Genomic DNA, 72,089 nt, shown 5'->3' with positions numbered 1-72,089 from the left:
AAAGTCCAGCAAAGGTTGGGCCCTTTGCTATCTCTGAGAGTTAGTTAGCCCTGAGATGGGAAGATTCTCCTCAGCCTGAAAAGTTTTCTAAGATATCAAAATCTCATGATATGCAGAAAATTTAGAAATATTCACAACAGAACCCAGAGCATAGACTCTGCTGGGCAGTAAAATTTTCCTAATTCTTGCTGCATCATTACTGTCCTTATATGGTTTACACTGAGCTAAGACAGACACTCACTCTGTGTCTTGTAGAAGCACAGGGACAAGTGCTGATACAAGCTGAGGACTCAGAGAGCACCTGTTACAAGACGACGGGGAGACATTTGTAGTTTACAGAGTCCCTATTTTGGCTCCCATCTTGCAAGAGCATGGTGCACAGAAGGAAGTCATTTAGCTCTCAGATGAGCTTCTCCAAGCATCTACTTCTCATCATACTTTTGTTAGTTTCTACTTTTTATGGCATTTCTTATTGAGAGTGAGAATACGTAAATATTTTCAGCTATAGTTTGTGTACTTGATATGTAAATTGGTTACGTTATTTTTGTGGTGGAAAAATATTTGGATTTAATGGATAGTGTTCCCTGGTATTTCCTGTTAACCCCTTGACCCTTCCCTAGATTGACCTGTCCAAGCTGAGAGACATTGACTTCAGGAGGAGGAGACACAAACAAAAACTTTCAAATATTAAAAACATTGCATTTCAATTTTTAAAATGATTTTTTTTTTTTTGCATTTCAAATAGTAGGATTTGAGGGGGAGCCAAGCCTATAAAAATGGTAGAAGCAACGCTTCCCAGCTTCCCAGACTAGAAAGTTTGCTGAAATTAGAAGGATGGGAGGAGAAAGGGGGAAGTAAGGACAGTTAGGTACCAGTGTACATCTGGGAAAGTGGCTATTTAATCTCTCTTCCCTGCCAGCCTGAGCCCAGTGGGTGCCATTCTAGGAGTAGGGGGTGACATAAGTTCAGATAGGTTTGGGGGATTTGAGAGGAAAGCAGAACTATGCCCAGTTTCTGATTATGCCTTGGAAAAAGGTGAGGACCCCAGAGTGGGAAAGCTATGTGGGACTACCAGGAAGATGGACTAGGACAGAAAAGGAAAGGGATCTAGGAATGGCTCAGGAAGAGCAGGATGTACCCCTGCTGCTATAATTTGGATAAGTGAACCCCAAAGGCCCAGGTGTTATAAGCTTAGAGTCACCAGTCTATGGTGTTTTAGGGAGGGGGCAGAACTTTCAGGAGGTGTGGCCTAGGGACAGAAGTGAAGTTGGGGTGTGCCTTGCAGGGGATACTGGAACCCCCGACCCTCCTCTCCCTCCCTCCCTTTGTCTCCTGGCTGTCATAAGGTTAGTGGCTTCCTCCACTGTACACTCTCACCATGATGTGCTGCTCACCACAGGGCCTAAGGCAGTGGGGCCAAGTTACCATTGACTGCAACTTCTGAAACCAAAACCGAGGCCAAAATGAATGTTTTCTCATTATAAGTTGATTTCTCTCAGGTATTTGTTACAGTAGCAGAAAGCTGATTAGCATACCCACACACCTGGCAAGGCCCAGGAATCAGACACTCCAGCAGCCAACCAGTGGCTACCTGTGGTGCTAGGGACTGAGTACTAAAGCAGAGGAGAGTGGACAGATAAAGCCTTTCCCACTGTACCTGGGTCCTACAGTACCAACCCTACAAAGGTAGGTCACCCTTAGTTGATTGAGACTAGGTTTCTGCCTCATTATAGAAAGAGGTTCATAATAGGAATTGTTATGAAAACAACTAAATATCTTGCATACTTAAGTTTGTGCACTGGGATTCATACATGATGCCCTTTGGTGACATTTGCAAATTTAGATAATTTTGACAGTATTGTAACATCTTTTCTGTGAATATCAAACGGCTGATATTTCTCTTAAGTCGTATAGCATGCATTAAGCACAATAGGATACTTTATGTGTGTTGTGGAGCCTAGAACACCCTGAGAATAATTTTTCTAAATGTATTTAAAAATACAGAATTACAAAAGAAACCAACTACAAAAATATCCAAGTAATTTTTTTTAAATATAGTTGTGATGTAGTAACAAATATGCTTCTTTACTCATAGGTTAAGTAACAAGTTCCAGCAGCAAGTTTAATATGATATTGAAGTAATGATGAATATAGATAATACTACTTATAGCTACAAGTAATATATGAAAATATTTGATTTGTATTTGTGACAAAGTCATAGATCCTGTTAGTACTTTTGTAATTTATTGCCTATATGTGTAATTGAAAGAATGAGTCACTTTAGTTAGAGGCTACTGAAATTAGAAATTCACTTTCTCCCATTCAAGTTCAAAGATCTTCTGGATTCTACCCATGAACCTTTAAAATATGTAGACACTGTATCATACAGCTACTTGATTGACCAAAAGATTTAACCTGGACCTTTTCAAAGCCCCACCAGACTCTACTTGGGAGAATGAGAAAAGGAGTTGTGGAGATAGATAGCACCTCTGAACAAAAGGTCCAGGAGATCCAGGGGTAGTCAGTTCTGAACAGGACAGATTTCTCTGCAGTGATTCTCAGTCATGGTCTTGAATTTGGGAGATCATAAACCTGGGCCAGGCTACAGATGAAAAGTACCCAAGTTGACCAGGGTACTTCCTGACATTGGAAGCTGGATAAACTTCTGAAATACAAGGTTCTGTGTTGCGTGATGTCTTTGGGCAGTAGCTGCAGAATGGTAGATGGTTAGCAAAAGCTGTTTGAATGAACTCATGAATGGATGTATCACGCAAAATCACTGAAGTCTGGTCTGGGGTGCAGGGAGGAATTGCCAAGTGTAACTCCTTAGCAGTGACTTTGGCAGAGAACAAGCTTAATTAATGTCTGCCACTGTTACTTTCACTGTGAAAAGCATATTTTTTTGACTTCTAATATCTGGACCAGTGACCTTATAAAAACTAATGTAGCTTTCCAAGGGGCCTATATATCTCTAGGGTTTAGATATGGATTAGATAAAAATAAATGACAGAATGTATATAAAGTACATAGCACAGGAGTTGGTAATTAGAAGGTGATCAATAGTTAATTATATTAATGCTAATATAATTCAATATTTGCTAGCATTAACATGATTATTAATATAATCGAAGCAGTAAGTCAAATTTAGTCATGTGTTAGAATCACAAAGAATGGTCAAAAGTACTTATTCTCTAAGGGCCCACTGAATCAATGATTCCTTTGGGGAGGGGCATTTTCTCATTTCCTTACAACTCTAAGGAAACATAAATCTCTTTCCTCTAGAGATTTATGGAAGGACAGGCAGAGGAGAAAACCAGCTGGAGCTTTCCAGATGTTATGACTCTAATATCATGAAGTAGTTTTAATCACATGGAGGGAGAAAGACTCAAAATTTGCTTCACACGGATGCCTTTGTACATCAGAGTGAATGTTCAGGGTCTATTTTTCTCACTTCACTCAGTCAGTGTTTGAACTCAGGTGTGTGGGCAGGGTGACAAGGGCCCTGGTAGAAACGTGTAAGAGGAAGGGTATGTGTATACATTGGATGGGCACATTGCATTGCCTGCCCATCATTTCCACTCCATATCCCTACATATTGCTCAGCGTATTTCACCCTGATTTGTCCAAGTGAGTCACATGACCTAAGTTGACCAATTAGAGCTTTTCTGTGGGAATTTTGTACTTGCGCTCTACATAGTAAGTCATTCTATCCTGGAGGTTGGTGGAACTGCAAACCATAAAACTGAGCAATGTCAACAGTCATGTTTCTACCATATAGGCAGCAAGAAAAGCTAGCAAAACATGTGAGGAAAGGAGTATCTTGGAATTAGAAAGCATTTGACTGTGTATGTGATGCAGTTCCAATGGAGATCATGATTGTTCCACTTCTCTTTTTTTGGGTACTGGGTGCTTAACCTCTAAGACACATCTCCAGCCCTTTTAATATTTTATTTGGAGATAGGATCTCGATAAGTTACTTAAGGTGTCACTAAATTGCTGAGGCTGGCTTTGAACTCATGATCCTCCTGTCTCAACCTCCTGAGCTGCTGGGATTACAGGCGTGTACCACCACACCGGGTTCAACTTCTTAGGTTCTACAGTAACAAGTCACACAAGTGCCACAAATTGTTCCAGCCCAAGGCTAACTGGAAGATAAATTCCTTTAGTACAGAAAGCATGTCAAGGCTAATACCACAGTTGTCACTCAGTAATAGAATGTACTGGAAAAAAAGCTTGGACTTATATTAAATAACAAGAAGACAGCATTCTCAGTTCCTCCTATGGGTCAGGAGGGATCAAAATGAAGAGAATAAACCAATTTAATGAGCCAGAGCCCAGGTTGATAATATACCCATTATATTTCTCAATGAATCTATCTTGTTCCCTGAAGAAACAAATTGGAGGAATACATGAGTAAGATGATGAACACTGAGAGAAGGCTCATTTTCATATTGCCCTTCAATTGGGAAAAGATGACTGCAGGCTTGCAAGCCCACATTCATCTAGTTCCTGTTTAGAAGCACCTGAATCATAGCTGTTACTTGCTACACAAAACTGTATTACAGTCTGACTTCAGAATTTATCATCTGCATAAATATGGATGGGCTCATTTCTTTCATCACTGTAATCTTTTCTGTGAGTGCATTGTTTGTGTACTCTGTGGGGGCTTTGCTAGGAGACTAAGCACCCTAATTCAATACCCAGAATTCACAGAATTCAAATTTAAGAAAAAAATCTGGAAGCAAGATGGATAAAAAATGATCTTTGCGGTCTTCAGATGTAAAAGGAGGCATTGTCTCTCCTCCCTCTGGGAACATTTTACCCTCCACTTATTATTAACATTTATTGAATGCATATTGCTTGCCAGGTGCTGTTTTAAGCAATTTGCATGTATGCAACAATTTATTTCTTGCAATGTTCTATGAGATAAATAATTTTATTATATACTTGTATCAGATGAGCATGCTGAGACTCACCTATTAAGTGATAGATGTGGGAGTTGAACTCAGGCAGTGACACTTCAAATCCAGAACTTTTTAAAAAATGTTTTATTAGTGCATTATATTTACACATAATAATGGGGTTCCTTTTGACATAATACATGCACAGAATATAATTTGCTCCATTTTAGTCTCCAGTGCTTCCTCTTTCCCTCTCCTCCTCCCTCCCTCTCACTGTTCTCCTTCCTGTAATTTACTGTCTTCTTTCTACTTATTGATTTTTTTCATTAATGCATTATAGATATATAAAAATGTAACTTGCTGTGGCATATTCATATATGAACATAGCAACTTTAACTTCTATGCCATGTAAATTGACAGTCGGTTCTATGTATGCCTGATATTGAGGATAGTGCGGAAAGCAAAACTGCATATGGCCTGCTCTCATGGAGTTTATTTATTTTCTGGTGGTGAGATGGACATTCATCAACTTATCACAGAGATGTACAGTTATAACTGAAATTAATAATGGGAGCTCTGATGCTGTCCTGGGAATTGGGAAGAGCTTTCCTGGTGAAGTGACATTTGCATTGAGAGTTCATTGAGAATTAGGGGTCAGCTAAATGAAGAAAGAGGAGGGGGAGCAAAAGCGGGGAGGGCTTACACCAGGCTCTGAGGTGAGAGGGAGGGGGCTTCCTGGTTCACAGAGCAGGCAGTGTGGCTGCAGCATAGATGGCTGAGCCGGCAGAAGTGAGCCCAGGCTGGGCCTGAGGGAAAGACAGAGCTAGATCCCACAGGGCCTGTAGGCCAAAGGAAGAGTTTGCTCCCAATCCAAGGAATAAAATCATGTGCCAAAAGTTGCGACCTTTTTTGTCTGATTTGCACAATAACTTGAGCAAAGTGCTAAGAACTAGTAACCATGGTGAACTCATTATGGAGTTCGATTGGTCACAGATGCAGCATTTGCACACCCACAGTCGAAGGCCCAAAAGAGAGAGAAACCAGGACAAAGGCTACAGGTTCGACCTCATTCTGTACCTTGCAGCATCCACAAGGACATGGAGACATAGTCCTATTTGCAGGTCATGACCACACGTCCACTGTCTACATTTCTCACTTTCCAGCCCAGCCCCAGGGTCTAGACCCCTAGTGGCTGTGCATGATGATGTGGTCAGAGCCACAGACATCTTTTTTCCTGTCCTGTCCTAGTAGGACAGAACCTTCCTTAGAGTCAGCTTGTGTATTGAAGTTGTTCATAATGGAACAAATGAAAGATATGTCTACTCCATCCCACTGAATGAACAGGATGGCTTGTTTAACTAATGCTAGGTTAAACCAAACACAATAAGAAGCTCCTCATAGAACGGAAGAGTGAAAAGGTCAGAAGGGCTGAAAGGAACAGAAATCCTCCCCACTACACTAAGAAGAAGAGAGACGGAAGACCTCCCCTTATTTGAAGGGTAGTACAATGGTCTCCACTTCCCTCCAGGCTGGATTCTGGCAGTAGCAAACCCAAGGTCAGATCACAACCCTCCAGGGGTTCTCATTTTCCTCAAAGGAGGAATGCCTGTAGTGTACACCTTTTGAAGTACACAGTTAGCTTACATCTATTCCCTTACTTGTCCATCTATCCAAAGGGTTCAGACCTGTCCCCAGTCTGCCCAGTGCCCACAAACACAGTTGCTCTGCAAGAGGGGAGACACTCCTTTCGCAGGTCTGAAAGTTTCAGGTGGTGGAGGTCCTGCATCTGTGATACTCTGGCCTCCTCTACTCCTTCCTCCCAGGAAGGAGGTGCAGGGCAGCTGATGGATTAATGAATTCCAGGTGAGGACCTGGGCGTGCTTGGCTCAGCCCCTCCTCCTGCTGCTTCTCTGTGCTTTCTGCATTTACTATGCCCTTCTCCCTGCCCCCATAGGGAAGCCCACTTTGTGGCATATTTAAACCATGTCTATTAATAATAAAGTTAACAGATTACTCCCCACCCCCATCTCTCTCTTGTTTTTTCAAGTGTTTGAAATTTTGAGTTGGAAAGTGGGTGTTTGGGGATGCTGGGCCCTCTCAAATCCAACTCCGGCTATTAGACCTAAATTCTTGAGTCTGAGGAATCTATGACATAAAAGGGTTTATGGAGCCATCAGAGATGCTGGAGTGGGTGAGGGGTGTGGGGGAACTGGTCCTGGGATGAGTCTCCACAACTTTCAGCAGAAGAGCTAGAGAGCAGTTGGAAAATGTCTCCCAACCAGAGCTAAGAGCATTTTTGCATTAAACTATTAGGGAAAGGTGGGTGTAAGTTGTTTGTATTGAACTTGGCTATAGATAAGAGCTGGGGAAAGCTTTGGCATAAGAGGACAGTCCAAAAGGAAAAGTAATGATTGCTTCTGGATTGATTACATCCTCAAGGTGCCTGGGGAACCTTGAGGAATTTGAATTAAGGTTTTAACTTACATTCAAATATATGGAACAGGGGCCCAGGATATGACTCAGTAGTAGAGATCTTGCCTAGCGTGTGCCCAAGATTGATCCCCAAAACCACAAAGGAAGAAAGAAAGAAAGAAAGAAAGAAAGAAAGAAAGAATGAAAGAAAGAAAGAAAGAAAGAAAGAACAGATATTTTCTTCTGCAACAACAGCAACAGTAACCAGTAGTGTTAACTGATTAACCTTCCTCATCTCTCCTTCATTCCATCCTCTGACCCTTATAATTAAATTTAGGACATTTCAGAATTTTTTCCTTATCATGACCAGCATTTCTTCTCTGGGGATGTGGAATCAGGCCAGAAAGACAGATGAGTTTTATCTGGGACACTGAGTGAAAACGTGTCCAATTGGGAGTTAGGTACAGCTACATTCAGTGTTCCATGTGGACCAGAGGTTCAGAGAAGACTGATCTGATGAGAAAGAGCCAGCAGAGATGTGAGGATGCCAAGCAGAAAGCAGAAGCAGACACAGGGGAGGTGATCTGAGGCTCTGACTCCCAGCTGGGGCCCTTCCTGATGGCCAGGTAACTTAGCCCATTTTGTGGGATCCATAGGACCCTACGGTATCTTGAAAATGTATTCCTCATGTGGAAGCTTAGACAGGTAGAGTTGCCTTTCTACCAAAAGAATCCTAATACTACAGGCAAAAGATCTTTAGAAGACATTTCCACAAAAAGTATTTGAACTATCATTTCATTTTTAAAAACATCTGGAAGTTATTTATATTTTATAAAGTGAATGTGTGTCCATATAAGTCATCACATTTGGTGATTTATAGCTGCAAATTAGAGGCTGAGGGATTTTCTCTCACCCGGAGGATTGCTGGTGTGAGAGGTCTCATGGTTTTGAAACAGTGCTATCTGATTTATTCTGGCAACTTTTATATGAATTCAAAATAAAGGAGAAAATTGGAACTCAGATTATGAGTGGGCTCTCACCTTTCCGTTATACTACAGAGTCAAAAGTGAACATATGGGCCTGGTTTTCAACAACAATGGCATATCAATAATGATGAGGATCATCACCACCATCATCTTTTACAAAATGCTTTTATCTTCATTTTCTCATTTTGCTACTTTTTTACTTCACATTTCCAGAGAGAGGTAATGTGAGGTGGTCATGGTTATTAGCTCCATCCTACAGAGGTGAAATTCTTTATCCAGATCTATGTGACTGGGAAATGGTACTGACCTGGAATGCTGTGTCTTCTCCAAAGCCCTGTGTTGCTAAGTAAAAGGCTTTCACAGAGCTACACAGGATGGTGTTTCTTTTTACAGAAATGCATCAAACTAGGCAGTTCACTTTCTGCAGCAAGGAGAACCTCTTCCCAGGGCATAGAATTGCTCTGTGTCCAAGTACAGAGAACAACACTCATCCTTCCAGAACTTACTGGTTCCCCAAAAGTGTCCTGGGAGCAACAAAGTACTTAGGAAAATGCTTGGCATATTGTGAGCCTCAATAAATGCTGCATGGTTGGATGGGTAAATGAATGAATGAAATGGAGAGAGCAAAAGCATTAGATTTAGATTAGATTAGATCCAGGAATCTTAAAAGAGATATTGAAGAGTTTCAGGGGACCCATGAAGCCCTAGAAATTTGAAAAAAATTTTGTGTATTAAGTGAGCACTTTTGGAAATAGGGCCCTGGGTTTTGTGAGTCTCAAAGGAATGGCTGAGCCAAAAGGTTAAAAAGATGTTAATTACAGAGAGGAAGCAAATGTAGAGGAAGAAAAGGCTTCCTTTTGCAACCAAAGAAGCATATTGCTAGTATGCTTTTGAATTGAGGAACTGCTATTTTTTTAATGTCCCTTATCAAATTGAATGTACTCTTATCAAAATGTAATTGTCATTGTGACGGTCTTGACTTGGGGAGGGGGGCTTTAGGAAGTGATTAGGTCACCAGTGCATCCACCTCATCAATGAGTTTAAGGTCTTTGTGACTGAATCGGTTAGTTATAAAAAGGGGGAGTTGGGCCTCTCTGTCCTGCTCCCCCTCTCCCTCAGTCTCTCCTTCTCTGCTCTTTTCTCTCCATTCCCTGCTCTGTCCTCCCTTCCTTCTGCTCTCTTGCCATGATACCCTCCACCACATTATGACACAGCAAGAAGACCCTCACTAGAAGCCAACACCTTGATGTTGGACTTCCCAGCCTCAGTCTCCAGAATCATCAGCCAAGCAGACTCAGTACTTTACACATTACCTAGTCTGTGGCTTTCTGTTATAGCAGCAGAAAACAAATGTAGACAGGAATCAAGCTCAGCCATGTTTGACAAGGTCTAGGGGACTAGGGTTGTGAAAGTCACTAGGGTCATTTCTTTTTCCTGCATACCCAGGGATACATATCAGTGGGAGAGTTACTGAGGACTTTATTGCATGGCAAATGCCTACAAATAGCAAGAATACTGCCTTGGCTTCAGAATCCTAAACCAAATTTGGAATGAGGTAGTAGAAATTTGATTTTCCTAGCCTTGTATTTTATTTATTTTTTAAAATAAACTTACAATGTATTTGGAAGTTTTAGGGCAATCTATTCCTGAGGCATAAGACTGGAGCTAATGATCTATGGAACTGTCTTTCATCTGTATGTTTATAACATAATCTAAAGATTTCTGCTAGAGAATGCCCCTCAGGTTGGGTTTAAATATGATGAATTACATCTTGTTGTTATGGTAACTAATGCACTAAATATAGCATGAAGGCAAAAAGAATACCACTTACAAGGCAATATGAAATTGTTATGACAACACTAGTTTTAAAAATAAGTAGATTAATGCTTGTGTTTTTCTTCTGTCTTCCTATAATGAGTTCTATAAAGTCTTAAGTAGAAGTCAGACTCTCATTCTAGCTCACAAATACTAAACCAAACAAAAATAGTGAACACACTTTGAAAAGTTCGCTCCTTACTGGGAAGAATAGTTAGATAAATTATGTTGTGTATCTATCTCTATCTATACTAATCTATTATATATGTACACATATATCAGAATATATAGCAACAATAAAATGCACTTTTTGCATTCATGACTAGAAAAGTCTCTAAGGAGACACATAAAATATTACTATGATCATCTCTAGGTAATAGTATTACTCATGACATCACACTCACACAGCTTTTGCGGTATAGTTCACACATGATAAAGTTAACCTTAGTGAAGTGTGTAGCTGAGTTGTGCAGCCATCATCCCAGGCTAATTGTAGAAATTTCATCATCACAAAGTGGTGCACTGTGCTCCTCGGTGACTGGGCTCCTTTGCTGTTTCTCCACACCCATCCTAGCCCCTGGAAACCACTAATTTACTTTTTTTGTCTGTGTGAATTTACCTGTTCTGAACTTTCACTTAAATGAAATTACACAATATGGAGCCTTGTGTCTGGATTCTTTGACCTAACATGTTTTCAAGATTCATCTAGGTTGTAGCATGTGTCAATATTTCATTCTTCTTTATTCCTAAAAATTATCTCATTATGTGAATGTATATTTTATTTATCTATTCATCTGTTGATGAACATGTAAGTTTTTTTTTTCCACCTTTGGGCTATTATGAATAATGTTGGCATGAATAATTATGTTCAAATTTTTGTGTGGACATATGTTTTATCTTAGATATGTACTCAAAATGTGTATGCATATGTACGTGTGTGTGTATACACATATATCACACATATATATCATATATGTGTGTGTATATATATGTATATATCAATCTCTCTTGTGTGTGTGTGTATATATATAATACATTAGAATATTAAAGTGCTAATATAATATTGGGAAAGGGACACAAACTATAACATTGGAAAAAAGAGCATAGTGATTGTTTTTTGTGATGTCATTAAAGTATTAAAGATGGTGTTATTTTCTAATTTTCCAAATTCTTCTAACTAATATGATGGGCACTAGCAATTTTTCTTGTTCATCTTTTGGTTTCCTTGGGGTTTGTGAGTAAGAAAGGGAGACGTCCACCATGCTAGCCACAGAAGAGGACAAGTGACCCAGATGACTGTCACCATTTCCTGGCAACTATGACAGGTGGAAGGGTGAGCAGCTAGCCCAGAAGGACCATCAATGTCCTTTTCTAGTGTCAAGATGTACACAAAGGGAGAGAAGCATTCACTTCCCCCTGGTGGTGAAGCCTGAGCCATAGACTTGGTATTGTTGGAAACCTGTGGTCCCACTATGTGAAGGAAACTGCCAGCACAGGAGAGAAAAAAAGCCACCAATGAGTGACTTTACCATGGTTTAACCCTCAAGTTCTGCTCTTCCAGTGGGATCACCATCATTCCTCACTTTATTAAGTGAGTGTTCATTGGGTTGTGTATTGAAACTAAAAGTACATATTTTTTTTTCTTAATGAGAAGAAAATTCTCTCTTAGTTCTTTTCCCACAGTATTTCTCTTGGGTGCCTGTACAGAACATTTGTCTCATTATATGAAGAAACCATCATAACCGTCAAATTAATAATTCTCCATATTTTATCATCATTTCTTCTCCTGAGAAAGATTTTTTATATATCAAGTGCCAACTCCAAAATCAAGATCGCTGTAGAAAGTATCACTTGGTTTTTATTCTGCTTGTGCATCACTTTGATTGTATTTCTCACTGACTTTGTAGTAGGTAATAGTTATTGTCAACACACAAGTCATTCCATTCTTCTTCCCCCTAACCAAACCTCGTTTTTGCTAAAGTTTTAGTTGACCCTATAAATAAGCAGAGTTGGATATCCTCCCTATTCCTAGGTGGTAGAATCTTTTTTGGTTCCAATTGAACTTGATAATCTATTCTCTGTTATTAAAGACAAACTTAAGATTAAACAGGTGACCCAATTACAGCCAATAAAAAGTAAAGGGAGGGTATTTGGGAAAGCTGTTTCTTCCTAGATCAAAACAGTTGCTCTTCTTGTCTTTGGATGTAGTTGTGCAAAGAAGTGATTTTTAGAGCTGTAGCAGCTCATTTGTAACCATGAGAGGTTGACTCAGAAGATAGAGCCAATGTGCTAATGCTGCCAGCACACAAAGATTTACGAAAACACTTGACTTTCATTCCACAGAACTAGCCAATCCTAGAATTGCCTAAGCTTAGATTTCTCATTCTATGAAATATTATGTGTATGTCACATGAGTTCAAGCACAGTTGTGCAGATTTGGCCCCGTATAAGGCTGTCCTGCTGCACTGTGTTCACCACACCATGAGTTCTGATACAGTACTGTTTGCCTAGAGAATGAGACACCTTTTTCCAATTTGCACAAAAGCACAGAGTTGGCTATTGGAAGTCATGCTGTTAGTTGAATGTGCTCTTCCTTGCAATGAAAGCTTCCTAATGTGATACAGCATTCACCACATTTTCTTGTAGTTTTCTGTTTAGCTTATCTGTCACTTGATAGTGAACTCCAGAGGGGCAGGAACAATGGCTTATGAATCAATTCATCCTACATGGCTGGCACATAAGTAGATGATAATTTTGAGATGCTTAATGACCAAAGAGTATGGTGATCTTATATTATCCAATTAGTGCCATTGTATGCTATGCATACAAGATGTCAAACATCTGGATACTTTAGAGTATCTGGATGAATGAGTGAATATTTTTTCATCTTAATCTGGATGTTTTGGCATCGAGTAATGTAACCCCAAGGATAGACTGCAAAAAATTGGGGGCCCTTGTTCTTTTATTCTCAGATGTGGTGAGATGCTGAACTGTCGCAGATGAGTGATGGCTATTTAACACACTGTCATCCCGACTCTAGGGGAATTTCCTCCAGGGGAGCACAAGGCAGCCAAGATTCCTTTGAGAGATCTTCCCCCATGCCAGATGTTAAGTATATGAAAAGATATGTTCTAGTGTGCTGCTTAAAACATAAACTCTACAGAGAATTCAAAAAATGGGAAATTAGTAACAAAAATCAAAGTTCCTACATGGGATCAGAGGCATCTGGCAGATGTCTAAATATTAGAATAATTATTGAATTTTTTGCTCTTCCTTTACCCTTCAGGCATTATTTCTCTATATGTCTATTCTCAAATTGGGCCCATAACCTGAAAGTAACAGGAAGGTTGATCAAAAAATCTTTAGATGGTTTAGCGCTCTTTCTCTGTCTCAGTGTGTTTTGATTTAAAACTTTAGTTTAGGTGTATATTTTAAGATATTTTATCATATTATAAATGGTATGTATATTTTTAAATTTATTAGATTGCCATATTCCCCTCAAATTCTATTTTGAGAACTTTAGTTTAAACTTTCAACAACATTTTAGAGTGCAAAATGAATGTCATAAGGGGTATTGTGAATAGGAGGCCTTTTCTGTTGTAGGTGATGCCCCCAAACTCAAAGTGGCATAAGTAAAAGGATTCAAGGATATGAGTAACCCAAGGATAGGACTGGCTTCCATTAAAGCTTCCTCCAAGCCTCAAGCAGTGTTGAATGAATGAGTTATATCATCACAAATCAATACGATATGTATCACAGCCCAACCCAGGTCTCCTGCAAACTGGGGCAGGTAGCCAGTGCTTATGTGGTCCCCTTGATGTCCTCTCTTCTTTTCATTTGTTATAAAGTAAGAGCCAAACATTCAACCTCCACAAGAGATTAAGAGAAGAGACCCACAGCAGCTCCACTCCCTGATTCTTCCAAGTTTCCTTTTATTTTGAGCATAGAGGGGTCAATGGGCTAATTCTATATAGCACCTGACCTTGGAATGTGGAGATGCTGGAGCCTAGGATTATATCCTTGGCTTCTGGGCCCTAGCCAGGACCAAAGGAAGCATCTTGTTAACATCTTATTACATATTACTACGTACATACACACACATACACAGAGGAAAGAGCACAGATAAGTGACAGGACCTTATTTTACATATAACCTCGTATTCTTTCTTTTTCACTCAGTATTATACTGGGAGCATTTTTCTGAATATTGATTATTCACAGCAAAAATGAATCTTAATGATGGCACAGTATTTCAATAAATGGCTCTAACCATAAATTACTTAAACAATTCTTTAATATTCAGCAGCCAGATTGTTTTCAATATTTTGTTACTGGGTAACAAAACATTTTATATACAATCTTGATTGATTTCAAAAGTCTTAGAACAGGAATTATTGAATCTAAGTGAAGACATTTTTTTGAGGGACTCATGTTAGTTTTCTATTGCTGTAATAACAAATTATGACAGATGCAGTGACTTGAAAAACATCCATTTATTGTTTTGCAGTTCTGCGGGGTACAAGTCCAGTGGGCTTGACTGGTTTCTCTCCTTTGAGTCTCCCAAGACTATAATTAAGGTGTGGGAAGAGCTTCATTCCCATCTGGAGACTCAGGGAGAGTGTGTTTCCTGGCTCTTCATATCATTGACAGAATTCAGCTCCACACAACTGCAGGACTCAGGTCCTTGTCCTTCCTGGCTTTCAGGAAGGGCCTCCCTTAGTTCCTATAAACGGGTAACAGAAATGGGTCAAATCCTTCTTACATTACTGTATCTCCCTGCCTTCCTCTTTTGCTCTTAAGGACTCATGAGATTACGGTGGGCCCATTAGATGATCTTCCTCTTGGAAGGTCATCTGATTCACAGACTTAATTCCATTTGCAGAAATCCCTTTTGTCCTGTAAGAATCAAAAGCCATAGAGGTCAAAATCCTGCCTACCATAGACATGGTAGGTATTACCTTCCAGAATGTTATTAACTGTTTATATTGCCTTGTAGCATTTCCTCACAATCTCCTTAAACATAGGTTTTGTTATTAAAGCTATGAGAATGACAATGACATCTGATAGGAAGAAAGGCCTCTCCCTATTGAATGATGCTCCTTAGGTTGTTAATGAAGGGACATTTTAAAGAGCATTTTGTAAAATGATCAACCAATGTACAGTGTATAGGCAAACTAAATGGATGTATCAAACCAAGTCCCATCTTATGTATATTATTATGTTACATATACATGTTATGGATATTATCATGTTTACTATGTCTCTTTTATTTCATCCATACAGCAGTCTGGATGAGGGGAGTTCAATTGGTGGTTTCCCTGCTGCACAGCATGGTGTGGAGGAGGGGCGTCTCTGAATTTTGGTGCCTAGCCAAAGCAGATGTCCAGCAGCTGAATCAGTCAGGAAGTGATCAAATTTGATAGTGAGGAGAGGTCACCAGGACTGTTTCATCAATATGCTGGCATGTGTTTTGACACAACCCCCACAAAATCCTGTCTTTGTTTTCAGCATCCTGTGCCAAATATACCATAATATCCTTCGCAGATTATTTTTCACATACACACACACACACACACACACACGATGATGCCAGTTTCAGGTTGCTTTCAAAACAAAGGATGTGAGAACCAAAAGTTTTAAACTGCAGGATAACTGCTGAAGGAAGAAAAGAAAAACATATTGAGAAGCCAAAGCACAGCAGGACTTGTGGATGAACTGTTAAAAACTTGTTAAAACAAGTCCATGTATCCAAGCAAAGTCCTGTGTATTATACATATGGTTAATTTCATGAAAAAAAATGATATCTCAACACCCATTTTAAAAAGACAGGAAAATCTGGATTTTACCTGTGCTTGTAGTTAGAGAAGTATTTGACTCCAATGACCTGGATTAGGTAACATAAAATCTGTGAATCCAGAGCCCTTCTTTTGGTTTGTGTGGACAAAGTGAATGGAAAACTTGGCCAAGGTTGCTATATCAAACTCTGCTGATGAACTGTCCGAAATATCAGACAAAGCTTCCTATTATGGTGATATTTTATGCATACATTGATATTTTTAAGCAATCTGTGGTCTGCATTATTGTAACTAATTCATGCACGGGTATGGTTATGGATATGGTTAGCATCATTTGAGCCATTGATTTGGTTTGATTTAGCAAAAAGGTAACAGAAATGTATACGATTGTGGTTGCTCCTATGGGGGATAGGTAGTGATGGAGGGGGACTTCTGGAATAAGGTTCTAATTCTGGGACTCAGTTCTAGTCACACATATATGAAGAGTTTGTGAAGCTGTGCACTTACAATAGATGTACTTTCCTGAATACAGTCATTAAATAAAATATATGTTTAAAAGGAGGGGTCCATGGTAATGAACATTCTACGGTGCTGCAAGATTTCTGAAATTGCTGGTTGTCAATACTATTGGTTACCAAAGTGTGGTCTGTATGCCAGGTTTAAACCCACAGATGTATTTGGTTCACAGGTTTAAATAAAAATTAAATTTGTCGCAAGCCTTTGAAAATTGGGGAAATTTACATCCACATCCAGATTGCAGGCTTCTTCTAAAAAGCTGGAAGATCCTGCATAACTGGGCCCACATAGCAGCAATCTGGAAGGGCAAACCAGAGGCTGCCTCCTGCACCCAGGCATGGGTTTTCCACATCACCACAGTCTTCAGCATTCTCTTTTGTCTCTCTGATGGAATCTGCACCTTCTATTTCCTATAACCCCATCAGTGTAGTTACTTACATTCTGAGGGAAAATCATGAGGGGTCACATAGACTTGCATACTAGGTTGATTTGTAGATGTGTGTGAGGTTGTGGTTTGCAAAGAACACAGGGAAGTATAAATTTGGCTATTATCTGGTTAAGTACTCCAAAGCAGAAAGTACAACTGCGGGATTCGAGTCTCTACAGCTGTCCCATGTGCCCTTGGTAGATACAGACAAGGCTTTCATCGTAGCTCACTATTTGAAGACCACTAGGTGCTGCCTTTGAACTAAAGTTAAGGGGAATGAATTAAAAATGAACCCAACATGTATAATTGGAATAACCATAAAAAGTAGAGCTCACATGTCCATTTTCAGGTTGCAGCTATAGTTTTATTTATTTATTTATTTATTTATTCTGCAGGGCTAGAAATATAGTTCTTTCACTAATCACATCTATAGTCTCTCGATGGAGACCTCACTTACAAAAGAAGCAAGGTAAGACTTGGAATCACTGATCTTTGTGCTGCAATGCTCTTGAGTTTCCAGCTCACACAGATTACTTAGGAGGAGGCAAAGTGAACTGGGATGACCGTAGAGAGACAGGTTGTGGGGAATCAGCCTACAGACCACTGCATCAGAATATGGGGACACAATCATAAAATGCCTATGGATCCTGGTTGTTGGCAATAGCAGAAAGGCAGTTACAGCTCTGGGGATGTGTAAATGACAATGCACTGGTTGATCCTCAATGTTCTGGCAATGGTTTCCCAAGCAACTTTTCCAGCTGATATGTGAACAGCTCCCAGCACCATCTCATTTATAAAGAGGGTGGGTATTAGAATTGAGCAGTTACTGGTGCATGTGGATGGAAGAGTTCTAAGTCATATGAGTTCCAGAATTGACCTTTGTTTGCTAGATATTTGAAAGCTAATGATGTTTGCAAAAGGTCGTCCACATTGGCATTGAAGTTCTTGTCCAATCTTGGTTCTAAAATGCTATGGATTTTAATACTTTTTTAAAACTTCGTTTGGTCCAGCTTCATTTAAGTCTAAATTAAGCCTTTTCTAAGTGGTGCTAGAGTTTGAAAAATGAGTGACCTGCAATAAGCCTGACGGAATTCCATCTTGTCATTTGTGCCTGTTCCCTGGGCGCCATCACCGAGGGGGCTAGGAAAGAGGCTTCATATAAATAAAACTCTTTTTACAGGAGAGACTGCATAGTAAAAGTGCTGACACTTGACATTCCTGGGGTCAAAAAAACAATTGAGAATTGAGGCACTCTCTTATAGTCACAACAGTTAACAGCAGGGATAAGACTAGAGCCTCCAACCTTTTATTAATGGGGACTTTCTTGGGCAAAGTAAAGAATCAAACAACAAACTAAACAATTTGGACTCAGGATTGTTTGGAGTATGTCAACAAGATGACTTTTATTTTAAAGTTAATTTTAAGATTCTTTATTAATGAAGTACTTAGCAATGTTTCTTATCTGCTGTTAGTTGAGGCAAACACATTCTGGGAATTGGTGTGTTTTGCTTTAAATTTTTATACAATGGCTTTAATATTTTACTTATTTTTGAAAAAGAAAGACCATACCATTAACAGAACTATTGTATACTTTAAAATATTTTATGATCCATTTGCTTTATATGTATATGTTGTATATGTATTTGTTGTAGATGATCCATGTTATTCCCCCCAAACATAGTTTATTACTCTTCATATTAAATGCATATTTCTTTGTGCACATCTCCCCAATTCCATGTGTTTCTCAGTCACTGATTGTTAATCATCTTATACTCATCTCTCTGAGGTCTCACAGAGGAGGTAGTTACTGTGTATCGCGTTCCCTCTGGCCGCAGAGAGAGACACGACAAATGTCTGAAGCTTTGGAAGTTTATTATGCACAGTCCCTCTCCTACACTTCTCTTACTCCCAGCTTCCGCGCACTCCCAGCTTCTCTTCTCTCAGCTTCTTCTTACTCCCAGCTTCCACGCACTTCCAGCTTCTCTTCTCTCGGCTTCTTCTTACTCCCAGCTTTCGCGCACTCCCAGCTTCCAGCTCAGCTTCAGCCTTCGCCCCCTACTCTCCCACCCACCAGGCTTATATACACTTCAACCAATCAGGGGAGAGTACACGAGGTAAACGCGGACAGCTGCAAGCATAGGATAGGTACACGAGGGGGGCATGCTCTAATCACATCGTTAACTAGCCAATCATTGGAATTCGCTGGTTGTTTACTGTATAGCTGGCCGCTTTTGGCTCAGCGTCAGGCGCCATCTTGACCATGCCCAAGGCTGGGGGTCCCGGAAACCCCGACATATCCCCCTTCTTTACTATTAAACTAAGGCTCGGGACCGTGTCTGTCTTAGGTTGAGTGGTCAGCATATGTCCTTACCCGTCATCAGAGTCTGCAGAGCATGCTGCAGCTCCTGTCTTAGGTTGGTACACAGCCACCTCCTTCATTACCCGTCTTTGACTACCGGTCCAGCATCAAGAGCCATACTAATGGGGGGCTGTCGGCCTTTAGGGCGGTCATGGCCTGATGAAAGATAATTTGATCTCTCTATTGGCTAGCTCGTAGATGCATGCCAAAACGAATGAAGAGAAGGAGGCCAAGGCAGAGGAGTACCACCATAGCTCCTAAGCCTGCCCGCTGTTTGACAAATCTATAAACAGAAGAAAAACCATATAGCCATATTAAATACAGAAACAATATACATCCCAGTAGAGTTACAATACGGGCAACACAAACAGCTCTCAGGGGATAAACGCATCCCAGTCCCAAAAGTTCTTGCAAGGTATCCACTTGTTCTTATAATGAGTCCACTCTCTGATAGAGTCTCTATGGTCTGCAAGGCTGCAGCTGCATTCTCGGCCAAATGATCGTTGTTATGGTTGTGTCAATGCTGCTACTGCAAGGACTGTGATGACAATGATCACGGCTGTTGCAATGTCAAAGCCTCTCCTGCTTCTCGACAATAGCACTGGCAATTCTACATCTGCAACAGAAACTAGGACTGGTAGGAAGATAGAAATGTGCAAATTGCACGGTTGGCAAAAGAACCATTCCAGCATTGTGAGAGATAGCACACGGTTAGTGAACAGTTAAGAGGTGTTATTAGAAATGTTAGTTGGTAGAAACATAAAAGGGAGGAAATACACAAGCTGACGTAGGAGGAAAAGCAATATTACAGCTAGGGTCAGCAGAACGAGTTGCTCTACTCTGGGTCTGATTTGCAGTATGATTCCAACGGCAAAGTGCAAAAATTCCTTCTGTTAAAGCACAGAAAGGCTAGAGATATCCTTGTCACCAAAAACAGCACGACCTGAAAAATCATCAGTAGAATTGACAGGCTTTTAGAGGAATTGGTGAAAACAAGAAAAGGAAGGATAAAAAATGTGTTAGTTAGAAATGAAAAATATGGCCAGGCTAACAATGGCCCATAGGTTCCGGGTTTTCCTCTCCGTCTAAGTTTTTGTTATTGGAGGAAGGCTCAGACTCGCCATTGCGAAGAGGAGCAGCATCACTTGCATGCTGTAAAACTCTGATTAGCCTTTCTGGAATCCAGACTGGAGTCTGTTGATCCTGTGGGAAAATACAAACAGATCCTCGGACCCAACGAAGGACTGGATCCGGTCCTTTCCAACAACCTGTCAGGATATCTTTCCATTTTGCCCATACTTGAGAAGTATTATGGGGATTATAATGTCGATCAGCTGCAGAATAGCCGTCCCTATCCAGAGTTAAGAAATTTAGAATGAAAAGAACTAAATTAAGTTTATCTTTAGGAGACTTGTAGGAGGCTCCTATTCCCCCTTTTTGTTTATTTAGACAATTTTTTAAAGTAAGATGTGCTCTTTCCACAATGCCCTGTCCCTGAGGATTATAGGGGATGCCAGTGACTGATTGGATGTTAAATGTTTGTAAAAACAACCGGAAGCTTTTGGAAGTATAAGCAGGACCATTATCTGTTTTAATAACTTTAGGTATGCCCCAGCCAGCAAATGCTTGTAGGCAGTGTTGAATGACATCTTTTACCTTTTCTCCAGAATGAGCGGAAGCCATAATGACCCCTGAAGCAGTGTCTACTGACACATGTACATACTTAACAGTACCAAATTCAGAAATATGGGTTACATCCATCTGCCAAATATGACCAGGCAGCAGTCCCCTGGGGTTAACTCCAAAGGATTGTACTGGGATTAAAGGAGCACAATGTTGACAATTTTTTACTATTTGTTGAGCCATACATTTAAATATAGGAAATTTTCTGCTCAAAGTAGTGGAATTTACATGAAATTTTTCATGAAAGAGTTTTGCTTGTTCCTCTATGGAAAAAGCAAAAATTGATTTGGTGGCCATATCTACCAAGTCATTAGCATTGGCCAAAGGTCCTGGTAAATTAGAATGAGCTCTAATATGTCCTACATAGAATAGATGTTTACGCTGTAGGATAAGGTTTTGTAGCATAGTAAAATAAGAAGCTACCGTGGACATGGAAGAAATATGGGGTACCGTTTCAAGAACCTGTAAAGCGTTAACGATATATAAGCTATCGGATAGAAGGTTGAATGGCTGATTATCTGCTAATTTAAAGGCTACTATTACAGCTGCAAGTTCAGTAACCTGTGGGGAGTTGGGTGGAACTATTATGGTGTGAAGTTGTTTACCGATAAGTACTGCACCTACTCCATTTTTGAAGCCATCAGTAAAAATGGTTACACAGTCTTTAAGAGGCTGGACACTAAGTCACTTTTGGAAAAACTATGGGAGTATTTTTACAGAATTGAATCCAGGGATGTTGGGGATAATGGTTATCGAACTGAGCTGAAGTGGAACAATATAATACTGACCAATCATCATCATTATTAATTAGCCATTTAATTTGCTGAGTGGAATAAGGAGTTATAATAATAGACAGATGGATTCCAAAAACAGTAATGCAAGATTCTATTCCCTTGAATATTTCCTGAGCAATAGCTTGGGGATATGATTGCAATGTTTTAGCCGGAGAGCTAGGGAGATTTATACTTTGCAGAGGTCCTCCTTGCCAAACTATGCCAAAAGGGGTATGCTTCTCTGAGATTATGATTAAACTTAATGGTTGAGTAGGATCACAACGATCAACATAACACTGCTGAAGTCTATTCTCTACTAGTTGTAAGGATATCCGTGCTTCAGGAGTAAGTTTCCTAGGGGAATTCAAGTCAGGATTACCTTTTAATATATCGAATAAAGGTTTTAATTCCCCTGTGGATAATTTTAAGTAGGATCTGATCCAGTTAATGTCACCTAAGAGTTTCTGAAAATCGTTCAAGGTATTCAATTGATCTGTCCTGATGGTCAACCTTGTTGGTCTGACTGTAGTAGCAGTGAGCCTTGTACCCAGATATTCTTGGATCTCCTCTAATTGTAATTTTTCAGGGGCTATCGTTAGTCCTCTCTTTTCTAATGCTTGAGTTATAAATTATAATGCTTCTAACAAAACTTCTTTTTCTGGATGGCAAATAAGTATGTCATCCATATAATGATAAATCAACAATCTCTTAAACTTTTGTCTAGTAGTTGTTAACACTTTATCTACGTATATTTGACATATAGTAGGACTGTTAGCCATACCTTGAGGCAACACGGTCCATTCGAATCTCTGGTCAGGCTGAGTGTGATTAAGAGAGGGCAAAGTAAAAGCAAATCTCCAACAATCATTTTTGTGTAAGGGTATAGAGAAAAAGCAATCTTTTAAATCCAGAATAATAGTAGGCCAATTTTTTGGTAGTGCAGTGACAAGAGGGAGTCCACATTGGATGGGTCCCATAGGGTACATTTGTTCGTTTATGGCTCTTAAATCATGTAATAACCTCCATTTTCCTGATTTTTTCTTTGTTAGGAATATTGGAGTATTCCAAGGAGAAGTAGAATGTTGTAAGTGACCTGCTTGTACCTGCTCTTGTACTAACTTATGAGCTGCCTCTAGCTTCTCTTTTGTTAGGGGCCACTGTGGAATCCAGCGAGGCTTATCATCTTTCCATATTATAGGGATTGATGGTTTATCAGTGGCCCCTAGGAAAAACCCAATCCATGAGAATCATTTTTTGGTGGAAGTAAAGGCAGTGGTTGGGTAGATCCTTGACTATGTCTTCCTAATCCTTTTTTATCATCATAGTTCATATTTTGTAACATATTTCTTACAGGAGTCCCTTGGTAAGTCTGATCAGTGGTGAGTTTCATATCCATTTGCTGCAGGACATCTCGTCCCCATAGGCTAATAGGAACATTACAGACATATGGCTGAAATATTCCTGTGTGTCCCTCTGTATCTTTCCACGATAATGAGGAAGCACTTTGATTGGGGCTCTCTGCTACTCCTAAGCCTCTCAAGCTCTGAGCTGCTGTGATCAATGGCCAGTGCTTTGGCCAGACCATTGCACTAATAATACTTTTGTCTGCTCCTGTATCTAATAAACCTGTAAATTCCATATTTCCCACTTTTAATTTTAGGAGGGGCCTCTGTCCCATATCCATAGTAAGGTTTATTAAAGTGGTTCCTGTTGATCCAAAACCTCCTTGTCTTTTATTTGTATTTTTACTGGGCCACAAAGAATGTCGACTGGGCAATATAAGCATTTGTGCAATGCGATCCCCTGGAGAGATGACCGTAATTCCTCTTGGTGAAGAGACCAAGGCTTTTATTTGTCCAGTGAAATCAGGATCAATAACCCCTGGGTGTACTATAAGTCCTTTTAGTGTTGAGGAACCTCTACCTAGTAATAGTCCTACACTGTTCTGTGGGATTTTTTCATGCCAATCAGTATCAATCATCTGCACCCCCATATCTGGGGTTAGTATGAGTCTGGAGGTGGCACAGATGTCCAATCCGGCACTTCCTGAGGTGGCTCTGCGCTCCCCTTCTCTGTGGGAGGATACCACCGTCGGGGAACTTGTTGAATTACCCCATATATTTGTTGCGGGCCCCGGGGAGGGCCCTGTCTCCCGTTTTTTTGAAGTTTAGGATTCAACCCTAGGAAATTATCCTCCCTATCTCTAATAGGCTGACAGGCACTATTCCAATGACTTCCTCTTCTGCATCTTGGACATAGCCCAGGTCCGGTTCCCAGGTTACTCTTTGTATAGATGTTCCCACCCCGGGCAAAGGGTGGCCTTTTGTTTGGACAAGTGGCTTTTAGATGTCCCTTCTGTCCGCACACAAAACATGATCCTAAAGACTCTTTATTAGTTCTTGAAGGGAACCTCCCCTGGGCTTGTGCAAATGCGGCAGACAACAAGGTGGTTTGTCTGTCTATGGCTGCTACAAAAGCACTGCTCTGCGCCGAAGTATCATTTACATCTCTACACACTTTTAAGTAGGCGGACAAGTCTTTGTTTCTCCATGGTCTTATGGCCTCCCTACACCACCTGTTAGCTTGTTCGTAAGCCAACTGTTTTACTAGGGGCATGGCTTGCTCTGCATCTCCGAAGATGCGTGATGCTGTTTGAATTAGCCTATCGACAAAATCCACATAGGGCTCACTATTCCCTTGAGTTACCTTTGACAACTGGCTCTGCAAATCTCCTGCTCCTTGTAATGTTTTCCAGGCCTTGGTTGCAGCCACGGCAATTTGCGCATAGACTGCTGGATGATAATTAAGCTGTGCCTGAAGGATTTCATAAGGTCCTACGCCCATAAGCATGTCCCTATCGACTTGGGGATTCCCCGTTGCTGCATTTCGGCGGGCGGTATCCGTAGATATTTCTTGCCATGATGTTTTCCACATAAGGTACTGTCCCCCAGACAGAGCAGCCCTAGCAAGATTAGTCCAGTCCTGGGGCACTAAGTTTAATGATGTCAAGGTATCTACTAAGGCTATAGTAAAAGCTGACTGAGGACCATATGTGTTAACTGCTTCTTTTAACTGTTTCACTATTTTAAAGTCTAAGGGTTGGTGGAATCTTTGGTTTTGAGCATCCTCAAAAACAGGATACGCTACAGATCCAAGATGACTCCATTCTGAGCGTAATCCAAAACCGGACGCTTCATGAGGGGGTTCCCTATTTATGGGAGGTGCACTAGGCAACACGGGCACCAGAGGGGGCTTTTTATCTAGTCTTAATCTTTGTACTTTTTTTCCAGTTCCTCTCCTGATAATTCCCCCTCCGATAGTTCCTCATCTGAATTAGTTCCTTTTTCTGAATTTTGAGAAAGATATGAACGTTCCTCTTTTATTTCTTCCAAAACCTGTCTTCCTTCAGCTAAAGGCTCGGTGAGTGAAGGTTTTTTGTTTTTATCTTGCAGACAGGATTTAATAAGAGACCAAATAGCCATAGTGCCTACTGGCAAAGGGTTTTGCCTATCCGCTATACGAAGGTCCTTCCCCAGCTGTTCCCACTGTAGGGTATTCAAAAGGCCCTCATCCAAAAACCAAGGGGAAATCCTTTCCACAGTATCAAGAAATACTTTAGCTGTTTTTTCCTTTAATGGCGTTCCATGGTTTTTTAATAGCTCCCTGAGGGGTTGCTGCATTCTGAATTTAGACGTTTCAGACCCCATTGTTACTAATTTGAATAGCTTTAATTATGGCAGTTACAAAATCAAACAGTGGCCTAGCTGCCAGGAGCAACGAGATTACTGAAAGGAAAACTATCAAGTGTGCATTAGAATTTTTATAGCGGCTTTTCACGTACTACCTACACCCTAATTGGACCGCTTCAAACGTGTTTCTACTTTCACTTTAATTGGACCGTGTTCCACGCGTCAGACCGCTGATGGCGCATCCCGATACCTTTTAACCAGACCGCATTCCGCATGTCCCCAGGACCGCTGATGGCGTATCCTGATACCCTTTAACTTTTTTATAACCGGTTTAACTTGTATATATAAAAAAGATTTTTTAGGTATCTTACCTTGTTTTCTTTATAAGGCCTTCATCTTCCCGGGTTTCGGCACCAGTTATCGCGTTCCCTCTGGCCGCAGAGAGAGACACGACAAATGTCTGAAGCTTTGGAAGTTTATTATGCACAGTCCCTCTCCTACACTTCTCTTACTCCCAGCTTCCGCGCACTCCCAGCTTCTCTTCTCTCAGCTTCTTCTTACTCCCAGCTTCCGCGCACTTCCAGCTTCTCTTCTCTCGGCTTCTTCTTACTCCCAGCTTTCGCGCACTCCCAGCTTCCAGCTCAGCTTCAGCCTTCGCCCCCTACTCTCCCACCCACCAGGCTTATATACACTTCAACCAATCAGGGGAGAGTACACGAGGTAAACGCGGACAGCTGCAAGCATAGGATAGGTACACGAGGGGGGCATGCTCTAATCACATCGTTAACTAGCCAATCATTGGAATTCGCTGGTTGTTTACTGTATAGCTGGCCGCTTTTGGCTCAGCGTCAGGCGCCATCTTGACCATGCCCAAGGCTGGGGGTCCCGGAAACCCCGACAACTGTGCACGCTAATGGTTCCAAGGTTTGACCTCCATACAGACCAACCACTTGTGCCCCAATCTTTGACCATGGTTTATGCCTTTGCTCCACTAGCTTGTCACAAGTGAGCCCAAGAGAACATAAGTGGATCTGCTCAAATCGATCATCTCTGTTGGGAACAATTGCTTGAATGGGCTTTCTCCTCAATATAAAGGTCAGTAAAGATGACAAATATTTTTACAAAAAGTGAGGATTTTTATTGAAATACAAATGTTTCCTAATATTTATATCTTTGGTGTCAATTATACACCCCAGTGATTGCTTCGATCCTTTCTTCCTGTTTCCATGTTGGGGTTAAGTGCACATAATTTTTCATTAACCCCACACAAAAAGTATCCTACCTCCACCCCCTGTAGTAATAATTCTTATTCTGTCTTAGAATGTCCTGTTTATTTGTCTGTATCTCCACCAGACTATAAGCCCTGGGGGTCAATGGGCACAGTGGTATGCTGGAGCTAGATTGTGGCTGCTCAAAAGAATGTATTGTTAGATTTTCATGAATGTTGTAAACCAGCTCATGACAAGTTGACACTATGAAATGAACCCTGGCAGAAGTGTTTATACTATGAAAACTGATAAAAGCTACAAATCAGGTCTCCCTCCCCTCGGAAGAGCCAAGTTTCAGTCTTTATCAGCAGACCATTTTTCAGTCACTGTACTTGTCCAGCTCACGTTATACACTCAGTTGTGCCTGGTTCATAGTAGATGCTCAATAAATATTTGTTAGAGGTAGGGGTGATGCTTGCATAAAAACAAGAGTGAAAGTTTTTGTTTCTTTCTAATCATGACTTCCTAGAAGTTATTGGTAGCTAAAAGAGGCACTGCCTGAGAATCTCTTAGTAAAGACTACAGCTCCTGGGAGAAACTATATACCCTTGCTCATGAGGACAAGCAGATTTGGATTCCAGTTTTGTCATTAGCAGCTATCAATTATAGGCAAGTTATCTTTGTTCTTGGAGTCTGAGTTTGGTTTCTTTTCCTGTGAAGAAAGGCATAATGATACAACTTACAGCGTTATATAATACAGTGTTATATAAGGTGCCAGGCCACACAGGCATAGCCTCTGTGCTAAGTCACCTCCTTGAATCCACTGCTCAAATACTGCATATATTTCCCGCAGACCCCAGAAATTACACACTACACATTCGGCTGTAATACAAAGTACTTGTTACTATTCAAAATTATTCATTTGCCTACTTATTATCTTTTTATCAAGAAAGTTTCAGAGAGCAAGTCCTTACCTGTCAGTGCCTTAAACAGTGCCTGACACACAAGGTAAACCTTGATAAACATTCTTCAAATGAGTAAATGAATAAATAGATCAATAAACTTTATTTCTTACATGAACATCCATAATAGAGATCAGAACTGTGGCCCAAAGGTTAAATGCTGCCTGCCACCTGCTTTGGAAAGTAAAATTTTATTAGGGCATAGATCAATTCATTCATTGATGGATGGCTATGGTGGCTTTTATGCTATAATAGTGGAGTTGAGTGACTGCAACAGAGACCAATGGCCTATAAAGGTGAAAATATTTACTATCTATCTGGCTCTTTATGGTAAGAATTTGCTGACCCCTGATCTATAAGATCCACTCTGAAAGACACTCACTTAAAGCTTAGAAAATTGAAGCATTTCTTGGCACCACTAAGTAAATTGGTGGTGATAGGAAAAGGGAAATGGATCTCATGCCACCGAAGCATAACATCCTAAGACTGGGAAGATGAGAATACCATTAGTCACCCCCTTGGCCAGGCAAAACTTCTAAACTCTTCCAAACAGAGACATATCAGAATTGCTTCAATGTATCTCAATGAAGATCACTTTTATCTGAGTCTGGATGGTGATTATATTTTTCCATAAGATTTTTACACTGGCACCAAAGGAAAATATGTGGAACTTCCAAAAGAGAGGGTAAAGTTTGAGATGGCAACGGCATTCTAGAAACATGCCCAGCAGAGCTCCAAACATTCATCACGACAGCAGTATCTAATTATTGCACTAAACTTTGAGAAACCTGATATTATGCAAATAAACCCCAGCTGCTTTTTATGACAGCACATACAATTTTTATAAGAAAAATTTTAAATCCCTTTATATATGGAAAAAAATCTGTGTCTTACAGTATTTGGAATTAACCAAAGATAATGTCTAATAAAGTATAATAGCTTAATTTAGCACAAATGTTGGAGTAGATTGAAACATTCTTTTAGATAAAGAACTCTGTGTGGGGTGTGTGTGTGTGTGTGTGTGTGTGTGTGTGTGTGTGTGTGTGTGACAGAAGGCAAGATTTCAGCTGCTTGCTGCTTGGGATGGGAGGACAGCAGCACTCATGGTAGTCCTGAGGTAGTGGCATCCTTGATTCTGCTTTTCCAGGCAACAAACTATGGTGGCCGAAAAGGTGGGAGGGTCAGCCTTGAGTCCAACAGTTAGTGGTTCTGAGTCCCACTCTACACCTCACTAGCTGTGTGAACTTGGCTAATCATTCAAGTTCATCTTCATCTATAAAACGGCCTATGACTGACATATCAATAAGGGTAATGATAGCCTCACAATTCAGGGATGCTGCTTTCTGCACTAAAAAGTCATGCACAAAGCAGTCCACATCACCACTGCCTGCACTCTGTCCATCAGAGCACAGTTATGTGGCCCTATCTAACTTGAAGAGAGGCTAATGACCTTGAAGGAGAAGGAGGTGTGCAGAAGATGTCCAGGAGGAAAAAGGTAGCTTGATGGGACAAAGAATCACTGACCTAAGACAAACGCACAGTCACAGAGCTGCCAGAGAATTCCTTCAGTTAAGGTCTGTAAAGTGCCTCTCAGGGTCTCAGTCTATGGCAAGATTTCTATGAGTGGTGGGTCACTGCTTTTCCATTGATGGGAATGAGAAAGGCCCAGTCACAGGTGCCCACCAACAGGTGCAGCAGTCTTCATGACTCCCTACCTGGGGGAAGGGTGGGAGCCTCCAGGACCTCAGCAACTGTTTTCACCTGCAGAAACAGCAGTTCCTTTTCACTCTCTCTCTCTCTGAGCAACAAGCACCACTTTTGGAAAGGTCTTGCTTGAGCCCATCTTTTGTGCTGCCTTTTGAATCTGTGTCAACCATGGGGCTAGCTGTAGGAAGGATACAGTCAATTGTTATTCTTTAAAGTCATTAAATAGACCAAACAACAGGTGACCTGGTGGGTGGAACAACTGGAGCCCTTGCCCACATATGTAGAACTCTGCAAGGCATTCAGGAGACTTCAGTTGGGTTATTTCCTCTGCCTTTGAGAAAAGGAAGATCTGGGACCTCAGATTCAAACCTCAGCACCATCATTGACAGACAGCTGTGCCACCTGAGAAAAATTAACTCCAACACTTCTTTGCCTTGTCATCTCCATCTGCAAAGAGAGGAGAGATTTAATTTGTCTTCTAAAGTTGTTGGGACAATAAAGTATATGTTAATGCCTGTGATACTTCTCCAGAGCTGTACATAGTAAACTTACTACAGGATGAGCTGCTGATATTGTTAATCAGTAAAAATCATAGTGATGTTATTCTTACTTTTTAACACCAAATAATCAAAAGTGATGAAATTTTATATTTCTTAGCTTGTTGCTTTAGTGTAAAATCAACTCACATTTTTCTCTTGCCCTTCTCTTGCCCATACCAGCAGGGATGGATAGAATGATCAATACCATCCTTAATTCATTAAGAAAGTAAAGCATTTTTCTCCTATTTTAGCAAAAGTGGAATGCATTGTATCAACTCTGGCTCCCTGCATTATTTACTTTGATTCACTTGGAAATCAGAGTTGCTGACATTAATTTTTTTGGTTATATAACTCATATAAAGAAATCATTTCTTTTGGTTCCAGAACATTGCTATTCATATTTTTGCAGTATGTGGGAAGTTCAGTAGCCATATATCAGCTGCAGGTATAAGAAATCTGCAAAATAAGAGACATTCTGAAGTATCTTCTCCATTCTGAGCTATGCTCAAAAAGCAGAGAAATAAAGGAAATGCTCAGAGAAAGGAAAGGACCATCCTGGATTCCTGACCTGTCCTGAAATACTTCTACTGAATTTGACCTTCTCCATTGTTCCTCAGGAACAGTGGATCCCTCTAGATAAAGCATTATAATTGCCCGTAAGAAAGTTCACTTTATCCCATTTTGATTTTTTCCCATGAAATTAAAAATTCACTTGTGCATTCATTCAAAAATATTTATTGAACACCTCAATGGGTCAACAGTGAAAAACAGACATGTCACCTTGGTACTTTAGGTAATTGTACCTGAGCAGTTACCATGTGACAAGTATTATGAAGACATGGTATAGGATCCTATGTGAATATAAATGTGGGGCAGAACTGACCTGGTCTGGGGATTGACAGGGGAAACAAGGCTGCCACTACATCAAACTGCACAAGTCTTGGGGACACCTACCCTTCATGAAGTAGACACTGAATGTGTGCATTCATTTTCCTGCAGTTAAAGTGTCTCAAGGAAAAGGCACATTTTCTAAAGTGCACAAAACATCATATGGACTAGCAGGATCCTAAGCAAGGCCTCTCTCTGAAGGCAACACATTATTTGATACTTAAAGAGTATAAAGGAGTTAGTCATGTGAAGAAAGACAGAAAGTGGGGATCCAGAAAGTGGGGAAGCTCTGCCAATGCTGGAGCAACAGGGAACTCTGTGACAGTGGCCATGAAGATATGGAGGAGGCAGAGGTAGGCAGAGACTGCTGCCCATACTGTGTGTGTATTAACTCATTTAATCCACATAACAAACCTAAGAGGTATGTCTTACTATCACCCATATTTTATAGGTGAGAAACTGGAGACAAAGAATTGTAAAGTAAAGCTTGTGCAATATCACAAACCAGCAAGTAGAAGAGTCTGGATCTGGACCCTGGCCATGTAGCTTGGCAATTTACATTCTTAACCAGTGGGACATGCTGAGGTTAGATAATTGAGGTTCTGAGAAGTTTCTTGTGTTATTCTCAAAGAAAAAGCTATTTAAAAAATCTATTTTTTAGTTATTTGTTAGTTAACTCTATTTTAGTTATTTTTCATTATTTTAGTTATTTTTAGTTATTTTTTAGTTAACTCTAAAAAATCTATTTTTTAGAGTTAGTAAGTAAATTTAGTGATGTTACCGAATACAAGCACAATATACATGGTACAAGTTGAGCATCCCTAATTTAAAACTCCAGATCTGAAATATTCCCAAATCTGAAAATTTTGAGTTCCCAGATGATGCCTTAAGGGAAAAATCCCACTCCTGGCCTCATGTCACAAGCCACAGTCAAAATGCAAGCACACTAAAAGTACTTTATAAAATTACCTTTAGGTCTTGTGTATGAGGTATATATGAAACATGAATAAATTTTATATTTAGACATTCCCAAGATATTTCACTATGTATATGCAAAGATTTAGAAATCTGAAACTATCTGAAACATTTCTGGCTTCAAGCACTTTGGTTAATGATAATCAATCCCTAACTGTATTTTTTATATGGTGGCAACAAATATAAAAGTTTTTCTTTTTAAATGCTGACATAAAATCATCATTCTGATGCTAAAGCTGCATTATCATACCTGGAAGAGGAGCAGGAAGTTAAGAACAACCCTGCTGAGGTATGTGGGGACTTCAGTGGCTTCACTGCAGTTATTATCCAAAGACTGTGAGCAGGAGAGAGGTACCAGTCCGTGAAAGGTGGCAGCCAGGTGGAAAAGCACAATGTGATCTCCCTTGGTTCAAAAAAATGGGGTGGCTCAGCTGTAAAGCATGTAGAAAGATTTTGAAGTTTTTTTGAACCTTGCTGAATGGAAAGTCCTAATTCCTATCTTAAAGCATTTGAATCAGGGCGGGGGCAGGGGGAGCTGAATCTAACTAAAGCAGCAACAAACTAGACCCAGTTAAACTACAGATCAGGTTCCTTGGTCTACCTGTCAGAAGAAGTGACTTGGCTTTTCCAAAGGATTAATGTTATTTACTTCAATTTCTTCCATCTTTTAAAATATAAATTGTTGAGACACATAAGAAGCAAGAAAATATAAAATGACCCATGGTCACAATAGGAAATAGACAAAAAAAAAAGATAAATAAAATGTTGAAATTATCAAAGTGGAGCTTGAAAATAATTATATACATTAAAGAATAAAATGATTTTCAAAAGAGTACTTTTTGATCATGGACTGTATCACTGAATGCTATAAAGATTAGACTTTCTCCCAAATTGTTCTTTACATTCAGTATAATAACAAATAAAAATGCCATCAGGAAAACTGGAAATCCATATGCAGTAAAATGAAATTAAACCCCTATCTCTCACCCTGTACAAAACTCAATTCAAAATGGATCAAGGATCTAGGAATTAGACCTAAGACCCTTCACCAAAAAGAAGAAAAAGTAGGCCCAAATCTTCACCATGTTGGCTTAGGACCAGTCTTCTTTAACAAGACCCCCAGAGCACAAGAAATAAAAGCAAGAATCAATAAAAGGGATGGATTCAAACTAAAAAGCTTTTTCTCAGTAAAGGAAACAATCAATAATGTGAAAAGAGAGCCCACAGAGCGGGAGAAAATCTTTTCCACACACACTTAAGATAGAGCACTCATCTCAAAAATTTATAAAGAACTTAAAAAACTTTACACCAAAAATACAAAGAACCCAATCAATAAATGGGCTAAGGACCTGGGAAGACACTTCACAGAAGATATACAGGTGATCAACAAATATATGAAAAAGTGTTCATCATCTCCAGTAATTAGAGAAATGCAAATTAAAACCATCCTAAGATTTCATCTAACTTCAATTAGAATGGCTATTATCAAGAACACAAGCAATAATAAGTGTTGGCGTGGATGTGGGGAAAAAGGTACACTTATACATTGCTAGTGGAGTTGCAAATTGGTGCAGCCACTGTGGAAAGTAGTATGGAGAATTCTCAGAAAACTTGGAATGGACCCACCATTTGACCCAGCTATCCCACTCCTCAGTTTATACCTAAAGAACTTAAAATCAGCATACTACAGTGATACAGCCACATCAATGTTCATATCTGCTCAATTCACAATAGCTATATTGTAGAACCAACCTACAAACCCTTCAATTGATGAATGGATAAAGAAACTTTGGTATATAAACACAATGGATATTACTCACCATGAAGAAGAATAAAATTATGGTATTTGCTGGTAAATGGATGGAGTTAGAGAATATCATGCCAAGTGAAATAAGCCAAGCCCAAAAAACCAAAGACTGAATATATTCTCTGATGGGTGGATGATGATACATAACAGAGGGGTGGCTGGGGGGGCAAGAGAAGAATGGAGGAACTTTGGATGGTGTAGAGTAAATAGGGTGAGAGGTGGTGGGGGAAGGAAAGATAGTAGACTGAGACAGTATTACACTTTGTACATGTATGATTACATGAATGGTGTGAATCTACATCGTGTACAACCATAGAAATGAAAAGTTGTACCCTATTTGTGTACAATGAATCAAAATTCAGTCTGTAAAAATAAAAATTAAAAAAAAAGAAAAAGAAAAAAAAATGCCATCAGGTTTTTATTAATACCCAACAAGCTGATTTTGAAATTCATTTGGAAATTTAAGAGACCAAGAATAGTAAAGGCAATTTTAAAGAATCTAGATGGGAGAACATGCCTTACCAGAGATCAAAACATTATTTTGTGATTATTATAGGGTTGTATCTGCACCAGAATATACTAATTGACTAGTAGAATAGAGTCTAGAGAGAGAGTAGCACATCTGTGGACGTGCAATTCACAGAAAGAAAAGACCCTCATAACATTACTGGAGAAGGTCTGATTTAGTTCAGTCTTTTAGCAGAACATTTTAGTTCTATCCAGTGAAGTTGAACATACACATGTTTTATAATACAGCAATTCCCCTGCTGTTTATATTTAGGGTTGCCAGACTTAGCAAACAAAACAAAGGATGCCAGTTAAATTTGGATCTCAAATAAAGAACAAATGAATCTTTCATATAAGTATGGTCCATACAATGTTTGAAAAATACTTAAAGTAAAACATTATTGATTATCTGAAATTCAGACTTAACTGGATGTCCTGTATTTTATATAGCAACCCTAAATATAATCCACAGATATGCAAGCACACATGTTCCAGGAGGAATGTATAGGAATGTTCATAGCACTATTAGTAAATACCCAAGACCTGTGAATAGCCCCATGTCATCAATAATACAATGAAAAAGTAAGTAGTGATACATTCATACCATGGAACAGGATACAGCAATAAAAAAGAGATGAACGCTAGTCAGACCCAACAATATAAAGGAATCTAATTAAAATAATGCTCAACAAAAGAAACCAGACACTGAAAGCATACATACTAAAGTTTCATTTATATGTAGTTTTAAAGGAAAAAAATGCAAACTAAACTCTGGTATTTGGGAATGTCTGCTTAGGTGGTAAGTTGTAAGGAGATTTCTGTGGAAAACCAAGATAATGGTAGAAAAGAAGATAATGTTTAAGAGGGGCCAGAACGGAATTTCCATGGTGCTGCAAATACTCTGCCTATTGATCTATACTCTGCCTCTTGATCTAAATGATAGTTACACAGGCATTTGCTTTGTGTATTTTAATTTGCCTTAAACAGTTTTAAAAAGAAGTAAGAATGTTAAAATATCTTATCCAAGTACTTTTTATAATAAGTACCTTGTAATTAGGTCCCTTTTCCATCCTAAAAAGAAATTTATAGATAGTATAACTTATTTATATGCATAGTATCAACAACAAAAGAATTAAAAATATCTCCACTATAATACAAAGAAGAAATAAATATAATTTATCATGAGATATCATGTATATTAATATGTAAAATCCTCAGGAGTATCTTTACTTGAAGACACAAGGTAATATTTGAGTGCTTACCCCTGTCCATTGAATTACCAAGATTATGACAGGAAATTTTATTGTGACTTGAATACTATGAGCAATTACTTAAAGTTGTGAAATGCTCTTGGTAATGTTCTAGAGAAAGTAGAAAAGTAAAAAAGCAATTAACAAAAAGAAATTCTCTTGATGCACATAATTATTGCATTGCTAGAAAATTGTTCTATATCACAACTGTGTCAAAAAATCTTTAAATTTATCTGAAACCAAAAATTCCATGCTAAAATCATTATAAATAGGTTTCTTAGTTCCAGGATTGTCTTTGGGGGTGACAGAAAGTCATGCAAATCTTAGAAGATGTTTTCCTTATTCTGCATTGAACTAAGCAGGATCTAATGTTCCTAGTCTCCTTCCAAGCAAGCAATGTCCCCTAATCACTGTGTAAGCAAGACATCTCAGCAGATTTATGAAGTACACCTCAGCAGATTTATGGTGTACTACCTCTGTTCAGAACCACTGACTCAAATCTTTGATCTCATGATAGCGTTAGAAGGAACTAGAGTTGCTACAGAATTGAATTCCTAAGTTTCTCTACATGAATTTGTCTTATTTCCTAAAATCTTCATTAAACAGTGTCCATCTGGGCTTTTACCTGGCATCCTTGAAATTAACTTAAAAAACTCAGCTCTCACTATGCCTTTCAACTTTTTTAATGCCAAAAAGAGGAGAAAGAGTCATAGATGGTACTGAAGGATAGACAAAGTCAACACCATTTGTTTAGAGCACTTGAAGAAATGACACAGCCCACCACAGCCAATGCCTGACCAGACTTCTCTGATTCTGAAGTCAGGCTGAGTTCACATTCTTGTCAGTGTCCCAGTGGGTCCTTGCTTTCTTCAGGAAGCAGCAGTTTTGGGTTTCAAGCAGCATCCAACTACCAGTAGACAGAAAGTCTTTCCTCCTTACAGGATTTCTGAAAATGTGTCATGGGGAGGAGACAGATTAAGAAATGTTACCAAGTTTATCTATTTAGTTTATCAAGTTGAGTTTTCTAGCAATTTTTTTACTTGTTTTCACATACTTTGAGATGTTAGACTTTGCCCTTGGATTATAATAAATAGTTATTAAAAGTTTGCTTGATTTCAGGGAGAGTGAGCCCTAGGAGACTTCAGTATTTGATGCCGGACACTTCGGAGAGGGGCAGGGTGGCAGAAGGAGTGGAGATGGGAAAGAAAACTGAGCCATTTTCCAGCATGTGGTCTTCTGGTTTACTTTTGAGATAAATTTGCTTTGTTAGATTATAAGAACTTGGAAGAAATTTTGACCTGGGAATGAAAGTCAGGTCTGAGAAATTCTGTTAGATATTTCTGATACAGAACTTGGACCTTCTGAAAAACTGAGGCAGCACAAGACCCTCCTTCAATTCCCCATTCTTGTGATCAAGTCAGAAATATTTCAGACATGTTGCTCAGAGTAATAGGCAATGAGCTTCTTAGAAGGAACAGGAAAAGGGAAATGAGATACCCTCAAGGGAGAGAGTGGGTCCTGTCAGAGGAGAGGGACAGAATGCTTTTCCTGCACTCCAGTTTTATTGGGAATCCCAGAGAAGTTTCCAGAAAGTCCTGACCAGGTCCACCTCTTGACTTTTGACTGACAGCAGAATAACATCAGACTTTCAAGTCCCCAATGCCCTAGGTCACTTTGGCCCAGGCTGACTGATTCTAACTGGATTCTTAACCATAATTTCTTACAGATTTCATGGTTAGGAGGAATTATCCTTATCTTCCTGAGTTCTAGGATCTGGTTGGTGAAAGGATCACAAAAGCACCCCCTTCCCCTGTCTGCCTTCAGGGTAACCTGTGTTCCTCTCATTGACATTATTTGGGGCCTTCATTTTTGCTTCAGATAACAGGGAGTTTGCTGAGCAATGTCACACATCCTGTCTACTTAAGCCAGGCAGGGCTGCAGGTGAATTACTTCTTGGAAAAGAAAACATGGGGGTCAGCACAGTGGCCCCACTTTATAGAATTATTTTCTTAACCTTATGTTCCCACTGCTCTTATCTGTCTATCCCCTATCATTTCTAATGAAACAAAATCTTACCTTTACCAAAGGGAAATCCCTCAAAAGTTAAGCACTTCAATCATGAACCATATCTGAGCTCCCTGAGTTCAGTGTCTTATTTCATCTTTGTGGCCCCTTTGATAGCTGGATGCAACTTATTGAATATATAAAGGAATAAACATGTTTACTTTCAAGTATTGCAAAGACTAAGAGCATATTTGAAAACTGAAAGAAAAAGAACACTTTCTGAAATGATTGCCTAAGGGAAAATGGAGAGCAGAAATATATATTTTATTTTTTGTCATTTCTTTATAGTCATTAATTTAAAGGACACAATCATTCTCCCATTCCATAAAATTTTAGTAAGCATCTATTATGTAGCATGTATTGTACTAATCATTGAGGATATGAAATGAAAAAGATGTAGTCCTTGTACTTATGGAACTTATAGCCTAGTGGTTATTTGTTATAAAATGTGATAAGATCTTCCTGCATTTCTTAAGAATATTAAAAATGATGACAAGTCCTCTGAACATGCCTATTTTACTAGGGTACATGCTGAGTCTTTTGAGGTAAACTTCATCAAGAACTCAAAGGAAGTAAGCCTACAACTATTTTCTGTGCATGTCTTTTAGTCTGGCTCAACTCCAATCCAGTTCTCCCTCAGGTTACCCTCCCATCTCCATTTTACACTTGCTGACTTGAGACGTTTTTGTTTGTTTGTTTGTTTACATTATCAGACGCTCATCTGATATCATCTCTGCCCATCTATGCCCCGTTTTCATTGGCAACCATGAACCCACCTACAAGAAAGGATTTGAAGGGTGATGGCTTTAAAACTTAAATCATTCCCAGGAAGACCACCGACTTCAGAATAAATGAATGTTGATATCCTTGTGACTAAATAAGTACCTGACCTTGAAACAGTATCTTACTAATATCATCAGGGATCACTGATTCATGGAACTTCACTGTTAGAGGGATCTTAGAGTTCAAAATGGAGGTCGAAGACCGATCTGAAGATTGCCTACATCACAGTCACTTGGAAGGCTTGTTAAAGATGTAAGTAGAGACACTGGAACTCAGGAACTGCATTTTAAGATGCCCCCAAGGAGTTCTTCAGATCTAAGAAGTTAGAGAACCTTCACTTTAAGAATTAGAGCACCCAAGCACAGTGAGTTCTAAGGCTACAACAGGTTACTGGTAAAAGCTGTATCTGTCCCCAGCATAATTCTCTTCCCTAGTGCTACATAATATGGTAGTGAAATGGCAAAGTAAGAAAAAAATCAAGTTCTCCCTCCTTCCTCAAATCCCTTTACAATTTTTGGATCTTGAAATAGATAATCAGCAATTGTAAAGTAACTCAATCCTATTTCCCAAGCCTGTGCCAAATATTTTTTCCCTGATGAAGTACATATGAAATTTAAGTTACACATGTTACTTCTCAGAGAGGAGACCCCGGTGTGCTCCAGATCTTCCCCTCTTGCAGGAATCTGGAAGGAGCCCTCTGAACTGGTTGTTGTAACAGAAGAGGCAGCTGTTGGTTGAAGGTGATTTGGAGAACATGGCCACATCTTTGTGAAACCTATCTGTATTTTGGATTTGCAAGGACTTCCCAGTTAGCTTGTAGTTTCTACTGCCTTTTTTTTCCCCCTCTGTCCACTCAATCCTCCCCAGCCAAAACCATGCCCACTGATGTGCCTTGGAGTAGAAATGATTGTCAGTCCAGCTGATGAATTTCCTTCCACAGGCCTATTTCCATGCCTCACAAAGACTGGCGCTTGCTGGGAACCAAGCTGCATATTAAGAAATAGCAATTTGTGCCTGAAGGATGAAGTCTACCAAAGCTTGGGGGCAGTAAGAATCAATAAGATGAAGGCACTTTATAGCAGGCAAGGACTGCTATAAAGACAAAAAATGGCACCTCTGTGGAGAAAGATGAGTGGAGAAAGTTTCAACAGCCCAGAAAGTCCTGACTCCAAGATCGCTTTATTGAGACAGTCAGTCCCTTTGTGATTCTGCCTCTGTGTGACTCATGTGAGTCCAAGAACTGCTCTGAACCGATGTGAAGTAGCCATCCTAGGGCTGGGCTGCTCAGGGCCAGGAGTGGCCCCTATAGATCTGCCCCTGTGGCCCTCTGTTCATGTCCACTAGATCTGGGATGTGATGGAGTCAGGGGACAAAATACACCTGGAACTTGCTAATGGTTTGGTGGTTGGTATACTGTCTCTGTTAAGGGCATTTGTTCTTGTTCCAGAGTGATTCTTAATATATTTAATAATTTCAATATTATGCTAATTGTATAAATTGTAAAAATGCTGAAAATGGGTTCATATTACTAAGGATATCATACTGATTATTGTTTTAAAAAGGATAATACCTTCCTTGTATTAATTTATTATGGTAATAATAGTAATGACAGTTAATGTTTAACACTTTTCACAAGAAGTGTTTTATTTCAACTCTCTGATATGATCCTCATAAACATCCTGTGAGGAGAATAAAATAATCAGATCCATTTTACAGAGGATAAAAGGAAGGCATAAATGGTTAATTTGCCCAAAGTTGCATACCTGGTAAGAAGGTGTGGTTCAAACTCAAGCAATGTAATCCAGAACCCATGTTGCTAGGGTACCATGAAATAGAGCTTCTCTTATTGTCCTATTAAATGTGCAAAATTTGATACAACTTCTCTTATTGTCTTATTAACTGTGGTGAGTAGAGTTGAAACATATAAATTTTATTCCTTTTTTAGTTATTTATTTAGTCCTTGAATGAACATTACTTAAATACCTGGTCCATTATAAGACATTGGGCTTTGCTGTGATGAATAGGACAGTTTCTGCCTTCAAGGATCCTTACTTTGAGGGAGGGAGATATCTAAGTAAATGATGATGAGAAGATGAGTGGAATATGATAATAAATGTGCCTGAGATGTGTTTGGTGAGGACAGAAGTCATCCTGGAAAAAGCCATTTTCCATTCAGGTTCTGAAGGGAAGGAGATAAGTCAGCTCAGGCAGAGTAGGCTGCTATCAACTCTGCAGCATTGGAGACAGTGGCCCCTACAAACCATCCATCAAAACTGTGCTCAGAGCATGGACACATGCAAGCTCTCTGGGAGTGTATGCAAAGGAGAACTTTATGTCCAGGAAGGGGAAAGCTTGGGACTTCTCCATAGAGGACCAAGTTTGAAAAGATGAGTTTTGCAAAACTGAGAAGTAAAGGAATTAAGGCTCATGGGCTGTTTAGTCCATTGTGAATGGAATCAACGCATATGGAGGTCAGTAACAGGAATGAAAGAATCCTACACCAATACTCGAAAGACCTGAAATGCCAAGTGAAGGGTTTTGGAAAATCATTGTTGAAGCATGAATACCATTGATAGGGAAATTAGAGGTCATTCAAGTTCAACTGTTTTCAAACTTGCCTTTAGTTGTAGCACCCTTCTTTCAATCACAGCCTTTATCTTAGATGAAACCCTAAGTATGTAATAAACAAGAATGGAGCCAGGCACAGTGGTGCATGCCTGTAATCCCAGCCGGCTTGGGAGGCTGAAGCAGGAGGATCATAATTTCAATGCCAGCTCCAACAACTTAGCCAGGCCCTAAGCAACTCAGTGAAACCCTGTCTCAAAATAAAATACAAAAAGGGTTAGGGATGTGGCTCACTGGTTAAGTGCCCCTGAGTTCAAACTCTAGTATCAAGGAAAAAAAAAAAAAAAAAGGAAGCTACTCTGTTTGGCATGAGGCTGAAGGGGCCCAGGATCCAGGATGCCCAGTCACAGCCCAGGGTCCCTTGTAACACAATTTAAAATCGCCCTATGTGTGATAGGTCTGAGCCTAGAGAAGAGGATATTTCCTGCCCCATTTTCTGGCTGATATGTTAGACTACCAGCAGGCACACTGGTGTTATTCCTGGCAATAAGATGACGCCATCAATGGGTTTTACCATAAGTGCTGGTCTGATTTGTACCAGAAACAAGATAGTCATTCACAGTTGACCAGTGAGTAACCAAGCAGCAGGTCTCTGTGAGCATTACCTAAGTGAGGCGCTTGGATGAAACCACTTGCCTCTTGGAATTTGGCTGTCCTGAGACCATGTTCCACGGAATGGAATCTTAAGGAACTGAAAGAGTTAACACAATTTCAGGGCTGCCTCACCCTTTCCCACAGAGGAACTTGCCCACTGGGAGAATCTGGCTCTGTACTAAGGATTCACTGCCAGAAAGTGAAATGAAAGACTCCACTGGATCTATCCACCTGGATACCCTCAGGAGAAAGGAGAAGGGAAGGAATATCTCATTTTCAGAGTTTCCAAAAGTGCATCCTGACAGGTCAGGAGAAACAATCATCCCTGAAAGAAATAAGCCTGAGGAGGTCCATGACTTGTCAAAGAGACCACCCCCAAGAGAATGCGTCAGGCGCCCTGTTAAACTTGAATTTCTGATAAACTGCAAATATCTTTATTGTAAAGTGCATCTCAAATGTTGCATGGGGTAAACTTACACAAAAAGCATTGTTCACTTGAGATTCAGATTTAACTGAATGCTGTATATTTTTATTTGCCCATTCTCAAAGCCCTACCCAAAAGCAGCCTTCCCCATTGAAATGGGCCTCCTCTTCACCTGCCCTTGAAGAGAACTTCAGTTCAGTTTTCTGGTCAAGGGGCTCCCTCCAAACCCTGTGAATACAAGCTCAAGCTTCTCCATACCACACTGGCAGAGAGCCCCTCCTGCCACAGGAAAGGGGCTGCACCCGCCTGGAGCCCCATGCTTCCCCAGCATGCTCCTTTTGAAGTCCTAGCAGGTTGGTCAGAGTCCAGAGTGGGGGTTTTCATTGAAGTTCGGCAGGGTAGAGGATTAAAGAGACCTACTGCCTGATGAATAAATGTTTACAATAACCACATTCCCTCCTTGACTAGCTGGAGGGCTTCCATCAGCCCTGCATTGCCATTAGGCAAGCTGTTTGATTTTCGTGTTAGAAGTAAGTTGTTGTTGCACTGCTGCTGCAAACAGAAAACATCTGTGGAAAGTCCACAAACAGGAAACTTTGTAGGAAAGTGGGGGGGGTGTGCCCAAATTGCCTGCTGACCCTGCTTTATGCATGTTTAAAAAGGAAGAATGTAAGTTCAATCATACCCACAAGTACAAGTATGAGCCAGGTCCAGAGCGTGACAAAGACTGAGTGGCACTGAGCAGGCTTTGGCCTTGTCTTCTTTGTTATCTAAACATGGTTCACTGAAGACAGGCCTAGGTTCCCCTGATGGCTACAATTCTCTAGGGAAAGGCGTAGCTGCCAAAAACCAAACCAAAAAAAGAAGAAAAGAAAAAAAAAAAAAAAGCATCTGGCTATACCTCATATGCAAGTGTAGCTACAGGAGAGGGATAATACTGGGATACTGTTGTAGATACCTGCTTCAGTGGAGCTTCCCAATGCACATATCAACAAGAATCGCTACCACCGAAGTAAAACAAGATTAAAAATGACAAGCTTCCTCACAGGAAAAGCTCGTGACCTTCACATACATAGATTATGAGGATACTTTCAGTGTTCTCCCTTCCCTAGTGCTAGGAGGTTGAGAATATTTTAAGAATAATTGTCTAGTGTCTTAAAGACATGAGGTGCCAGAAATGAGAAAGGATATGGCTAGAGAAGGAGAGGCAGGGAAGAAATTTACTCTTCATCTTTGCCCTGATTGATCTCAGTACTATAGAACATCAAGGGCCTGCCTCCTTATTTCCTAAGCGCATATGTGCGTGTGAGCACGTGTGTGTGTGTGTGTGTGTGTATGTGTGTGTGTGTGTGTGTGTGTGTGAGAGAGAGAGAGAGAGAGAGAGAGAGAAAGAGAGAGAGAGAGAGAGAGAAAGGAAGGGAGGGAGGGAGAGGGAGAAAGGAAGTAAGAAAACCTGACAGGCAAAGAGAGAGATACAAACAGCTCAATTGCTTGTTCCTGAGCATTTTCCAGAAACCTCAGAATTTATATGCCCTCAGAGTCCCTCTGCCTCATCCACAGGACCCAGGCCTCTGTGGTTTCTTTAACGACCGAGACTGAAGAAAAACTGAATTCAACCTTGACTATATTTCCAGTAGAATATAAAGGTCAGGAATAAGAGTAACTCCAAATCATCATAGAAATATGTCCTGGGTAGGTGGCGAGGATGACATGAAGTTATGGTTTATGCTTGGCAGTGAAAGGGAAAGAAGAAAATCATTGTGAAAATGGATGGTAGCAGTTCTGGTAGTGATGAACAAGCATAGGAGGGTGAGATTTGGCCAAGGTGTGTTTTAACTATCTAGATTCCCATAATGTAGTCTTGATTGGTTAGCCTGTGGTTCTTCAAAGACAGGGCACATCAGATTTGCTCAAGGAACATGCTGCTTTTTATAAAAAGGAAAACAAACCAACAAAAAATGAAGATTCGGGGCTCCACCCTTGGGCTCTGGTACTGAAGGTAAATCTGGTGCAAGCATGCTTCCAGAAACAACAATAGATAAATACCAGTGAGAAGTTCTAGTATTCTACAGCACAGTTGGAGCGGTGGCAGTAACCCTGTTGTGTATTTTATAAACACCTAAAAGAGAGGACCTTGAAATCTCCAAACCCAAAGTAATGATAAGGAAATGTAGATGTTGATTATCTTGATTTGATCATTATACATTGTGTCCTGTATTGTACTACCACACTGCACCCCAAATAAATAATACAAATTAAAAACATTTTAAAAACCAAATGATATACCGTTAAGAAAACAAAAGGAAGGACTAATGGATGAATGCTAAGAATGCATGGCCAAGTGAGGCAATTTTCCTAGCTCCAGGCTCAAAGAAAGAGGCAGCAATATGGTAAGTAAGAGTACAGGCTGGGGAGTGAGTTAAATTCCAGTGCGACTCCTGGCTTCAATTGCTTGCTAGATTATGATCTCTGGTAGTTACTTTAGCTCATCAGAAATCAGTCTCCTCATCCATGAATTCAGGATGTTTTATATAGTGCAATACATGCCTCCTCAAGTGGATGCCATGATAAATTGAGGTCATGCCCAGAAGGGACTTAGCAGACATCTTAGCCAAACAATGTGAGCGGCTTCTATTACTGTTGCCACCACCACCATCGTCAAGATCACTCTCACTGTAGGTAATAACTTGTTCCTTTGTTAAAGACATGATCTATGCCAGGCAGTGAGCTCAAAACTTCACTTATTTTTTTTTGGTTTAATTCTCATAAATACGAATTACAGATTATTTTTCTTCCTTTTCTATGTAAATAGCCTGCCCCGTGTCATCCAGGTAGGAATTAGAAGAGCTATTCATTCAACTGTACTTCAATCATGGTACCCACAGGGGACAGAGACTGGTCAGTGACTAAAAGGGTCTGTACCTGAGACCAAAGACACTCTATTATGTATCATTTCAGTTATTTTGTTTAACCTAGTGATTTTTTTCCAGAGCTTGCCTGCATATCTATTTTATCATCACCATTATCACCATCATTTGAAGTACTGGGGATTGAACCCAGGGGTGTTCTACCACTGAGCCATATCCTCAGCCTTTTAAATTTTTTTTATTATTATTTTGAGACAGGGTCTCATTAATTTGCTGAGCTTGGCCTCAAATTTGCAATCCTCCTGCCTCAGCCTCTAAAGTATATGGGTTTGTAGGTATGTTCCACCATGCCTGGTTACTTAATTATTTTTAAATGCTACATGCATTCTACAGTACAGATATACTGTATTTTAGCCTTTTCCCAATTGATATTTCAGTGTTTTTTTCTTTTTTGCTATTACCAATATTGATAGAGTATACTCTGATATCCCATTTATGTACCTTTTCTTCTCTAAATAAATTTTAGAATTGGTTCCTTGGTTCATTATGAATTTTAGAATTGGTCATAAATTTTGGAATTGGTTCAGTATTAATACTGGTATTGAGACAGAATTGACTTTGTTAATTTATTCTGAGGAAATTAATCATCTCCAGGAATATGACATATTAGTCTATTTATTCATATCTTCTCTTACATATTGCAATTAGGTTTCAGAATTTTCTTCAAAAAGTTTCCTGGGTATTTCTTGTCAGTGTCACTGATAGGCCTTTAAAGTTTTATTGCTTTGTGTATGAGATTTTTAAAATATTATATTTTCTCATTGCTATTCCTGGTGAAAAGGAGTACTGCAGAAGTGAACTACTGGCTCATACCTGGTCACCTTTCAAAACTCACACATGAGTTTGATAATTGACCACTTGATATCTCGATTTTTATTAAACACTTATTGAATACCTTGATTTTTATTAAACACTTACTTATTGAATACCTATTATGTGTTAGATGTTGAAGATAGTACCAGGTCTGTGCCCACAGAGACCTTGCATTCCAGTGGAGGATGGAGAGTCATAAACAAGGAAACAAGGTCGGTGCCAGGAACGGATTAAGCCAGCATGATGCAGTGGAAAGTGAGTTAACACGAAGGCATTATGGCCCAGGGAGACCCACCAAGGAGCCTGTGACCAGGGATAAGGCGGGCTCTATGTGTCAAGGCAGGGTCAGCAGCAAGCCAAAGGCATGGAGCAACAGTCCAAGGGGCAGAAATTGAATCCAAGAGGAATAAGTGAGCGTTCAGAGAGGTAGATAGGAGCCTGGATAATATAAGGCTGGTCAGACCCGAATGAGGAGGGCAAATGTGATCTAAGTACATTTGGGAACTTTTGAAAGGTCAGAGTAATCAAACAATCTGATCTATGTTTTAGAGCAATTGCTGGGGCTTTGCGGAGAAAAAGTTTTCAGTGAACAAGAAAGGAAATAGGACAGGTTGTATTACAGGAGTAGAGAGGTGAGAGTGATTCCACTAAGAGATAGAAGAGGGAGAGTAATGGATGATTTCAAAATACTCTCTAAGGTAGAATGACTCAGACTCACTGATGCATTCAGGGAGAGAACTAAAGCTTTCAGATTGAATAACTGGGCCGAATGTGGTTCCACTTATTGAGATAACGAACGCTGCAGAATGCTGGTTTGTCAAAGGAGAGGGAGGATTCAGAACTCTGAGAAACGTTTATTTTGAAATACCTAGTCGACATCCAAGTGCATATGTCAAATTCATAGGTGCATAGATGGGTCTGAAACTCAAGGGAACAGTTGGTCCTGCAGATAGAAACTTGGAATTCAGAAACATGTAGATAAAATGTAGTGCCACAGTACTAGATGAGATAATGTAGGAAAATAGTAGAATAGAAAAGGAAGAACTCACAACCAAACTCTGAGTCAGTGTGGCATTTGGTTGTCAGATACACATAATGGGCAGAGTCATGGAGAGGTATAACAAAGAAGCCATAGAAAATGAGGAGGAACAGCAGGACAGAGTAATGGCACAGAAGATACGAGAACATGGAGATTTATGCCCAAAGTCCCAGATACTTGAGAGGCTAAGGCAGGAGGAACCCTTGAGCCCAGCATTTGGGACCACAGTGGGAAACATAGTGAGATCTTTGAAAAAAAAAAAAAAAAAAAAAAACAAAAAAAACTCTGCAAGATTGGGAAAGAGGAGGTGCAATGGATGAGTTTATCAAAAACAATTTCAATGGAATATTGGAGTGAAACCAGGTTAGAATGGGTTGAGAAAAAGTAGAAGATGAGGGAGTAGATAACTAGAGTAACCAATTAACACTTCAAGAAGTTTTGCTGCAACAGGAAAAAAGAAATGGAGTAGGGTTGGGGGGATTGTCAAGGAATGACTTGCTGTTGTTCAAAAGATCTTAGATATCAGAGCTTCTTTGCTGAAATGAGTCATTAACCCAGCTATAACAGAGAAGTCAAGGATGCAGGAGAGAGAGAAGAAAAATATATGAGTAAAGTTCTTGAAATAAGAGAAGGGAAGAAAATGCAGAGCTTGAGTGGAAAGATTAGCTTTGCTAGGGTCAGAAAGATCTTCTATTGGACTGGAAGAGGAAATAGAATAGGGGTACCTCTATAGATAGGTATATAAATTTGTCTTATAAAATGGGTAAGTTCCTGTCTGAATCTATAAAGTAGATGATATATCAATTTATCATTCCTAGGTCAATGATAGAGATATTTGGGAATAATTACAGAATGATCTATTTTTTTGACAAATAATCATCCTATTACACTGGCTACTGTCTCCAGTCCAATGTTGAACAGCAGTGATGAAAATAAACATGCTATGTTCTATTTATATTAAAGGAATAATTCTATTACCTGACCATTAAACAAGATATTTATGCTTATAGGTTCATGGTATGTACTGTTCAGTAAGTAAAGGATACATGACCTACGCTTAAGCCATACTTAGAATAATACTTCTTGGGATAGACTCTATATGTTGTTGATAAATATTTTTTTATTTTAATGCATTTTTTAATTTGATTTGATAATATCTTGTTTATTAAAATTTATTGATAGTTATAAATGAAATTGGCATAGACCGTTGTGTATATATAATCATAGATTTGTTTTTTGCTTTAAAAAGTTAGATTCACCAGGTAGGGTGGTATACGCCTTTAATCCCAGCTACTTGGGAGGCTGAGACAGAAGGAATCCAAATTTGAGGACAGCCTCAGTAACTTAATTAGAACTTGTCTCTAAATAAACATTTTTAAAATGGCTAGGGATATAGCTCAGTGGTAGAGCATTTGCCTACCATGTTAAGGCCCTGGGTTCAATCCTCTGAACTGAAAAAAAAAGTTAGACTCGTTATAGAAAATGCAAAACATTATTTATAAAAAAAGGAAATAAACAAACACACCCAGAGCAATAAGCACCTGGAGATAAGCATCATTTTGGCACATATGTTTAAATCATTTAGCTTTCTTACATGATTGAGATAATGCTATATATACGTATGCATGTTTGTGTATCTATGTGTGTATATATATGTATGCATATTTAAAATGGTTTCAGAATTATTTCCTTATTCAGTCTATTTGTGTACATCCAATAATTCTAAAGGTTTAATATTTTGTAATAAGAATCTTCTGATTATAAAGATGTTTTACATATTTTCTAGTATAAATAATTCTGTAGAAAATATCTTTGTAAATCTTTAAGATTATTTTTATATGATGGATTAGTAAAAGAGAAATTAAGTGAAAAAGTGTGAACATGAAGGCTCCACATGTCTTTCATAAATGTATATAAATAATATATTTCTAATATAATAATCTATTATATATATATATCAACAGAATTCTGGTTTTTTTTTTTTATAAAGTCAAAGCAACAATAGATTTACCTGCCCTAGAGTCCTTTCTCTGTCTTCCTCTAGTGATCTCCATGGCTTTAACATCCAGAGAAGACTTCAGGGTTTGAACTGTGTTCTTCCAGACATTCTACATATGTATATGTACCTGTCTGCATGTGTTTGTTTAATGTTTATGTGATAGGTGAGATAGAATATTTTCATATATGACTTTATAATATACCCTGAGCATACACATTTTTAAAATTTGTTCTAATTATTCATGACAGTAGAACGCATTTAGACACAGTGTACACAAACGGAGCACAACTTCTCTTTTCTCTGTACAGGATGCAGAGTCACACGGTTCATGTAATCATACATGTACATAAGGTAATAATATCCATCTTATTCCACCATCTTTCTCACCCTGATACCCCCTTTCGTCCCCTAACTCCTCCATTCTTCCCTACACCCCTATTACGGACCAACATCCACATATCAGAGAAAACATTTGACCTTCGGTATTTACCTGCAGATGCCATATTTTCATTCTTCTTTAAGGCTGAGTAATATGCCATTGTGTATATACACCACCACAGTTTCTTTATCCATTCATCTACTGAAGGGCATCTAGGTTGGTTCCACAATCTCGCCATTGTGAACTGAGCTGCTATAAACATTGATGTCACTGTGTCACTGCAGTTTGCTGATTTTAAGTCCTTTGGGTATAAACAGAGGAGTGAGATAGCTGGGTCAAATGGTGGTTCCATTTCAAGTTTCCTGAGGAATCTCCATATTACTTTCCAGAGTGTGCATCAATTTGCAGTCCCACCAGCAATGTATGAGTGTACATTTTCCCCCACATCCTTGCCAATACTTATTGTTGCTTGTATTCTTGAGAATTGCCATCTGACTAGAGTGAAATGAAATCTTAGTTTTTTTTTTATTAGAATCACTTTATTTTTTACTTATTATTTATTTATTTTTACAGACTGAATTTTGATTCACTGTACACAAATGGGGTACAACTTTCCATTTCTATGGTTGTACCCAATGTAGATTCACACCATCCATGTAATCATATATGTACATAGGGTAATAATGTCTGTCTCAGTCCATCATCTTTCAGTCCCTGCCCCCTCCCCCCTTTCATTTCCCTCTACATAAAGTTCCTCCATTCTTCTCTTACCAACCCCATTTCTGTAATTGCTAAAGATGTTGAACATATTTTCATATATTTGATGATCAATTGTATATCTTCTTCTGTGAAGTGTCTGTTCAGTTCCTTAGCCCATTTATTGATTGGGTTATTTGTTGTTTTGATGTTAAGTTTTTAAAGTTCTTTATATATTCTGGAGATTAGTGCTCTATCTGATGTACATGTGGTAACAATTTTCTCCCTTTCTGTAGGTTTTCTCTTCGTTTTGTTAATTGTTTTCTTTGCTGAGAAGCTTTTTAGTTTGAATCCATCCCATATATTAATTCTTGATTTTAGGGCTGGGGATGTGATTCAGTGGTAGAGTTTTGCCTAACATACATGAGACCCTGGGTTCAATCTCAGCACCACGAAAAAAAAAAAAAAAGACTGATTCTTGATTTTATTTCTTGTGCTTTAGGAGTGTTTTTAAGGAAGTCAGGTCCTAAGCCAATATGATGAGATTTGGGCCTACTTTGTCTTCTAACAGACACAGGGTCTTTGGTCTAATTCCTAGGTCCTTGATCCAATTTGAGTTGAGTTTTGCACAGGGTGAGAGGTAGGGTTCTAATTTCATTTTGTTACAATCAAATGTATTTTTATACATCAGTGATGAATACTCTGAAAGAGAAATTAAGAAAAGACTCTATTCACAATTGCCTCAAAAATATTTTGGAATCAATCTAACAAAAGAGGTGAAAGACCTCTACTATGAAAAGTACAGGACACTAAAGAAAGAGATTGAAGAAGACTTTAGAAGATGGAAAAATCTCCCATGTTCTTGGATAGGCAAAATTAATATTGTCAAAATGATCATACTATCAAAAGTGTTATACAGATTTAATACCATTCCTATTAAAATACCAATGTCATTCTTCATGGAAATAGAAAAAACAATCTTGAAATTCATATGGAAAAATAAGAGACCCAGAACAGCCAAAGCAATCCTTAGCAAGAAAAGTGAAGCAGGAGGCATCACAATACCAGACAATAAACTATACTACAGAGGTATAGTAGCAAAAACAACATGGTATTGGCACCAAAATAGACATGTAGGTGAATGGTACAGAATACAAGACACAGAGGAAAACTCACATAAATGCAGTTATCTTATATTAGACAAAGGCACCAAAAACATACTTTGGAAGACAGAGAGCCTTTTCAACAAATGGTGCTGGGAAAATTGGAAATCCATATGTAGCATGAACATTTTTTTACATGATTTGGAGATATATGTGAATATAACTCATGTAACATGTTCATTCTTACATAAAGATAATTATGCTTCTTTTTAAAATTTAATAAACTAAGTATTCATTCCAGTTAGAAACTTTCACATTTTCAGCTGCTTGATGATTAACAAGATACTCTTCAATTTGGACTATGACCCTCATCTTATCACTGATGTTTTATAATTGTCAACATTCTAGTTTGTTTCTTAATCACAGGTGAGTTCTTGTGAAAAGTCTACTACTTGCTTCACTTGTCCTTTAGAGAAGGGAGAACTCCTCACCATAGTGGGATATCTTCTTGGACAATCAGGTCACTTAAGAGTGGCATCTTTTCGAGCAAAGCATCCAGGACATAGTATTTCTTAGATGTGAAGCAAATCAGTACTCATTAGATAATTGATGGTGGCTTACTAAAAAAGGCTTACTAAAAAGCCTGTCTACTTTCTTGATGTTATTGTCTTGAAAATAACTCCAAAATGGCTAAGTAGTGCCTTGACCATCAGGTGTGTATCAGTCAGACTGCTTAGGCTGCAAATTACAAAAATCCTCAATATAGATTAGCTCAAATACTAAGGAAAATAAATCATTTCCTCTACCAAGAATTGTCTAAGCAGCTTAACTCCAGAACTGATGACTCTCTGGAACACCGTGTCTTTACCATTCCTTCCTCCTGTGCCATCCTCAAACTGTTGTCCTGCTCTAGCTTCTTGCCTGGGGTCTCCATATGACTGTCATAGTTTTATGTGCTCCATGTAGACATTGAAAATCTTCAGTAATGAGCTCTACCATATGAAGTTTTCAAATAACAAAGAACTATCTCAGATAATTCTAGCAGTCTTTCGCTCATGGCTCATTGGCCTGCCTCACATGCCAATCTAAATCAATTGCATGATCAACTGAATCAGCCCCCAGTTTTCATAGCTACCCACAAAATTCTGAACTTTAGGAGAAAGGAAGTTGTTCGTGGAAAGAAATAAATCATATGTCAGTGACCAATTATGCCTACAAAAATGAAGATTATATTGTCTTACTCATATTTAAAAATTAATCTATAATATCCTAGTCAATTATATCAAAACATATGTAAAATATATAAACATTTGTTTTACATACAAAATATATGATACAAATACAAATTTTATATATATATACTTACATGTATGTATACATGTGTATATTCTATGCTAAAATCTGTAATAAAAAATTGCTTTTAATACCAAGTTGAGATGATAATCAAAGCAATGCTACTTTCATAAGATTTATTCCTACCAAATATTTAAATATCTTCATTTAAGCCAGAAAACATATTCTGTTTGGGATTTCAAAAGTTAAGTCACATTTTTAGATGTGAGAGTTATCTTCCCTTGAGAGAATTAATCACAGTAACATAAGAATGTGGCCAGGCTGCAAAGCACAATAAATCATGTCCATTTATCTCTAATGTGCTCTGCAGCTTTAAAGGTTGCACCAAACTGTTAACACAGGTGTTTTTTAACCACTTTGACAGTTTTTCTTTTTCTAGTTTTATGTGGTAACCCCATAAATTTTTGATGATTTTATCATTGTAAACCACAACATATATAAGTCAATTAAATAGTCTAAAATGTTAATGAGTAAGACTTAAAGGCTTACTTGTAGAGAGGAAACAACACATTTCCAAGAGGAGCTGTAGGATGCGACACAGCTTGGGAAAGAACCAAGTGTGTATCATCCATCAAAATGCTACCTTCTCCCCGAAGGCTTTTTAAAGGGAGAAATGATAAATTAAGACCTGAGAGATCCCAAACATGATGGGACCTGAATATTCAATTTAGTTCCAGATGATAGAAGGGAATAATGAGTGAGTCATATATTTGAGACATTTGACTACTGGAAAGGAATTTTTGTTTAAATTTTTCATACAGCCATGAATCATGGCCATGATAATAGTTTTTTAGTGAATTCACATTGTTTATGTCATGTCTTTATCCACTTGTTGGGCCACAGTAAAGTAACTATTCTACTTTATTTTTTTGCTTAGGGAAACTTTTTCTCATTTCTAACTTTTGACTCACTCTACCTCCTCTTCTCATTCCAAGTACAGAAAGAAAACATGATCCCGATGTCTGGATTTAGTAAAATGATGTTCAAGCTTCTATATATATACATTGTATAGTACTGTAAAAAAAAAAAAGTCATGAATTGGAATAGTTGCATTCTTTTCTCAGAGAAAACAATATGGTTGAAAAGAGGGGTCTTAAGATATCCTTTCTCCTCTTCAGAAAGAGATTCACTGTTGAATATTATTTTGATGACAGTATGGATCCTATGGTTCTGTATTCTGTTGGTAGTTCATGCTACTGGTATTCAAAAGAGATATTTGAGATGGCAAGGAGCATATCCTTTCTGCTGCCAATTCAATGTGAAATCCTGAAAGTGATCATAGATCCACTAGGACAGGGGTCAGTAAAGGGTCTGATAGTGCTATAGTTTGGATCTATAATGTCCCCCAAAGACCCCTTTTCAAGGCTTGGTCCCCAGCTTGGTTCTATTGGAAGGTGGTAGAACCTTTAAGACGTGGGGCCTAGTGGGAGGCATTTAGGTCATTGGGGTTTTTCCCTCAAACGGACTGTGGGACCCTCATGGTTTCCTATCTTTTATTTAACGGCCATGAGATAAGTGGCTATGATTCTGTCATCTGCTCTCTCTATGGCCAACTGATTATGAACTGGAACCTCCAAAAATGAACCTAAATAAACATTGTATGTGTTTGTGTGTGTGTGTGTGTTGTGTGTGTATGTGTGTGTAAGTGTATGTGTAGTTTTTGGGTTAAACCCAGTGGCAAGCTACCATTGAGCTCCTCCCAGCTCTTTTTTTTTTTTTGAAACAGGATCTTACTAAGTTGCCCAGGCTGAACTTGAACTTGAAGTTCTCCTTCTTCAGTCTCTTAAGTAACTAAGGTTACAGGTACACACCTCACTCAGCTCACATAGTCTCTTTATAAATAATTACCTCAGGTGTTTGTTATAGTGATGAATAGCTGACGAAGACAGATGGCAAATGTTGTAGTTTTTGTGAAGTATATAGTGTCAGTTGCAACTATTCAACTCTCTCTCTCTCTCTCTCTCTATATATATATATATATATGTATACATATATGTGTGTGTGTATATATATATGTGTGTGTGAGTGTGTGTGTGTACATAAACATATATATGCACACACACATTAAAAAATGAGCATGGCTTTGTCCCAATAAAACTTTATTTACAAAATAGGTGTCAATCACGATTTGGTCTGAGGTCATAGTTTGCTAACTTCTGCACTAGGCTTTAATATACCAGACCTTCCTTTGAAAATATTTTCAGATGCTCCATCACAATGACAGTCTCCAAAGAAAGATGTTAGAGGAGAGCTCATGATAGGAATTAAGGCAATTTCAAAATCACATGGAGAAGTACCAGAGTAGGAAGTTAAATGATATATGAGAAAAATTCCAAACTTTTTCCTACTCTCACACATCACTTAACATAGAATACTTTACCTCTGGTCATCAAAATTTGTGTGTGTGTGTGTGTGTTTCCTCACATATCATGCAATGAACCAATGTTGTTTAGTCTACCATGCATGTTACTCACCTTGTGTACTAATGGACTGAGTGTTGTAAAATATGTTTTTTCCCAAAATGGTTAGTTGACCGGTTTCAAGATTAAATGAGTGGTGGTCACACTGAGGCATAAGGAACTTGAGCATGCCACAACACCTCCCATCTCAGGGTGAGGCCATTTCCCTAAGGAAATTTAGATCTATACTGAGATGCTAACTGCTTTGATTCCATCAACTCTTGTCCCTTTAAACCTATTTTATTTAATAGCTTTCCATTCCCAAACCAAAGGTGATTTTTATTTGCGTATAGCATGCAGTGGCATACTGAGCATTGACAAAGATCATTTGGTTGGCCAAACTTTAGTCAAGGTCCTAAGCCTTCTCTTAAGCCCAACTGTGCACTTCTTATAAAACTCAATTTTAGCAAAGAACCCTGAGAAGTTGATTTAGCAAAAACAGTTCCCCTTCCATATCTGATAATGGATCATTTTCCTCTGCCTCCATGATCCTTCCAAGAAATGTCTGATGACACTGACCAGTCTTCAGCAATTCCATTAGGTTGATTTAGCCAGAATTCCTGTACCCTTAATATTTTCTTGTAATAATTTTCCATCCACTGACCCCCACCCTGCTCCTTGGCTTTAAATTTTTACTTGCTCATGCTATTTTCAGAATTGAGCAGAGTCTCTGTTCCTCACTGCAAATCCCATTACCGTAGTTCCTCTTCTTACTGTGATGGTCCTGAATGAAGTGTTCCTTACTGTGCTTTAAAAGGTGTCATTGAATTTTTTTTCTTTAACAGCATATTGCCATTATATGTTGTCCATTATTATTGGAGACATTTCTAAGCATTCAAGCATCAGGATTTGTAGTTACACGGTAATCAGTTTGTTGGGAACTATACACCACTCAGTTTGATATCCCAGCAGGAAGCAGTTCTTAGAAACTCCTTTCCAAATGATGTCCTTTGTAGTAGTTATAGCCTGAAAACCCATTTTACATGTCAATCAAAAATAGTAAGCTGTCACCTGTACTTCTGCTCAATGTCCTGTGTTAGTCTGCTTTTTATCACTGTGACCAAAATAACCAACACAAACAACTTAGAGGAACCTCTCCAAGGTATGTCCAGAATGACCCATCTCCTCCAGACACAACCCACCTGTCTACAGTGACCCCCTGCCTGTCAGTCCATTCAAACTAGGAAGGACTGATTAGACTATATCTCTCATAATCCAATCATTTTACCTTTGAGTATTTATGCATTAATGCAGGATCTTTGGGGGAACACTTCATATCCCAATCATAACATGGGCTAAAAACCAAGGTTCCTCCCACTTCCCCCTCAGGCTCAACTAATTTACTAGAGATGATCACAGAACCCAGGGAAACACTTTACTTAACTTTAACAAATTTATTCATAAAGGATAGAATAAGGATATGGATGAATTATAAGATTACAGCCTATATAGGGCAAGATCTGGAAAGACACCAAACACAGGAGATTTTAGTCTCTGTGGAGTTGAGGTACACCAGCCTCCTGGCAAGTGTATTGACAAACCCTGTCCTTTTAGGTTTTCAGAGAGGCTTCATGATGTAGGTATAATAAATTATATCATTGGCCATTGATGGTCAACTCAGCCTTCAAGTCTTTTCCCCTCCCCAAAGGTGGGGGTGTGGACTGAAAATACCAACCCTCTATACATTGATCTTTCTGGTTACTGGACTCCATCTAGTGCTCTTTAACCACCAACCATCTCATTAACATACAAAGACCCTTATCATTCTGGAGATTGTAAAAGATTTTAGGAGATTTGTGCCAGGAAAAAGAGGAAGGTCAAAAAATACATTTAGTATTGTAAATAACAATATCACAGCAGTATTGCTGATTGCAAATTTTAGCTCTGTTTCTAGAAAGTGTGGGCTTCCAGGCCTGTAACGAAAATTACTGAATGTTCTGTTGAAAAATTAATTGACCTAAATCAATTACTTACAAAATAGGTTTTTTTCAAATTAAGAAAATTGACACAATTGGGAATGAGCAGAAGAGGGTTTCATGGCAGTGTACTCACTGGCTAAGAGGGTTATTCTTTAGCTTAGGTTATTGCTATTTAATAGAGGAAAATCATTTCCATAATTTTAAAACATAACTTTAGTTGTAGAAAGACACACAGTACCTTTTTTTTTTTTTGATTTATAGTGCTGAGATTCGAACCCAGTGCCTCACATATGCTAGGCAAGCACTGTACCAATGAGCTACAATCCCAGCCCATATTTCCATAATTGATAATTGATTGATAGACATCCCAAAATTTTTAAAGGACACATTAACTAAAGTATATGTTATTTGAACAAATGCTAATATTTTAATTTTTTAATTTATTTTCTGTAAGAAATTTTAGATGGCTAATGAAATGGAAACATGATAGAGTAACTGTCAATATCACCACATCCTGATATGTGGTCAACTACTTTGGTGAAACAGGGAAGCATGCCTTATAAACAAAACCAATAGAGAACAGATGCAGTTGATAGTATCATAAAATGAGAGAGTATAACACAGTGGACTCTAGAGTCAGGCAAACCTAGATTTTATTTTGCTGCTCCACTTATGATCTGAGTGACCTTGGGTGAATAAATAACCTTTTGCAGCCTCAGGTTCCTTCTTCTATAAAACAGGGCTAATAATGCCATCACTCTCATAGGTTGTCATTAAAATTATATGTGAAACTATTAATACAGGCCTAGCACATAATAAATATTCAACAACTAGTAGTGATTATGACCATGTTTATGATCACTGATTAGAATATCTGAATATTGCTGCTAGATTTACCAATGAGTCCCTCTGTGCCCTTGGATGAGTCACTTTTTCTCACTGAGACTTCTGTATAATGAGGAAGTAGATCAGCCCTTGAAGGTCTAAAGCAGCTAATATTAATTGGAGAAGAAGCCTCTGCTGCTCCTCAGAGGAACTGGAGTTAGGCCATGAACAGGAGCACTGTTATTTCAGGGTGGTTATCTGCAAAGCTCCAAGATTCCATGCACTGCTCAAATTGGCCTACAAGGACCTAAATTCTGTAAGAATCTGCTGGTCTTTCCACTCTCCATTATCTTCTGGTGTTTATTCATGTATCACTGTTTTCTATTATTTAAATCTTGTTCTAGGTCAGAAAGACTCGTAAAGATTAGAGCTAAATCATGAGGGAACCTCAGAAATACCTGAAGAAAGAACACAAGTAAAGAAGATTGTGTGGGCTAGAAACCAGGGAAGATATGATTATTAAATAATGAATGATCTCAGTTTTGTAATGCAGGCACTTTAGAGTCAGGAGGATTTAGACTCCAATCTAGGCCTAGAAATTACCAACCATATGATCTTGATCAAGTCAGTTAATCTTATAGGATTATTATAAAATAGGAAATATAATCCCTATTTCATAAGATTGTTGTGAAGATTTATTGTGATTACTTTTATGAAAATTTAGCACAGGACCAGACCATAGTTCTTTGAATTCTAAGATAACTTCTCACATTCTGAAATTGAAATGTATCTTAAAATTCATGTACTTACTAGAATTTCTTTTCTTTTTCTCCTCCCACTCCAAAGATGTGAATTTATTGATGGCAATCTGGTATCAAGAAGATTTTGTAATTAATAATCAATAAATTGGCTTGTATAATTAAAATCTTTATGATGATCTTTTGTTTCACTTCTGCTCATACAAAGTCTTGTGATATAAAAAAGTCAAAATGATAAAAAATATAGTCAATCACAATTACAGATTTAATTAATTAACTCATATGGGTACAAATAATTTCTTCACAGTAATCATCACTGGTTACAGGATAAATTCTTTCTTCTCTCTGCATCTGAGCGAACTCAGCAAATTCCCTTCTTCCTTCTTCTGAGTTATGAGCACAATAAGTTTTCACTGAAGGACTTTCTCTACCCTTTTGTTTGCATGCTGTTAAATACAAAACATCTCATTTTGCTTTCCATATATCTGATTTCACTTTTCAATTAATTATGGGATATGAAATAGACTTAGTCTCTATTGACAGTTCAAATCTTGTGTCTCAAAAATAAAATACAACTCTAGGTTAATTTGTTCTCTCCCCTGAGGTTACAGATGCACCAATTCCTCAGCTGTCTCACGATGTAACTACTGAAAGAGTTAAAATATGCTATCCCAGCATCCTGATGATTGAAGTACAAGACTCTTGAAAAACAGCAAGTGCAAAAAGATCACTTTGATCATCCTGATACCTCTTAAAAGAAGTTGAAATTATCTTGAGAAAGAAACTCTCTCTACACTAGGAGACAGGGCAGGTTCCTCTTCAAGCATGAGAAACTGACACTGAGAGAAACCTGTGCAAGTCTTGCTGTATAGCTCTTACCTTTTAGGCCTCACCACATAACCTGGCTACCTCTTCATGACTTATTCTTTGTCCAATTAAGTAACTGATTCTAACTGCTTCTCTGAGCTTTCATTTATTTTCGAGGGTTCCTGTGCCACATAAATTCATATTATTATGCTTTTCTCCTGTTATCTATCTTATGTCAATCTTATTCTAGACCTAAACAGGACCCTAAGGATGGAAGTGGATTTTATTGTAAATAAAATTTTTAATTTTTAAACTTAAATTTATTTTATTTAATTAATTAATTTATTTATCTTGTCTGTACATTATTTCTACTAATTCTTCCACGACCTGGTACTTGAAAACTTCATTTAGGCACTAATTTACTTTTAATTGGTTTTTGTGGCAACCATTTTAATCGAGAGTTCTGTGCCTTGGCAATAATGTCAGCCTATTGTGCTGGTATTTGTTAAACTATGAAATTGCAATGTATAGCATTAAATCAGGACAGGAAATGAAATTGAAAACCACATAAGTAAACTGCTGGTGCCCTATTGGCAGAGGGTATGGCTCTCTCTTTCTGTTCCTTGTCTGGAGGCAACTACTGAGATCTACCTAACATACAGCACAGTGTCTACAGCTAACAATACTGTACTTATAATTCAAATTCTCTAAAAGGATAGATACTGTGTTAAGTGTTCTTAACACCTGCACACACAAATAATGATAAAGACAATAGTAGGAAATTCTAGGAGGAGAAGGATATTCTATAGCTTTGATGGTGGTGATGGTTTCACAGATATATATTTATCCCCAAATTTGTTGAGTTAAATACATTAAACACATGCAGAATTTTACATGTTAATCATACCTCATAAGGTAGTTCAATGAAAAGAAGATAGGACAAACTAAAGAGGACCGACTCACTCATGTCTCCACTTGCCTGACCTCCGCCCCCAAATCACAACTATTCCCATGTATAATCTGATTGTGGATTAAAGAATAAATTCTCCCAATTTTATTTATTGATATGTAATATAAACATTGGAATATTGACCTTGGAAGTGTGCTGTCCAATCATTTTAATAAATGTGTACATTTTTATAAACCACAGCTCTACACAGAACTTCTCCATCAACACAGAAAGACACCTGGTCCTTGCCCAGGAAAGTCCCTCCTATAAATAAACACTAATCCTATTGTTTACCATTATGTGAGAGTTTCCCATCTTCTAAATTTCATACAACAGAATCATACAGTATGTCATCCTTAGCACCTTTTGTTAATGATACATGCTTCCAGGATGATTCATGTTATTGTAGATATCAATAGTTCATTTATCATTATTGCTGAGTATATTCCATGGTAGGGATATGCATAGTTTCTTGATTCATTCTCCTATAAATAGATATCTGGGACTCTGCCAGTTTGGAGGTATTATGACAAAGTTGCTATGAATAGTTTTATGCAGATTTGAGTACAGACACGTTTTTTGTTTCATGTTTTGAGAGGTACTAGAAGTAGGATTGCTAGGTCACGGAGTAAACATATGTTCAACTTTTCAAGAAACTGCCAGTTTCCTGAAATGTTTTTTTTCATTTTATATTTCCACCAGCAATTTGTAAGAGTTCCAGTTGCTCCAACATTTAATAATATGAGTATTTTACATTTTTTCCATTATAGAAGGTATGAGGTTTTAGTTTATTGAGGCTTTCATTTGCTTTTCCTGAATTACTAATGATGTGAACATTTTAATATGTTTATTGACTATTTGCATATTTTCTTTTGTGAGCCATCTGTTTAAATCTTCTGTTCATTTTTGTTGTATTTTATCTTGTGATTAAGTTATAGGAGTTCTTCATATATTCTGAGTAGAATTCCTTTGTCAAATATATTTGTCAATATTTTCTTTTGGTTTTTGGAACAAACTACCCCCCTTTTATAATCAACCAAAGTTTTAAGTTTACATTAGAGTCAGTCTTTTGTGTTGTACATTCTGTGGATTTTGACAAATGTACAGTTATGTGTATCCACTTTTATAGTATTATCCAGAACACCTTCAACTGCCATAAATGTTCTCCTTTATTTTCCTTTCCATAAAACCCTGGCAACCACTGTTTGATGATGTTGTTTGTTTGTTGGCTTTTTTGTGGTCTAAATAGTTTTGCCTTTTCCAGAAGATCATATAGTTGGAATCATACAGTATGTGCAGTATGTAGCCTTTTCAAATTCATATTTTCTTTTGAAACACATTATCTTTTGTATTCTAAGTAGAAATTGGTTTTAGTGGATTTTTCTTCGTTCTTTCCTATGGGAAGTTTGTTGGTAACATCAATATTATCAGTGATTTTTCAAATTGGCATTTTGAAAGTAGAAAGAATCCAAAAGAAAGAAAAGTAGCTGGCCTTAAAGGAACACTCACCATGTCAATCATCAGTCAATCAGAAAAGCAAATCCTGGAAAAGACAGAGAGCCCTTGATTTACATCTGGATTTGAATCCTGATCTTTCACTGATTGCATGTGCAACTTCAGCTGATTTCTTAGCCTCTCTAGGCCTCAGTCTCCTTATCTTTTATAAGTATTTTCTTAGTTGTAGATGAACACAATACCTTTATTTTATTTATTTATTTTTTTTGCGGTGCTGAGGATTAAAACCAGTGCCTCTTACGTGCTATGCAAGCACTCTACCACTGAGCTACAACTCCAGCCCTGAGTTTCCTCATTTTAAGATAAGGTTAAATGAGAAAATGCATGGGAAGTAAGAGTTCTATAATCACAAAATATCAAACACTTTTCAGAAATGTGCTTGGGGTAAACACTTAGAACAGCGTTATAGATTTAAATATGACAAGTTCTGTGTAGAGAACAGGGCAGAAGGACCCATGTTTCTGCTGAGCAGGTAACAGTCAACAGTCCTCAGTGCACAGAAAAGAGAATTCAGGAGGGATGCTGAGGTTCCAACCCAGGTCCTCACACATGCTAGGCAAATGCTCTACCATTGAACTATACTCTTGGTCTCAGATGTGAGAACTTTTAAAGGAGACATGTTTGCATACATTTTCTTCAAGAATCACTCAATAACTAAGACATTTTCCAAACACCCATTTTGAAAATGCTCTTTCCATAGCATGAGTTTCTTTGAGAAGCAGTTATTATCTCACATTATTAAAATATCAAATTTTACATTGAAGGAACAAATTAAATATGTGACTGACTAAAAGTCATACCAGGAGTAGTAGAAATGTCAGCTCTGCCATTTATTAACCTTGGATTATTGATGTTATCTTTAAAATTCTATTGCCTTAAAAATGGCCATTTGTCCATTTTGTGAGGGCTACCTGAGTTCAAATACTTAAGAAGGTTCAGAAATCCACCTAACTGGACCAATATAATCACAATATATGAGATACCAGACTGACTAAAATTAAGGTGTTGGTGTCAATCCATGTGGCAAATATCAATAAAGCTTAATTTTATTTTATTTGTATACTAAAATTTTTATGCTAAAAAAAAGAAATGGATGCTCTAATATTTTTTAGGATTCTCTTCTTCCACTTCTTGGTTCATACTGCAGGAACTGTTCACTCCTCTATTTAGAGACCTCACTACTGTACTGAGAAATTAAGGGTACACCTAGGGATAGGGGTGTGGCTCAGTGGTAGAGCACTTGCTTAGCATATGCAAGGCTGCCCTGGGGTTCATCCCAGCACCACCCAAAAAATAAAAAGCATGCACCTCATTTTCAGACACAGGTGGCCCCATCCCAACTTGCTATGCCATTAATATTAATCTTCCATTAAAATGATTCCTATTCACTCCACATAAACTTCTGGTTCCCTATCAGAATTCTAGCTTCATACAATCATATTTCTAATCTTAATTTAATTGTTGTCAATATCACATGAAAATTTTAGCAAAAGAAAAAGTTGAGTTCCATTCCACACAAGAAGGGATCAGAGGGATGAATGGGGTGGATGGCATTTTGGCAGAGATGAATGGTGAGGGAGTGTTCTTTGATGCATGTCTCTAATATTTTTTTCCCAGGAAGATGCTCTCTTCTTGTTTCCTGGGTTTAGATGTTAAAGGGGAAAAACAAAACAAAACAAATACTCTTCCCAATTTAGACTTACAGAAAGTTGGTTTCTTCATTACATAATTGTGTGTAGCTCTTTTTCTTGAATCAGGAGAGGCATAAAAACAAATCATACCAAAAAGAAACTATTCTTTGCAGCTTAGGATTGGAGTTACTGTGCAGTCTTACGTGTTGACTGTGGTTTATTTGGTTCTTAGTAATTCAGGGACTCTTGTATTAGTCTTGTTGTTTACAAAGACAACGACTTCATATAGACATTCTGTGCCAACAATCTTAGAAAAACCATTCCTTGTCAGTATAAAATCATACTAATATACCATACTAGTAAAAACCATAACTAAGACCATTCCCTATCACTACAAAAATATGATTCATACACTTATGAAGTTGAAAGGAAACCTGTTCTGCACATGAAGAAAAAACAATCCCTAAGGTGTAGATAATCTCCTCAGGATCACAGAACGTGTTAATGGCACAGGCACTGGACAGGGTCTCTTGACGGCCAGGCCAGGGTGCTTCCTGTGAGGATGCAGCAGTGATGCTGGTTTAGGCAGGAAGGTGCAGGCATCAGCTGAACTTGGGGTAACATGGAAGCACGAACAGGCTCTGGTGGAGCCAAGCCTGGGGAAGCTGTCAGTGTGCTAGGAAGGGTTTCCGTGGCTGTGATCATGATAGGAGAGTTAGTTCGTGTACACAGCCCTAAGTAACATCCCAGATACATGGACATGCATTTTGTTTTCCTGCAGAGTCCAGAGTCTGATCTGTTTTGGATTAACAGTATTACTAGAGTCAACTCCAAAGGCACGAGGTGATGGGAAACAGATGGTGTGGCCCCCACTTTGTTCTACATGCATTCCCTTAGGGTTTCCTTCTATTATGAGGATTAAGGAATAGGATGTAAAATGTCTATATACATAATTGTAAATCATGCCTTTAAACTCTTTATATCTGTTGAAATAAAAAATAATCAGAAACTATTAGAGTTGCCACATTCTTTTACAATTCACCCTACTTCATCCATCCCAATCCATCCACCTATTCCATCTGCCCTACTCTGTCCAGTCTGATAGTACCATGTAAAGGGATGGGTGACAACACCAGTTGTTCCTTGCAGCCCAACAGACCACATCCCCACTGTAGCCTAACCAGCAGGGACTGTTTTTCAATGACTGTAACAATGACTTCTAAAAGGTTCATTCAATGTAATACATGACCAGTGTAACTGTACATCATGTACAACCACCAGAATGGAAAGTTATACTCCATGTATGTGTACGTCAAAATACATTCTACTGTCATGCATAACTAAACAAATAAATAAAAAATATTTCAGGAAATGTCCATTCAAAGAACTTTTTTAAGAATAGTTCCATTGTTTGATGAGTTTCCACATTTAGACTCTCAAGTAAACAGTCTTCCCCTGTGGTCTCAGACATTCTGAATGTGGACCCAGGATGACCAGCACAGTTTTAGGAGCTAACAGAGAGTGCTCAGTGCTGCAGAATGCCTTTTGTTCAATCAAGAAATAATTACTAAGCACATCCAGGCAATTAATTCAAATAAGAGGATATTAATTCAAATGAGGCAGGGTTGGTTCCTTCTTTCTTCGTGTTACAATCTAGTAGAGTAGTTCAAGCAACAGCCTGAAAAGGGCTATTCTGGGGACAGTTTGTGCAGATTCTCTGTAAGAGAACAGAGAGGCAACGTCATTTGGGACCATCTGGCCTATAGCAGGTGCTGAAGAAAGACTTTGTTGATCTTTGAAGATCAGCTCTCTGTGGAAAACCCTTTGGGGTTGGTGAGCAGCTGTGGTGTATGGTGCTCAAGGTGGAGAGCCCAGGGTGGCGAACAAAGACAGGGTGTAGCCATGGGGACACTCCAAGGGAGTGGACAGAGTCAGGAAGAAATCATGGCCATGGAAGTTTTAAAGATAGTTCCAAACTGGTGTTCTGAAGGTCTAACCCAATCTGAAGAGGAATGTGTTTTATCTTCAAATTAGTTGTAAGGTTTTTTTTTTTTTCCTAATTGAATGATTTCACACAGAAATGCAGATGTCTGGCCTTAACATGTCAGAAGATCTGTCAATGCTATTCCTCTTGCTTTCCCACGTGGTAGCAGTCTATGGGGAGTGGTATAGTTGCAGCCCTTTGCAGCTGGAACATCAGGGGGGTTCTCTCTGGGTTCTACCACTCCCTGGTTCCACCATCCCCTAGTTATTATCTTACCCTGAGCCTCTGTCACCACCTCACCTCTTGAAATTCTTGTCTCTGGTTATTTCAATAAAACCCTAGTCTATATACTGTAGTGAAGGGATTTTGAAGATGCAAGTGAAGTTCCAAGTCAGCTGAATTGATGCAGAGGTTACCCAACTGGGTCTGACCTAACTGCATGGACATGGAAAGGATTTCGTGTGCAGTTGCAGCTTTGAGGATGGAGGGGAACAAGGGAGGAGGAATGCAGGTAGCCTCTAGCAGCAGAGTTCAGGTCTTGGCTGATGACCAATAGGAAAACAGGTACCTCAGAACTAAAATGGCAAGGAACTACTATCTGCCAACAATCTGAATGATCTTGGGAGTTGATGCAACTCCCAAAAGACTTCAGATAAGAGTCCAGTCAGTCTATACCTTGATATTAACCTTCAACAAGCATTGGACAGAACCCAGGCAACTCCACCATGACTCTAGGCTGACATAATCATAAGAGAAGAAATCATAGTTGTTTTAATCCACTAAATTTCTGACAATTTGTTATGCAACATAGAAGAAGAATACATTAGCTTCCAATAAGCATTTTAATGTTTTTAGTATCTTCAGTATATTTCAGTAAAAGTAGAGTTTTAAAATATATATGTGTGTATGTGTGTATATATATGTATATATATATATGTATATATATGTATATATATGTATATATATATAATAACAAATCATTCAAATAGATTCAAACTGCTCTAATACTGTCATGTTGCCACTCGCAGCAACAATCCCGTGGGAATTTATCAGAAGTGGACTGGGACTGAACTACTTTTATTATCTTTATCTGGACTACTTCCTTGCTTGCTTGCTTATTCATTAGTTTATAGAGGAAGAGAGGCTTTGCTTAGAGGAAGAGAGGCTTTGAGAGGAAGAGAGACTGCTTAGAGGAAGAGAGGCTTTGCTCAATCTCAGAGGTGCTATGCTTTCAGAGGAGCTATTTCTTAGAGGTCTGCTGCTTCTTCTTAGAGGTGCGTTCTACGTTCTATCAGAGGTGCTGCTTATCAGAGGTGCTTCCTATAGGTGCGTTCTTAGTCCTCCGTTCTGTGATCTTTGACCTGTGACTTAGAGGTGCATGCTTAGTCCCGCATTCTGCGACCCGCGATCTGCGATCTCCTCCCAGGTGAAGAGAATGTCTTATATATACTAAGGCAGCCAATCATCTTAGGATTAAGTAGCACGGTTGGAGCATGCGCCACGGTACCAATTAAGGATGAGGAACATCTGTTGACCACTAGCACAGAGGAGACAGTAACTAATCAGGCAAAAGTAGATCACGCCGTGTTAACACTAATTATGTGCCACCTCTTGGCCCAATGCCAGCCACCATCTTAGGGCTACTTAAACTTGTCTCTACACTGTCATAGGGACCAAAGCTGTGGATTGAAACACCTTTTCCTGTATGCTTGTTGTGGGAATTTTATCTGCTATAGAGACCCTAAGGCCTTTCACTACCAGCTTGTAAAAAGGAGGAAAAAAAATTATATTTTGAGGAAGGCAGCAACTGTGGATTCTCAGTCCCAATCCTGTAAGTAACTAAGTCATTCAAAAATGCCCTTCCATTTTTTCTGGATCTCGTGTTTTCTCACTTGGACAACAAATGCAGCCTCTCTATGGTTCCCATGAGCCTCCTCACCCTCCTTGTCTGGGAAGTTCTAAGTGAAAGACAGGAGAAGGAACAGTTGGCATTACAGAAGCAACTCTCTATCTTTGCGTTCAAAAACTGGCAGAGGAGGCTGGTCCAGGGAATGGGGGTAGGGACCATTTTCCCATTTCCCCTTGTGGTGTTTCCTTCCTCTTTGCTCCTACTTTTAAGGGTTGTGAGATTAAAGACAGCCTGTCTGAATGGCAAAAGAATCCATCAGGCAAAAGGTCTACTTTCCCAGAATTTGCCAAATATCCCCGAGGTTGGTGTCTCATTAATCTGGACATGGTAAAAATTGCTTCCAGAATTAAGAGATAATTAAGCAAAACACCTTATTAATATTCAAATCTTGTTAGTTGATTTATTCTCCATATATTATGAAATACATCTTTGTAATAAACTGTCCTCAGCAATCTTCCCCAGGTGTTGGTCCAGCTAAAGCATGGTGGTAAAAATACCCACTCTCGGGACTGGGGCTGTGGCTCAGTGGTAGAGTGCTTGCCTGGCATGTCTGAGGCACTGGGTTTGATCCTCAGCACCACATAAATAAATAAATAAATAAAGCTATTGTGTCCGTCTACAACAACAACAACAACAACAACAACAAAAATATATATATATATATAAATACCCACTCTGCCATCAGGGCAAAGCTTGGTAGATGAGGACACTGGCATTTGGGACCATTTGTGCTACTTCCCAATCCTGAATGATTACTGGTGTTCATGATTATTCAGCAAAGTTCCTCAGAGACCAATTTGAAAGGGCAAATAATCCCTGAACAGGGAAGACAAGTCATTCTACTCTCTGGAGCAAGAAAAGGAGCAAAAAATGTAGTCATTGGGTGACGTCAATTCTACTGCCTGTGTGTGATCTGTCTGCTGGTAGCTTAGTAATGAAGACTCCAGAGAAAAGGTAGGAAACATGCATTGTTTCCAAAATAACTACTGGCTCTGTGCCCTTGAGCAAGTTACTTGACCTCTCTGAGCCTCTAGTGTAAAGTGGGTGTGAAGTGAAAAAACATTTAAAATTTCCTCCAGATTATTAGAGTGTAAGGAAATTTACCAATATTATTTTTCTAACTCTAAATGAAAACCATTTGTCAGAGTTGACAAGAAACTCAGTATCAGTTGTTACCAGAGTAGGAAGGAAGCATAGCCAGCACATAGCAGCCTCGCTGGGCTAATAGTCCAGAAAACACAGAGAAGAGCCCTTCTCTGATCCATTATGGTGCCCAGAGGTGTTCATCATCCACATGGACTATGCCAAGGTGGGCAGCTCCTCTGCTTAGCTACTGGTTCTTCGGGAACCCCAAACCATTCCCTCTGGTCACACTATTTTCACTTCTCCAGTCCTTTCGCTTGGGCCAGTCCAGTTGCAGGCTGCCATGAGCCAAGGCCAGGGACCAGGGAGGACCTGAGCATGACAGCGCGTGACTCAGCCAGTCCTCCAGAAAGCAGCAGGAGCTGTGGTGAGGACTGGCAAGCTGGCCAGCGTGAGCCCACCTAAAGGAAGAAGTTGCTGCTCAGCTCCAGGGGATTCATGTCATGTGGGAACACAAGTCCAGCCTGGGATGTCTTCCGTTGCTCCAGGAAAAGTAGAAATCCCATGCTATTAAAAAAATAAACCCCATCTGAAGAGAGTGCCTGCATGGTGATGGCATTACTCTAACAGTGGCCCACAGACAGGGTGGCTTACACATCAGGGTGTGTTGTCTTAGTCTGGAGGTCAGAGGTCTGCAGTAAAGTTGCTGGTGGCCTTGGTTCCCTCTCAGGACTGGAGGAAAAGATGTGCTTGGGCCTCTTTGGCTTGTGGATGGCTGTCTTTACACTCATGTGGCTTTCTCCTCGTATCTTCTCATCAGCTTTTCTCTGCCTGTGTCCATGACCAAGTTTATCCTCCTAATAAGGACACCGGTCATATTGGATCAGGGCCTGCCTTAGTGACCTCATTTTAGTTTTACTAATTTCATCTGCAATAACTCTATTTCCATACAAGGTCAGTTTCTGAGGAATTGGAGGTTAGGACATCAACGAAGAAATTTGTCAGGGACACAATGCAGCTCATGGCAGTGGTTCCAGCCTGGACTCTGGGGCAACTTACTTCTCCCCTTTATCAACTGAAGGTTCAATCTCCAGTGTACCAAGGAGTTGTTGTTGGGGGTGGGAGGATGGAGAGGGGATCAAAGACTGAGTGACTGAGGCAATGTCACAGTCTTTTGGTATGAGAAGCCACAATCCATTCCTCCAACAGGCTATCTGCTCAGTGTGGCATCTGGAACCTAAGAGGTTCTCAGTAAACATTTGTTCATTTAGGATGAATTGAAGTAGATCAGAGTTGGACAGGAAAAAACAGGGGAGGAGAGTGTGCTGAAGAACAGGACCATTTAAAGATAACCTGGCAAGCACTGGAGGAATTCCATCCTTTATGGTGAGACAAGCACTCAGCCCAATGGCGGTGGGCATCAGCAAAATCTGTTATAGACCAGGCATTTCCCTGGCTTGGTGATAAAAAGAGGCCAGATCCTAACCTGGATAGAGTTTGGAGCTAGAGATGTTCGAAAACTTAATTTATCAATACTGACCCAAAACACAAATTATAAAACATGATGATTTGTTCATGTTATAGATCTGCATATTTACGTTGTTCTCTTATTAAAGTTTATTGTCAGAGGAGGTAGCAATTCCTTTCTGATAAAGAAGGCATGGGTTTTGGAAAACCTAGACCCACATCTGCCCTCTCCCCTTATTTGCTATGCGCTCTTGGCTAAGATAGACAGTATCTTTGAGTCTCAGTTTAATTATTTGTAAAAATTAAGGATGTAAATGTTGGGTTTCTGTTCATTGGGTTTTAGTACCCATCTTAAGTCAAAATGATAAAACTTCCTGCTTAGTTAGATGTAAGTCCTCCTTTAGAACTTTTAAATTAATTTATTAATTTTGTTTTTCCCTTGACTTTATTTTTGCATTATGAACTATATTAGTTATGTTCAAACTTAAAGTGGGTTAAACACCAAAGAAGAAAAAAGCAATTTTTTTTTGACTGATACATCTGGAAAGCCAAGTGTGGACACTTGGTCACACTTAGGAGCCTAATAATATCATCAGGGATCTGTGTCTCTCTCTGCATGTCTGAGCTCCATTAGCCTCACAGGGTAAAATACTCAGAAAGTTCTACCTTTATAGAGGCAAAAGGATTTCCAATAGTTCCTGCTCACAACAGTCTTGCAGTTTTAAATTTAGAACAAGAGATAAATTATTTCTTTGTGACTTCGGTTTTGTTTTTCTCTTTTTTAATTTTGAAGTTCAGAATCACATGCCCTATCCTGAACTGCTAGGAGAATGTAGAACCCTGATCAACAAGTGGACTATTGCCAAGACACCTTTCAAGAGCACACACCCCCTCTACCTAAGGTCTCCACTGCCTAGGTAATTATGTCAAGACACCAAAATATGACCTTCCTGGTTTTTCCTATAATGCTGTGAAGTATGACCCAACATGGCTTGGATTTAGAGAGTGAATCCTTCATTGCAGTTGACAATATAGGACTCAGAATTTTTCTCAGACTTCCTCAGAAATTAATAATTAAATAAATAGTGCTAAGAGAATTCTGATATATCTGGGGGTTTTGGTCACAGGTGTGGGAGGAACTATTAGAAGCTTATTTTCATGGAAGTTAAGGTCCCTTCTAGGGTAGGGAAAATGAAATTGTATATTCTGCAGGGAAAATATCAATCTCAGCATATTTGGGAGAAATCAGGAAAGCCTGCCTGCTAACAGGGAAAGGGCATCAATGGGCACCACCTGTGGAGGACTGTAGCAAAGCCTTGGAGTTCTCTGCATGAGCAAAGTAAAGGACACAGTGAAGGGGGTGAGGACAGCATGAGTGGGTTTCTTCCGACTTCATCTAGGAAGGGAGTCCATGTGAACACGCCCAGAAATAAGAACTGGCTTGGAGAGGGAAGAAGAAACAGACCCTTCTTGGTTATGACTTTTTTCCTTCTTCACAGAGAGTGAGGATGGTTTTTGTTACATAAGGGTGACACTAAGGCATAGAAAGCCTTAGAAGAACCAGGCTGGGACATACACAGAATTCAAGCCTTGGGCTTTCCCTTGCATCTGGAGACTGACTTTGTGCCTGAAAGCAGAAGGTATCCTGGAACTGCACTACCTCAGCTGTTTTCAGTAAAAGGAATACAAGAATATGAGGGTGAGATGGAAGGAGAGCTGTATGTCTATGGAGCGTATGGCGGAGTACAAATATAGAGGGGTTTATGCCCCACTGAATGGAGAGCCTGTTTCTACCTCAGCCTTTTCCCTCACCTGTGCACTGGGGCCAAAATCTTGACCTCCCTCCCAGGACAGTTGAAAAGTTAACTGAGGGCCTACATGAGGAAAGTGTGTGGCACAGTGCTGGCCACACCAAGTCGTCAGGGTTGGAGTCAGCTGCCCAGAAATCTCCATGTAAAAATTGACATTTGTCAACACACAGTCCAAGGACGCACTGAGCAGAGGTAACAAACTGAATTCACAGTAAACTGGAGGTCAGCCACACCTGCTCCCAGCAACCACTGCTGGAGCTCCTGAGCTGGCACGCTGAGCTTTAGCTTAAAAGGCTCCCAGCTTCTGGTGCCTCCACAGCAACTTCCTCCACCTACACCACCAGCACTGGCTTTGCCTTGAGTTTAAAACCCACTGGTGCCAACTGGGCTTCCCAGCAATGCAGCAGCTGCTGTGACAGCTCCACCTGGCACCAGTGCAGCAGCTGGAGCAGCACCCATCCTGTGACCACCTATGCACAGCTGGAAAGCCTGATCAACAAGTGGAGCCTGGAGCTAGAGGAACAGGAATGGTATTTCCTCCAGCAGGTCAACCCCTGATTGAGAATGGGGAGATCATCACCAGTCTGCACTCTGAGGTAGAGAAGGTGAGGCTGGACAAGAAGCGGCTGGACCAAGAGTTTGACTTCATCCCATCTCAACAGAAGGAGCTGGAAGACCTGCCGAGTCCACTGGAGGAGTCAGGTAAGGAGCAGAGCAGGACCGCCTACTTGTAGCAGACTGAGGAGGAGCAAGCTGGCTGAGAACATTGAGGCACAGCTGAGGCACAAGGCTGATCAGAATTCAGTTCCGCTGCGGAGGAAGGTGGAGGAGGTGACGAAAGTGTGAAAAGGCCATTGCAAGGAGCAAGAGCACAGTGTGTGAATCACCTCCTACTGAATGCAGGCCTCTTCAGGACCATGAATTTGGGGTTGTGGGGTGAGGGTTATGTTGTCTAGTTCAGGATTTCAATGAGAT

This window comes from Sciurus carolinensis, chromosome 6, assembly GCF_902686445.1.
Source record: "Sciurus carolinensis chromosome 6, mSciCar1.2, whole genome shotgun sequence".
Classification (NCBI taxonomy): domain Eukaryota; kingdom Metazoa; phylum Chordata; class Mammalia; order Rodentia; family Sciuridae; genus Sciurus; species Sciurus carolinensis.
The sequence above is the reverse complement of the archived record's forward strand: the minus strand, read 5'-3'. Positions refer to the sequence as shown.